Here is a 72,089-nt window from a genome sequence, read left to right on the forward strand (position 1 = left end):
CGAGGAACTTAAAACTCTCCACCCTCTCCACTACTGTCCTGTCAATGTAGATAGGTGGCTGCTCCCTCTGCTGTTTCCTGAAGTCCACGATCATCTCTTTTGTTTTGTTGACATTGAGTGCGAGGTTATTTTCCTGACACCACACTTCGAGGGCCCTCACCTCCTCCCTGTAGGCCGTCTCGTTGTTGTTGGTCATCAAGCCTACCACTGTAGTGTCATCTGCAAACTTGATGATTGAGTTGGATGCGTGCATGGCCGTCAGGAAGTCCAAGACCCAGTTGCAGAGGGCGGGGTCGAGACCCAGGGTCTCGAGCTTAATGACGAGTTTGGAGGGTACTATGGTGTTAAATGCTGAGCTGTAATCGATGAACAGCATTCTTACATAGGTATTCCTCTTGTCCAGATGGGTTAGGGCAGTGTGCAGTGTGATGGCGATTGCGTCGTCTGTGGACCTATTGGGTCGGTAAGCAAATTGGAGTGGGTCCAGGGTGTCAGGTAGGGTGGAGGTGATATGGTCCTTGACTAGTCTCTCAAAGCACTTCATGATGACGGAAGTGAGTGCTACAGGGCGGTAGTCATTTAGCACAGTTACCTTAGCTTTCTTGGGAACAGGAACAATGGTGGCCCTCTTGAAGCATGTGGGGACAGCAGACTGGGATAAGGATTGATTGAATATGTCTGTAAACACACCAGCCAGCTGGTCTGCGCATGCTCTGAGGACGCGGCCGGGGATGCCGTCTGGGCCTGCTGCCTTGCGAGGTTTAACACATTTAAATGTTTTGCTCACGTTGGCTGCAGTAAAGGAGAGCCCGCAGGTTTTGGTAGCGGGCCGTGGTAGTGGCACTGTATTGTCCTCAAAGCGAGCAAAAAACTTGTTTAGTCTGTCTGGGAGCAAGGCATCGTGATCCGCGACGGGGCTGGTTTTTCTTTTGTAGTCCGTGATTGACTGTAGACCCTGCCACATACCTCTCGTATCTGAGCCGTTGAATTGCGACTCCACTTTGTCTCTGTACTGACGCTTAGCTTGTTTGATTGCCTTGCGGAGGGAATAGCTACACTGTTTATATTCGGTCATGTTTCTGGTCACTTTGCCCTGATTAAAAGCAGTGGTTCGTGCGTTCAGTTTTGCGCGAGTGCTACCATCAATCCACGGTTTCTGGTTGGGGAATGTTTTAATAGACGCTGTTGGTACGACATCACCGATGCACATATCAATGAATTCGCACACCGAGTCAGCGTATTCGTCAATGTTGTTTTTCACAGCAATGCGGAACATATCCCAGTCCACTTGATCGAAGCAATCTTGAAGCGTGGAATCCAATTGGTCGGACCAGCGTTGAACAGACCTGAGGGTGGGAGCTTCCTGTTTTAGTTTCTGTCTATAGGCTGGGAGCAACAAAATGGAGTCGTGGTCAGCTTTTCCAAAGGGAGGGCGGGGGAGGGCCTTATATGCGTCGCGGAAGTTAGAATAACAGTGGTCTAGGGTTTTGCAACCGATATGCTGATAGAATTTGGGGAGCCTTGTTTTCAGATTAGCCTTGTTAAAATCTCCGGCTACAATAAATGCAGCCTCAGGATATGTGGTTTCCAGTTTACATAGAGTCCAATGAAGTTCTTTCAGGGCCGTCGATGTGTCTGTTTGGGGGGGGGGGGATATACACGGCTGTGATTATGATCGAAGAGAATTCTCTTGGTAGATAATGCGATCGGCATTTGATAGTGAGGAATTCTAAGTCAGGTGAACAAAAGGACTTGAGTTCCTGTATGTTGTTATGATCACACCACGTCTCGTTAATCATAAGGCATACACCCCCACCCTTCTTCTTACCAGAGAGATGCTTGTTTCTGTCGGCGCGATGCGTGAAGAAACCAGGTGGCTGTACCGACTCAGATAGCGTGTCTCGAGTGAGCCATGTTTCCGTGAAACAAAGAACGTTACAGTCTCGGATGTCTCTCTGGAATGCTACCCTTGCTCGGATTTCTTCTACCTTGTTGTCAAGAGACTGGACATTGGCGAGTAGTATGCTTGGGAGCGGTGCGTGATGTACCCGTCTACGGAGCCTGACCAGAAGACCGCTTCGTCTGCCCCTTCTTCTACGACGCCGTTGTTTTGGCTCACCGGCTGGGATCCGATCCATTGTCCTGGGTGGTGGGCCAAACAGAGGATCCGCTTCGGGAAAGTCGTATTTCTGGTCTTAATGTTGGTGAGTTGACGTTGCTCTTATATCTAATAGTTCCTCCCGACTGTATGTAGTAAAACCTAAGATTACCTGGGATAACAATGTTAGAAATAACACATAAAAAAGCAAAATACTGCATAGTTTCTTGAATACCATGAAGACTGTTAGATGATTTCTGGCAGCAGTGCTCCCGAATGTACTGTACTTCACAGATCCACATCAAAATGAAAAGCACAGGATCAGGAAGAGTCATGCATATTTACACAACTAGCCAATCAAAGTCCCAAGATAAGAAGAGAAAGAGAGCGAAGATAGTGAGGAAGGACATAGAAAAGGAAGCTCTGAAGTAATTTCTTCTGACAGAGCAGCAGACTGTGTTGCATGGTAACAGGGCTCTATTTCATGACCTAACCTGGGCCATCTTTTATCTTCCAACTTCATTCTTTTAGTTGTGTGGTGATGCACACACTCACAAACGAACATGCACGCACACACACACACACTGCACATCTCCACGAACTGCCATTTGATGCCTGAGAAGTCTTTAGGCTAATAAGCGAGGGAGGAGGAGGAGGAGGAAGAGAAGAGAGAGAGAATACCACACGACTGTGTGTGGAGAAACTGCTGAAGTATTACTTTCCTGCGAGATAGGAAAACAATATCAAACAGGATTACCAACGCATGTTGTCCTTGATCTTTGAAATGTTGCCGTCACACACCACGCTTTCTCTTCCATACCTACAACATCCTAAGCATTGATGATCTTAACACTGAACTGTGAATTGCACTGTAAGTCAAGAATTGGGCCCAACATGTTAAAGGCCCAATGCAGTCGTTTTTCTATTCAACTCCTGCCATGACCTATCGACTTCCTGTCATGACCTATTCAACTCCTGCCATGACCTATCGACTTCCTGTCATGACCTATTCAACTCCTGCCATGACCTATTCAACTCCTGCCACGACCTATTCACCTCCTGCCATGACCTATTCAACTCCTGCGATGACCTATTCAACTCCTGCCACGACCTATTCACCTCCTGCCATGACCTATTCAACTCCTGCCATTACCTATTCAACTCCTGCCATGACCTATTCACCTCCTGCCATGACCTATTCAACTCCTGCCATGACCTATTCAACTCCTGCCATTACCTATTCAACTCCTGCCATGACCTATTCACCTCCTGCCATGACCTATTCACCTCCTGCCATGACCTATTCAACTCCTGCCATGACCTATTCACCTCCTGCCATGACCTTTTAACTCCTGCCATGATCTATCGACCTCCTGCCATGACCTATTCACCTCCTGCTGACGAAGCCAGGGAGGAGCAAGTAAAAGTCACCGAGTGTGTCCCCAGTCGCTATACATGGAGGGTTTGGTGGTGGCATGTGTTGGTATGGTCTTTGTTGTCACTGCTCACAGGGCTACAAGACATTACCACCATGACTGGGCAACAAGACATTACCACCATGACTGGACTACAGGACATTACTACTATGACTGGGCTACAGAACACTACCACCATGACTGGGCTACAGGACATTACTACTATGACTGGGCTACAGAACACTACCACCATGACTGGGCTACAGGACATTACCACCATGACTGGGCTACAGGACATTACTACCATGACTGGGCTACAGGACATTACTACCATGACTGGGCTACAGGACATTACCACCATGACTGGTCTATAGGACATTACTACCATGACTGGGCTACAGGACATTACCACCATGACTGGGCTACAGGACATTACCACCATGACTGGGCTACAGAACACTACCACCATGACTGGGCTACAGGACATTACTACTATGACTGGGCTACAGAACACTACCACCATGACTGGGCTACAGGACATTACTACCATGACTGGGCTACAGGACATTACTACCATGACTGGGCTACAGGACATTACCACCATGACTGGGCTACAGGACATTACTACCATGACTGGGCTACAGGACATTACTACTGTTACGTTCCCCAGTTTCTGTTGTGGTTTGTGTATTATCATGTATGTATTTCAGGAGATGGATTCCTGAAGTTCTCAACGAGCAGCTGATTGGGCAATCAACATTGATTGTTTGGAGAGCTGACCCCGCCCCCTCATCAGGACGCAGCTGTCTCCAATTACTAACTTCTTCTGAAGCTATATAAGCCCCAGTTCTGTTGCTCAGAAGGGAGATGATTGCTGAGAGACAAGGCTAATGGCTGAGGGTTATAGCATGTTGGTTGTTTCCAAGAATTTTGGTATGTACTGTGTCCGTTGTTGCTGAGGGAGCTGATTGGTTGTGTGTGTCAATAGGATGCAGTGTTTTGATTATTGACTTACATTTGTGTAATTCTGTTTCATTTGTTCCCAGGGGGGAAGGGGAAGGCACCTAGGGAGTGTTTAGGCAAGAGGCCCGCGGGCATACATATACCCGTAGTAGTTTGCTGTCTATGCACACTAGGAAAGACCTGGGCGGACCATCCCCTGTATTTTGGTTAGTGCACCAGGTGGTGCTAGATAGGTAAGTAGTGGGTAGTCAGGTAAGGTAGGAGAGGGGGGCTTTGATATTTACTTTCTTTGCTTTGGTTCCGTCCAGCCCCTTTTTCCCAAACCTTACCACGTGAAGGAATAAATTCCCTGTTAACGGTATTCTCTGCCTATTCGTCATACTTTTTCACACCTACACTTCCCTACCTTATTCACAACAAGGAGAGTTGAGTTGTAGCAGGGTGTTGCGTTCCCTCTTTCTAGAGGCGTGCGTAACATAATGGGGGCTCATCCGGGATTCCATTAAACCCACTGAACCCTGCTGCACTGAGCTCTCTGTGATTTGTGATTGAGGTGTGATGGTGGGTTTGTGAGTAAAGGGTGACTAGTTTAGTTTGTGGTTAGTTCAGTGTTGAGCGTCATAGCATTAGCTATTTGTTGGCTCTTGTGTTTGGTGTAGTAGTTTACAATGGCTACTTTTGATGTACAATCCTTTTTGGATAACCCGTCGTGGGAGGTGTTTAATAAGTGTCGTAAAAGTGATTTAATGACCTTGGCTGACCATTATTCATTGTCTATTTCGCACAATTTAGTTAAGGCGGAGGTTAAGAAACTAGTGTTAAATGTATTGTTAGAAGAGGAGGTGCTTGTGTTACCGCTGCCTGAACCTACTACCCCTGTAGGGGATGTTGCTGCTCCTGTAAGCCCGTCGGTTTCTGAGACCGAAGGCGAGGCTAAAGCTCCAGCCACATTGCCCCGTTTTGATCCGCTCTCCCCACTGTCAACTGGTGATGCCAGAAGGGATGTCCGTTCTATACAGTTTCAACTGGAAGCGGAAGAGAGAGCCCAAATTAGGCGAGAAAATCTCCAGTTAGAAATCTGTAAAATAGAGGCTGAAAAAGAAAGAGAACAGCGGCAGTTGGAAATCTGTAAAATAGAGGCTGAAAAAGAAAGAGAACAGCGGCAGATGGATTTCAAAATGCGCCAAATGGAATTGGAGGCAGAGACAGCGAGGCTAGCCTTTGTTCCTACTGTGCCTGTTAGTGAGTCGTCCTCACCAGCTGGAGCTTCCAACACGTTTGACATTAGTAGGCAGATTGCCTTAGTACCTTTGTTTAGAGAATCAGAGGTTGACTCCTATTTTTGTGTGTTTGAACGTATAGCCGTAGCCTTGAAATGGCCTGAAGAAGTATGGTGCTTATTACTTCAGTGTAAATTAACTGGAAAAGACCAAGAGGTTTTATCAGCGCTACCTTTGGAAGATAGTTTGAACTATGAAGTGGTCAAAGCTACCGTTCTTCGTGCTTATGAGCTTGTGCCTGAGGCATACCGACAGAGATTTAGGTCTCATAGAAAGTCTCCTAGTAAGACTTATGTGGAATTTGCTAGAGACAAGGGAAATCTGTTTGATAAATGGCATGCTGCTAGTAAGGTAACTGATTTCAACTCTCTCCGGGAGTTAATTTTGTTGGAAGAGTTTAAAAATTGCTTACCCGAACGCATTGTAGTATACCTAAATGAACAGAAAGTATCCTCCCTGTCAGAAGCGTCTGTGTTGGCAGATGAGTTTGTGTTGACGCACAAGAGTGTGTTTTCGGCTCATACTGAGAGTAGAGCTACTGAGTTGCCTACTTTTAGTCCCAGTCGGCCCACAGTATATCAAGCACGCCAGAAAAATGAGCGTCCCTGTTTCTATTGTCATAAAGTGGGACATGTGATTAATGATTGCTTCCTACTAAAACGCAAACAAGGGATGCCTTTTCGTGCCAAGCCGCCAACAGGTGTTGGGCTAATTCGTACTGTTGTGAGGTCTGAAACAAAACAGGTGCCTCAGAGTAAATGTAGTTTGAAAGTCTCAGTACCCGACCGCAGTTACGAACCGTTCATTTTTGAGGGGTTTGTGTCCATAGCGAATGACGAAGCATCTCAGCGTCCTGTTAAAATCCTTAGAGATACAGGGGCGGCGCAGTCATTTATATTGGTTGATGTGTTGCCCTTATCCGACAATACATACTGTGGTTCCAGTGTGTTAGTTCAGGGTATTGAAATGGGTTTTGTCCCAGTGCCGTTGCACTTTGTGAATGTACACTCTGAGTTAATCAGTGGAATATTCAGAGTAGGGGTACGTCCTAAGTTGCCAGTAAAAGGTGTGACCTTTATAATGGGTAACGATATTGCTGGAGGAAAGGTAGTACCCGTATTGGAAGTGTTGGATAAAAGTGACCACTCTCTCTCCAATGAGTTGGCACAGAGTTATCCCCATGTGTTCCCCGCTTGTGCTGTCACTCGTGCTCAGGCAAGACAAATGGGTGACGTGATAGATTTGTCAAAAACTGTTTTGTTTAAAGAAGTTGATCAAGAGGATGGGTTGTGTACTACCTCTAAGAAGCTGATCACCTCTGACAAACAGCCCAGGGGAAGTGAAATCGCGCCCCAATTACATGACATTCTTTTGACTGTCACCCCCGAGAAGGTGATTGAATGTCAAAAGGGAGACATCAGTCTTCGCAAGTGTTTTGCTTCGGTAACTTCCATTGAGGAAGCTAAAACTAAAGAGACTGCCTACTTTATGGAAGCAGGAGTTTTGATGCGTAAATGGGCAGCTCATGACACCGTTAGTGACTGGAGTGAAGTGTGTCAAGTGGTTGTTCCTACACCATTCCGACAGCAGGTGCTGTCACTCGCCCATGACCAGGCGTGGTCCGGACACTTAGGGATCACGAAGACTTATAACCGAGTCCTTCGACATTTTTTTTGGCCAGGTTTGAAGTCTGACGTTGTCCAATTCTGTAAGACATGCCACGTATGTCAACTCACTGGGAAAGCGAATCAAACAGTTCCACGTGCGCCGCTCTGCCCGATTCCTGTGGTGGGGGAACCGTTTGAAAAAGTGATAATTGATTGTGTAGGTCCATTGCCGAAAACCAGGTCAGGTAACCAGTTCTTACTAACAATAATGTGCAGTGCTACTCGATACCCAGAGGCTATTCCTCTACGGACAATAACGGCTAAGACTGTGGTGAAGGCACTAGTGAAGTTCTTCTCTACGTTTGGACTCCCTAAAGTAATCCAAACTGACCAGGGATCCAACTTTATGTCAAAGCTGTTCTCTAGTGTGTTAAAGACGCTGTGTATTTCCCATCAGGTCTCCAGTCCGTATCATCCAGAGAGTCAAGGGGCTCTCGAACGCTGGCATCAGACGCTGAAGGCAATGCTACGCAAGTATTGCATGGATACCAGTACTGATTGGGATGAGGGGGTGCCCTTTGTCTTATTTGCTATTAGGGAAACAATACAAGAGTCCTTAGGGTTCAGCCCTGCTGACCTTGTGTTTGGACACACCCCACGGGGTCCGCTAAAGGTTTTGAAGGAGCATATCTTATCTCCTACACCCAGTAGCGCCCCTAAAAATGTGTTGGATTATGTCAGTAAGATGCGGGAGAGACTGCACGCTGCAGGTGCATTAGCCCAAAAGTCTCTCTCCTCTACTCAAAAACGCATGAAGTTGCATTATGACAAAAAGGCTGTTGGCCGTTCTTTTGCACCAGGTGATCAAGTTTTAGTTTTGTTGCCAATCCCTGGCTCATCTCTGTCAGCACGTTTTTCTGGACCATATCTTGTGGAAAAGAAACTCAGTGACACCAATTATGTGATAAAGACCCCAGATCGGAGGCGTTCTTCCCGAATGTGTCATGTTAACATGCTGAAAGCATATTATATGCGTGATTCTCCCAACAGCTCCTCAAGAAAGCCTGTCCAGCCCGCCGTTTCCAGTGTGGCTGCGGTGGTGCTGAAGCCTGGCTGGTATCTAGAGGAGGATAAGGAGGATGGGTTGGAGTTACGCCATACGTTACAGCAGTGTGAACGCTTATGTAATTCAGAGATGCTGAAAAAGTTACCATCTCAAATGGAACATTTGGATAAAGACCAAACTAAGGATCTTATCTTATTGATAAACAGTTTTCTCACTGTGTTTCAGGATGTTCCAAGTCGCACGTCCATCTTGGAACATGACGTGGATGTGGGGGACGCTGTTCCTATAAGTCAGCATCCGTACCGGGTTAATGCAAAGAAAAGGGAGGTAATGAAAAGTGAGGTAGCTTATTTATTACAGAATGACATGGCAAAACCCAGTAACAGCTCCTGGAGTTCCCCGTGTATTCTTGTTCCTAAGCCTGACGGTACGTCTCGCTTATGTACGGACTATCGTCGAGTAAATGCCGTTACAAAGTCTGATTCTTTTCCTCTACCTCGCTTAGATGACTGCATTGATAGAATTGGCTCTGCTGCTTACGTTAGTAAATTAGATTTGCTAAAAGGTTATTGGCAGGTGCCTTTGACCTCTCGAGCTTCTGACATCTCGGCTTTCGTTACGCCAGATAACTTCGTACAATATTCTGTGATGCCCTTTGGAATGTGTAATGCACCTGCTACTTTTCAGCGGTTAGTTAACATTGTTTTTGCCGATGTACCAAATTGTACTGCTTATCTTGACGATGTGGTAATACATTCGTCTACTTGGTCTGATCATTTCGCCACCTTGAAAAGTGTGTTTCAGCGGTTGGCGAATGCTTCTTTAACCCTCAATTTGGCCAAGTGTGAGTTTGGGAAGGCTACAGTGACTTACTTAGGGAAACAAGTGGGACGAGGTCAAGTGCGCCCAGTAACTGGCAAAGTGGAAGCAATTGTTGCTTTTCCTGCTCCCACGACTCGCCGCCAGTTGCGCAGATTCCTGGGGATGGTAGGTTACTATCGTACTTTCTGTAAGAATTTCTCGACGGTAGTAGCTCCCCTTTCATCTCTGCTTAGTCCGAAGGTACCATTTAAGTGGTCCCAGGACTGTAACTATGCTTTTGAGTCCGCTAAAGCGCTACTTTGTAGTGCCCCAGTGCTTGCCGCCCCCAACTTTGACAAACCTTTTAAGTTGGAGGTAGACGCTAGTATAGTGGGGGTGGGTGCGGTTCTCTTGCAGGAAGATGAAGATGGAGTGGATCGACCCGTCAGTTTCTTCTCCCGTAAGTTCAACTCGTGTCAGTCAAGGTACTCCACAATTGAACAGGAAACGCTGGCTTTATTGCTAGCATTACAGTTCTTTGAGGTATATGTGGGTTCCAGTGCCTTGCCTGTAATGGTCTTCACGGACCATAATCCTTTGGTGTTCTTAAAGCAAATGTACAATCAGAACCGCCGCCTTATGCGGTGGGCTCTGATTGTACAAAAATATAATGTACAGATAGCCTATGTGAAGGGCTCGGCAAATGTGGTTGCCGACGCTCTATCACGGGTTTAGTAACTGGGGAAGCGTTGATTTTTGTTATTGCAAACTGTATGTTTGCATTTTTTGTGGTGGGCGTGTTACGTTCCCCAGTTTCTGTGTTGTAGTTTGTATATTTGTTAGTGTGTTTCAGGTAATGGCTTCCTGAAGTTCTCCAAGCAGCTGATTGGTCGGCCCCATTGCTGATTGGAGAGCTGACCCCGCCCCCTCGTCAGGACGCAGCTGTCTCAATTAACAACCCCAATATAAGCCAGTGTGCTGTTGCTCAGGGAGAGGAGAGACAGAGATGATTGCTGAGAGACAAGGCTAATGGCTGAGGGTTATAGAATGTTGGTTGTTTCCAAGAATTTTGGTATGTACTGTGTCCGTTGTTGCTGAGGGAGCTGATTGGTTGTGTGTGTCAATAGGATGCAGTGTTTTGATTGACTTACATTTGTGTAATTCTGTTTCATTTGTTCCCAGGGGGGGAAGGGGAAGGCACCTAGGGAGTGTTTAGGCAAGAGGCCCGCGGGCATACATATACCCGTAGTAGTTTGCTGTCTATGCACACTAGGAAAGACCTGGGCGGACCATCCCCTGTATTTTGGTTAGTGCACCAGGTGGTGCTAGATAGGTAAATAGTGGGTAGTCCGGTAAGGTAGGAGAGGGGGCTTTGATATTTACTTTCTTTGCTTTGGTTCCGTCCAGCCCCTTTTTCCCAAACCTTACCACGTGAAGGAATAAATTCCCTGTTAACGGTATTCTCTGCCTATTTGTGTCATCCTTGCTCACGCCTACACTTCCATACCTCTTTCATAACACGGAGAGTTAAGTTGTAGCAGGGTGTTGCGTTCCCTCTTTCTAGAGGCGTGCGTAACAACTACCATGACTGGGCTACAGGACATTACCACCATGACTGGTCTATAGGACATTACCGCCATGACTGGGCTACAGGACATTACCACCATGACTGGGCTACAGGACATTACTACCATGACTGGGCTACAGGACATTACTACCATGACTGGTCTATAGGACATTACCACCATGGCTACAGGACATTACCACCATGGCTACAGGACATTACCACCATGGCTACAGGACATTACAACCATGACTGGGCTACAGGACATTACCACCGTGACTGGGCTACAGGACATTACCACCGTGACTGGGCTACAGGACATTACCACCGTGACTGGGCTACAGGACATTACCACCGTGACTGGGCTACAGGACATTACCACCATGACTGGGCTACAGGACATTACCACCATGACTGGGCTACAGGACATTACCACCATGACTGGGCTACAGGACATTACTACCATGACTGGGCTACAGGACATTACTACCATGACTGGGCTACAGAACATTACTACCATGACTGGGCTACAGGACATTACTACCATGACTGGGCTACAGGACATTACTACCATGACTGGGCTACAGGACACTACTACCATGACTGGGCTACAGGACACTACTACCATGACTGGGCTACAGGACATTACTACCATGACTGGGCTACAGGACATTACTACCATGACTGGGCTACAGGACATTACTACCATGACTGGTCTATAGGACATTACTACCATGACTGGGCTACAGGACATTACTACCATGACTGGGCTACAGGACATTACTACCATGACTGGGCTACAGGACATTACCACCATGACTGGGCTACAGGACATTAATGCCATGACTGGGCTACAGGACATTACTACCATGGCTACAGGACATAACCACCATGACTGGGCTACAGGACATTACCACCATGACTGGGCTACAGGACATTACCACCATGGCCACAGGACATTACTACCATGACTGGTCTATAGGACATTACTACCATGGCTACAGGACATTACCACCATGGCTACAGGACATTACTACCATGACTGGTCTATAGGACATTACTACCATGACTGGGCTACAGAACACTACCACCATGACTGGGCTACAGAACACTACCACCATGACTGGGCTACAGGACATTACTACCAGGACTGGGCTACAGGACATTACTACCATGGCTACAGGACATTACTACCATGACTGGGCTACAGGACATTACTACCATGACTGGGCTACAGGACATTACTACCATGACTGGGCTACAGAACACCACCACTATGACTGGGCTACAGAACACTACCACCATGTCTGGGCTACAGGACATTACTACCATGACTGGGCTACAGAACACTACCACCATGACTGGGCTACAGGACATTACTACCATGACTGGGCTACAGGACATTACTACCATGACTGGTCTATAGGACATTACCACCATGACTGGGCTACAGGACATTACTACCATGACTGGGCTACAGGACATTACTACCATGACTGGGCTACAGGACATTACCACCATGACTGGGCTCCAGGACATTACTACCATGACTGGGCTACAGGACATTACTACTATGGCTACAGGACATTACAACCATAACTGGGCAACAAGACATTACCACCATGACTGGGCTACAGAACACCACCACTATGACTGGGCTACAGAACACTACCACCATGACTGGTCTATAGGACATTAACAGCAATGTGAATGTCCTGTCTAGGCCTAGTCTTGTATCATCTTGGATATAGTAACTGGTAGAGCAGTTGAAGTCTCCCTATGATGTAAAAGACCGACTACATACCTGATGTTGTCATGACAATAAGCTCAACATTCACTGGCTGCTTGCTCATATTGCAGTGAGAGAGTCATGTTGTACTTAATTAATGTGACTACATTTCACAGAGAAGAAAGATCAAATGTTATTTAGAGTCAAATCCGATTTATCTTGCAGTCTGAACACACAGATTGTTGTTGTTTTTCCTCAGCATCTTCTCTTCCTTCCTGTGACATCTACATAGAACCAGGCTGTGGCCAGTGAGAGCTGAGCCCATAATGTTCCTCTGTTCTTGTTGTGTGATCTCACTGGTCTATACATTGTGGCAGACGGCAGGGAGTGGTGAGGGGAGTGGTTATTGAAGGGAGATATATTGCAGCCCGCCGGCTCCACCCCCGAGCATTATATGGACTTCTCGCCCCAACGAGGCGAGCATGTGGATTATTAAGCCAGGGAGCACTGGCGGAAAGAAGAGGAAGCGGCCTGTACAACAGGGCAGAGAATGGGAAGCGTGTGTTATGAAGAGTGTGCGAAGTAAGAGAAACAACTGTGTGGTTACCCGTTGTGACCTGGACTGTCTGACTACCCCCACTGTGTAACAAACCGGATTGGCTGAGGACCCGAGTTTTAGGATTACCCCTGGAAAACGGACCGGACAATGAGAATGGATTGTGGACTGTGAAATGATTGGTGAATTCCCCTCATTTCCCCAGTGTATAAAACTCCCTAATAAACTCCCCGTTTGCGTTCTAGTTGTGCTCCTTGTGCGTGTTTGGTTATTGAACTTGGTGACATGGAAACCCCACACCCTTCAACCTGCTACAACGTGAAAGCAATAAATACGAACAGAGTATCTTTATGAAGGCATATATATTGCTAGCTGGACGTGGCTTCACATTACAAGCAACATGCGAGAGAGAGATGCTTTCCTCGTGGACCCCCAAGTTCCCCTCAGGCCCTCATTAGCATATGGTCAATCAGGATACAATATGCAAATAGTACCACAATTCTTACATGGTCAAACAACATCCACATCACAGGAAGTTGGTGGCACCTTAATTGGGGAGGATGGGCTTGTGTTTGGGTTCCTTGTGCTTGATGTCATTCCATTCGCTCCTTTCCAGCCATTATTATGACCCATCCTCCCCTCAGCAGCCTCCACTGATCCACATCGCTGTATGCTTCATTTCTCCCGGAGTACATTCTAAAAACATCCATTCTTTCCAGAGCGCCCTTAAAGGGACATTTCTAAAAATGTCTACTTTATATTCATCATCTCAGCACCATCCCAACATCAACATACAGAACCAGTCAACAGTTTGGAAACACCGACTCATTCAAGGGTTTTTCTTAATTTGGACTATTTTCTACAGTACACTGTAGAATAATAGTGAAGACATCAACTATGAAATAACACATATGGAATCATGTTGTAACCAAGCAAGTGTTAAACAAATCAGAATGTATTTATATTTGAGAAGGAAAGTGATGGAGTACTACATCTGATAACCTGGCTTCCACAATCACACGACCTCAACCCAATTGAGATGGTTTGGAATGAGTTGGACTGCAGAGTGACGGAAAAGCAACCACCAAGTGCTCAGCATATATGGGAACTCCTTCAAGACTGTTGGAAAAGCCTTCCAGGTGAAGCTGGTTGAGAGAATGCCAAGAGTGTGCAAAGCTGTCATCAAGGCATGGGGTGGCTACTTTGAAGAATTTCTTTAACACTTTTGGTTACTACATGATTCCATATGTGTTATTTCATAGTTTTGATGTCTTCACTATTATTCTACAATGTTGAAAATAAAAAATTAAGAAAAACCCTTGAATGAGCAGGTGTGTCCAAACTTTTGACTGGTATTGAAAATCTCACATTTTTACGTTTTGTAGTAAAAAAAGATTGAGGAAGATAAGGTTCCAATTACATCATCAACCAATTAGTCGGCAATTAGTAGGCAATGCCCACTCATAATAGGTTAAAATCACATGATGCACACGTTGTCATTGGATATAAATTTTTTTTACTACAAAACATAGAAACGTGCCATTTTCACATGCTGATATTGACTTTGGTATTGTGTGTAGCTATGTTTGCCAGCTAGCTAGCCAGCCAGCCCATAGATATAGCATTGCATTGTGGGTTTTGTAGTCGACTTGAGCTGCAACAGATTTCCACAATGATTTTCACATGTTGCCAACAACCTTATTATAACGAGAAAATGAAAAATGTGTTCACTAAACATAACATCCCGAGTCCACTCCTCAATAGCTGGACTACCATGATCCCCTACTCAATAGCAGGACTACCATGATCCCCTCCTCAATAGCAGGACAACTGTGTTCCCCTCCTCAATAGCAGGACTACCCTGATCCCCTCCTCAATAGCAGGACTACCATGATACCCTCCTCAATAGCAAGACTACCATGATCCTCTCTTCAATAGCAGGACTATTGTGATCCACTCTATTTCGGGCCTACACAGTGTTTCTCGTTCTATTGAAACCCACCACCAGTGTAATGGATGCATGCTGGTGGCAGGAGAGTGAACTTGGTATAAACGGAGCAGTTTAATGAATAAACAAAAACTCCGAAAACCAAAATATACAAAATAAAATACAGTGGGGAAAAAAAGTATTTAGTCAGCCACCAATTGTGCAAGTTCTCCCACTTAAAAAGATGAGAGAGGCCTGTAATTTTCATCATAGGTACACGTCAACAATGACAGACAAAATGAGAAAAAGAAATCCAGAAAATCACATTGTAGGATTTTTAATGAATTTATTTGCAAATTATGGTGGAAAATAAGTATTTGGTGAATAACAAAAGTTTATCTCAATACTTTGTTATATACCCTTTGTTGGCAATGACACAGGTCAAATGTTTTCTGTAAGTCTTCACAAGGTTTTCACACACTGTTGCTGGTATTTTGGCCCATTCCTCAATGCAGATCTCCTCTAGAGCAGTGATGTTTTGGGGCTGTCGCTGGGCAACACGGACTTTCAACTCCCTCCAAAGATTTTCTGTGGGGTTGAGATCTGGAGACTGGCTAGGCCACTCCAGGACCTTGAAATGCTTCTTACGAAGCCACTCCTTCGTTGCCCGGGCGGTGTGTTTGGGATCATTGTCATGCTGAAAGACCCAGCCACGTTTCATCTTCAATGCCCTTGCTGATGGAAGGAGGTTTTCACTCAAAATCTCACGATACATGGCCCCATTCATTCTTTCCTTTACACGGATCAGTCGTCCTGGTCCCTTTGCAGAAAAACAGCCCCAAAGCATGATGTTTCCACCCCCATGCTTCACAGTAGGTATGGTGTTCTTTGGATGAAACTCAGCATTCTTTGTCCTCCAAACACGACGAGTTGAGTTTTTACCAAAAGGTTCTATTTTGGTTTCATCTGACCATATGACATTCTCCCAATCCTCTTCTGGATCATCCAAATGCTCTCTAGCAAACTTCAGACGGGCCTGGACATGTACTGGCTTAAGCAGGGGGACACGTCTGGCACTGCAGGATTTGAGTCCCTGGCGGCGTAGTGTGTTACTGATGGTAGGCTTTGTTACTTTGGTCCCAGCTTTCTGCAGGTCATTCACTAGGTCCCCCCGTGTGGTTCTGGGATTTTTGCTCACCGTTCTTGTGATCATTTTGACCCCACGGGGTGAGATCTTGCGTGGAGCCCCAGATCGAGGGAGATTACCAGTGGTCTTGTATGTCTTCCATTTCCTAATAATTGCTCCCACAGTTGATTTCTTCAAACCAAGCTGCTTACCTATTGCAGATTCAGTCTTCCCAGCCTGGTGCAGGTCTACAATTTTGTTTCTGGTGTCCTTTGACAGCTCTTTGGTCTTGGCCATAGTGGAGTTTGGAGTGTGACTGTTTGAGGTTGTGGACAGGTGTCTTTTATACTGATAACAAGTTCAAACAGGTGCCATTAATACAGGTAACAAGTGGAGGACAGAGGAGCCTCTTAAAGAAGAAGTTACAGGTCTGTGAGAGCCAGAAATATTGCTTGTTTGTAGGTGACCAAATACTTATTTTCCACCATATTTTGCAAATAAATTCATAAAAAATCCTACAATGTGATTTTCTGGATTTTTTTCCGTCATTTTGTCTGTCATTGTTGACGTGTACATATGATGAAAATTACAGGCCTCTCTCATCTTTTTAAGTGGGAGAACTTGCACAATTGGTGGCTGACTAAATACTTTTTTTCCCCACTGTAAGAGGTTGCAAAACCCGTCGCACACCAGAACATAACTAGCACCAATACATACAACAAACAATCACCGACAAGGACATGAGGGGAAACAGAGGGTTAAATACACAACATGTAATTGATGAGATTGGAACCAGGTGTGATGGAAGACAAGACAAAACAAATGGAAAATGAAAAATGGATCAGCGATGGCTAGAAGGTCGGTGACGTCGAGCACCGAACACCGCCCGAACAAGGAGAGGGACCCACTTTGGCGGAAGTTGTGACAGTCCCCGCTGTAGGTGGACATGGGCAGCGTCCCATGTTTCCTCCGCGCGCCGGAACCAGTCATCCACCGCAGGAGCCTCGGTCTGACTCTGATGCCAAGGGGCCAGAACCGGCTGATACCCCAATACACACTGGAAGGGAGAGAGGTTAGTGGAGGAGTGGCGGAGCGAGTTCTGGGCCATACCTGTCCAGGGCACGAACGCTGCCCACTCCCCCGGCCGGTCCTGGCAATAAGACCTCCGAAACCTACCCACATCCTGGTTAACTCTCTCCACCTGCCCATTACTCTCGGGGTGAAAACCTGAGGTAAGGCTGACCGAGACCCCCAGACGTTCCATGAATGCCCTCCAGACCCTCGACCTGAACTGGGAACCCCGATCAGACACTATATCCTCAGGCACCCCATAGTGCCGGAAGACGTGTGTAAACAGGGCCTCCGCAGTCTGTAAGGCCGTAGGGAGACCGGCAAAGGGAGGAGAGGACAGGACTTAGAAAAACAATCCACAACAACCAGGATCGTGGTGTTACCCTGTGAAGGAGGAAGATCGGTCAGGAAATCTACCGACAGGTGCGACCAAGGCCGTTGTGGAACGGGTAAGGGTTGTAACTTACCTCTGGGCAGGTGCCTAGGAGTCTTACACTGGGCGCACACTGAGCAGGAGGAAACATAAACCCTCACATCCTTGGCCAAAGTGGGCCACCAGTACTTCCCAGTCAGACAGCGCACCGTCCGACCAATCCCAGGATTACCAGAGGAGAGTGACGTGTGGGCCCAATAGATAAGCCGGTCGCGGACAGCAGACGGAACATACAGACACCCAGCTGGACACTGGAGGGGAACGGGCTCTGCACGTAACGCCTGCTCAATGTCCGCGTCCAGCTCCCACACTACCGGCGCCACCAGGCAAGAGGCGGGGAGTATGGGAGTGGGATCCATGGGCCGCTCCTCTGTGTCATACAGCCGGGACAATGCGTCTGCCTTAACGTTCTGGGAGCCTGGTCTGTAGGAAAGGCTAAACACAAAATGGGTGAAAAACATGGCCCACCTTGCCTGGCGAGGGTTCAGTCTCCTCGCTGCCCAGATGTACTCCAGATTGCAGTGGTCAGTCCAGATGAGAAAAGGGTGTTTAGCCCCCTCAAGCCAATGTCTCCATGCCTCGGACGCGTCCACCTCCACTATGAATGCCAAAGAGGGATCCGGATGGGCCAACACGGGAGCCGAGGTAAACAGAGCCCTCAGGTGACTAAAAGCCCTGTCCGCCTCAGCTGACCACTGCAAGCGCACCGGGCCCCCTTCAGCAGTGAGATAATGGGAGCCGCTACCTGACCAAAACCCTGGATAAACCTCCGGTAGTAAGAGGTTTATCCTAAGAACCGCTGCACCTCCTTTAACATGGTGGGAGTCGGCCAATTACGCACGGCTGCAATGCGGTCACTCGCCATCTCCACCCCTGAAATGGAAATGCGATACCCTAGGAAGGAGACGGACTGTTGGAAGAACAGGCATTTCTCAGCCTTGATGTACAGGTCATGCTCCAACAGGCGACCAAGCACTCTGCGCACCAGGGACACATGCTCAGCGCGTGTAGCGGAGTATATCAAAATGTCATCAATATACACCACTACACCCTGCCCGTGCAGGTCCCTGAAAATCTCATCTACAAAGGCTTGGAAGACTGATGGCGCATTCATCAGCCAGTTCGGCATGACGAGGTACTCATAGTGTCCAGAGGTGGTACTGAAAGCCGTCTTCCACTCGTCTCCCTCTCGGATACGCACCAGGTTGTAAGCGCTCCTGACATCTAGTTTGGTGAATAAGCTCGCCCCGTGCATTGACTCTATCACTGTGGCTATGAGCGGTAGTGGGTAACTATACCTCACAGTGATCTGATTCAGACCCCGATAGTCAATACACGGGCGCAGACCTCCCTCCTTCTTCTTCACAAAAAAGAAACTCGAGGAGGCGGGTGAAGTGGAGGACCGAATGTACCCCTGATGCAGGGTTTCGGAAACATATGTTTCCATAGCCTCCATCTTCGCCTGTGAGAGGGGATACACGTGACTCCTGGGAAGTGCAGCTTCTACTAGGAGATCTATCGCACAATCACCCCTTCGATGAGGTGGTAATTGAGTCACCTTCTTTTTGGAGAAGGCGAGAGCCAAATCGGCATATTCAGGGGGAATGCGCACAGTGCAGACCTGGTCTGGACTCTTCACCGTATTAGCACCAACAGAAACCCCTAAACACCTACCTGAGCACTCTCGAGAGCCCTCTGTAGCCAAGAAACAGTGGGGTTATGATAAGCTAACCAGGGTAGGCCCAGCACCACGGGAAACGCAGGAGAGTCAATAAGGAAGAGACTAATTCTCTCCGTATGACCCCCCTGCGTGACCATGCCCAAAGGCGCAGTGACCTCCCTAATCAACCCTGAACCTAATGGTCGACTATCTAAGGCATGAACGGGGAAGGGCACATCCACGGGAATGATGGGGATCCCTAAACTATGGGCTAAAGCACTATCAATAAAATTCCCAGCTGCACCTGAATCGACGAGCGCCTTATGCTGGGAATGCGAGGAAAACTCAGGGAATGTGACAAACACAAACATCTGTGCAACAGAGGGCTCTGGGTGAGAATGGTGCCGGCTCACCTGGGGTGACGCCAGAGCGCCCTGCCTGCTGCCTCGGTTCCCAGAGGAACCAACCCGGCACTGACTGGCAGTGTGACCTCTGCGGCCACAGATGGTGCACAAGCGGGAACCCCCTCCGGTCTCTCTGCGCACTGCCCCTCCCAGCTCCATGAGTATCGGAGAGGGGGTGTGGGAGGATGGAACCACCAGACCCCGATCTGAACGTCCGTGAGTAGCCAGCAGGTTGTCCAGCCGGATGGACAGGTCCACCAGCTGGTCAAACGTGAGGGTGGTGTCTCTGCAGGCCAGCTGCTGACGGACATCCTCGCGCAGACTGCAGCGGTAATGGTCGATCAGGGCCCTGTTGTTCCATCCCGCACCAATACATACAACAAACAATCACCGACAAGGACATGAGGGGAAACAGAGGGTTAAATACACAACATGTAATTGATGAGATTGGAACCAGGTGTGATGGAAGACATGACAAAACCAATGGAAAATGAAAAATGGATCAACGATGGCTAGAAGGTCGGTGACGTCGAGCGCCGAACACCGCCCGAACAAGGAGAGGGACCGACTTCGGTGGAAGTCGTGACGTCCAGTCTCCAGCCGATAGTCTATAACCTGTCCAGTCAGAGATGGGAATGAGGGAAGAGGGTTGATGTTGGATTAGTAAAGAGGCAGTAACCTAGAAGAGCTGACCCATCTTTGCCATCCCCAGCTGGTCCCCCCCACCCCATCCCAGGTCAGAGAACAGTGGTCAACACGATGTGCCTCCTCCTCCTCACTGCTCACTTTGCGGTCAGTGTATAAATGCATACATTCCACTTCAGGAAGCTAAACACCGATCTCACACTCTTCCACCCCACTAAGGCACATGCTCCGGCCTGTAGCCATGGTTTCCTATAGGGGAGTCACCTGAGTGACGGGAACAAAGACAAGCAGTGTCCTGCTTCCCCCTTTGTCTCCCTCCCTCTCTTGCTGTTTTTAGTCCATCCTCTCCCCTTTCTACTCTCCTCTCCCCATTCTACTCTCCTCTCCCCTTTCTACTCTCCTCTCCCCATTCTACTCTCCTCTCCCCTTTCTACTCTCCTCTCCCCCTTCTACTCTCCTCTCCCCTTTCTACTCTCCTCTCCCCCTTCTACTCTCCTCTCCCCTTTCTTCTCTCCTCTCCCCTTTCTACTCTCCTCTCCCCTTTCTTCTCTCCTCTCCCCTTTCTACTCTCCTCTCCCCTTTCTACTCACCTCTCCCCATTCTACTTTCCTCTCCCCCTTCTACTCTCCTCTCCCCTTTCTACTCTCCTCTCCGCATTCTACTCTCCTCTCCCCTTTCTACTCTCCTCTCCCCTTTCTACTCTCCTCTCCCCTTTCTACTCTCCTCTCCGCATTCTACTCTCCTCTCCCCTTTCTACTCTCCTCTCCCCATTCTACTCTCCTCTCCCCTTTCTACTCTCCTCTCCCCCTTCTACTCTCCTCTCCCCTTTCTTCTCTCCTCTCCCCCTTCTACTCTCCTCTCCCCTTTCTACTCTCCTCTCCCCTTTCTACTCACCTCTCCCCATTCTACTTTCCTCTCCCCCTTCTACTCTCCTCTCCCCTTTCTACTCTCCTCTCCGCATTCTACTCTCCTCTCCCCTTTCTACTCTCCTCTCCCCTTTCTACTCTCCTCTCCCCTTTCTACTCTCCTCTCCGCATTCTACTCTCCTCTCCCCTTTCTACTCTCCTCTCCCCTTTCTACTCTCCTCTCCCCATTCTACTCTCCTCTCCCCTTTCTACTCTCAACTCCCCTCTCTGCAATGGACAGAGGACCTTATACACACACACACACACACACACACACACACACACACACACACACACACACACACACCACACACACACACACACACACACACACACACACACACACACACACACACTAGGTTGATTACTATTGGTGACGTGTGATCTTTCCAGATCTTTCTTTCCTGTCTGTGTTTATTGTGCCTCGATGAGAGGCTTTTATTAAAATAATAAAGCTAAATGTGTGTTGAATCATTGCTGATAGATACAAATGGTGGAAATATGTTCATCATCTAGGCCTTTTTAAGTGGCGACAGTAGATTTGTATAATGCTTTAGCGGAGTAGCAATCATCACAGTCTGTATGGATCAACTAACAGAATGGGGGGTGACGAGACACAGACAGGAGAGACACAGCACACACAATACAATGTAATCATCAACGCTACAATATGTGTTGAGACGACCTAATCCAGCAGAATAATCAGCACGGCAGCACCCAGGAGCAGGAAGGACAGACAGAGCAGTGGCTCGGATAGTTGCTAGTTTCTCCATCAGTGCAGTTCAGATGAGGCTTGGCAAGAGTGTTACACACACTCATGCTCACACACACACACATGTGCATAAACACACACACACACACACACACACACACACACACACACACACACACACACACACACACACACACACACACACACACTGAGGCTTCCTTGTTGTTCAGCTTGTGCAGACACAGGACATGGATGGCAGCCAAATCCACAGGGGTGAGTGTGTGTGTGTGTGTGTGTGTGTGTGTGTGTGTGTGTGTGTGTGTGTGTGTGTGTGTGTGTGTGTGTGTGTGTGTGTGTGTGTGTGTGTGTGTGTGTGTGTGTGTGTGTGTGTGTGTGTGTTCAGAGCACAGCCCAGCTCTCTCAGACTCTGTCACATTATGCACATCAGAGCATGCCTTGGCCTTTGTGTGCTGTTGCCTGGTCACAGAGAGAGGCTGGGAGTGTGTGTGTATACTCTGTGTGTGCTTCTGTATGTGTGTTTATACTCTTTGTGTGTGTTTATACTCTGTGTGTGTTTCTGTGTTTGTGTGTGTGTGTGTAGAAAGTTAGAAAGTTGGCTGTAACAAGTATTACAATGTACATCTTCTGTTAATCCATCTGTCTGCTTATTTCAAGACAGTTCATATGAGGGTGCAGTGAAATACTGATGGGTTGGAACAAACTCTTCTCGTCAATTATCTTGGGAAAAAAAGTAGACTTTAAAAGTTGAAATCAACCAATCCTCCATCATTAAAACAATGGGGAAAAAATCTGATGCTTCATTATCTAAGTGCTGAAAGAGCGTGGGCGACAGAAAGGAACAAAATGGGGCAATTTAAGGACATGTGGCAAAGAGTAGCGCAGGCACTGTAGATAGTGTGAGAACAGGTGGGTCTGGGCAGGTGTGAGAACAGGTGGGTCTGGGCAGGTGTGAGAACAGGTGGGTCTGGGCAGGTGTGAGAACAGGTGGGTCTGGGCAGGTGTGAGAACAGGTGGGTCTGGACAGGTGTGAGAACAGGTGGGTCTGGGCAGGTGTGAGAACAGGTGGGTCTGGGCAGGTGTGAGAACAGGTGGGTCTGGGCAGGTGTGAGAACAGGTGGGTCTGGGCAGGTGTGAGAACAGGTGGGTCTGGACAGGTGTGAGAACAGGTGGGTCTGGGCAGGTGTGAGAACAGGTGGGTCTGGGCAGGTGTGAGAACAGGTGGGTCTGGGCAGGTGTGAGAACAGGTGGGTCTGGACAGGTGTGAGAACAGGTGGGTCTGGGCAGGTGCGAGAACAGGTGGGTCTGGGCAGGTGCGAGAACAGGTGGGTCTGGGCAGGTGGGACATCGTTGATGTTTTTGAGCGTCTGTGTGTTGTCTTTTGTATGTGAATGTTTTGTATTGTTTTAAAACCAGGGCAACAGGGAACCAGGGCTACAGGGAACCAGGGCTACAGGGAACCAGGGCTACAGGGAACCAGGGCTACAGGGAACCAGGGCTACAGGGAACCAGGGCCACAAGGAACCAGGGCTACAGAGAACCAGGGCTACAGGGAACCAGGCCTACAGGGAACCAGGGCTACAGGGAACCAGGCCTACAGGGAACCAGGGCTACAGGGAACCAGGGCTACAGGGAACCAGTGCAACAGGGAACCAAGGCAACAGGGAACCAGGCCTACAGGGAACCAGGGCTACAGGGAACCAGGCCTACAGGGAACCAGGGCTACAAGGAACCAGTGCAACAGGGAACCAGGCCTACAAAAGATATGTATGGGTATATTTAGCAAAAAGATTGCAGTGGTTTATGTATCTGCATTGTCATTTACCAAAGACGACTTTTGTGAAATTGAAAATGGGACCATGCAGGTAAATATACATCCTCATGTGCACAAATAAACAGATTAGACTACACCAATGATTACTCATCCAGGTGAACATTGTGTGTGTGTGTGTGTGTGTGTGTGTGTGTGTGTGTGTGTGTGTGTGTGTGTGTGTGTGTGTGTGTGTGTGTGTGTGTGTGTGTGTGTGTGTGTGTGTGTGTGTGTGTGTGTTGCTTGACTGCGTCCCAGACACATCCCAGACATGTCGTTGGCCTTGTCCTCTTTAATACAGCAGGATGTGTCCTAGAAACAAAGCGGAGATGTTCTGTCTGCCCTCTTTAACACGGCAGGTTGTATCCTAGAAACAAGGAGAGTCTGTAAAAAGGAGAAATGACTTGATGCTCTCACAGGGAACCAGGGCCGAGTTTGGGTGTACGGAGGGTTGAGGAAGGGAGACAACAGTAGGCTAGTCATCATCATCATCAATTACAGTATATCATCACATTCATTATGCAGATAAAGAGATGGCCAAGGATATCCGGGTGTCGTCCATCAGGTGGCTAAGACATACAGTATCACCGACACAGGACACTGTAGGAAACATCACGTCAACATGCACACAGGACACTGCAGGAAACATCACATCAATATGCACACAGGACACTGTAGGAAACATCACATCAGTATGCACACAGGACAATGTAGGAAACATCACATCAATATGCACACAGGACACTGTAGGAAACATCACATCAGTATGCACACAGGACACTGTAGGAAACATCACATCAGTATGCACACAGGACACTGTAGGAAACATCACATCAGTATGCACACAGCCAATTGTTTGTGTGGTAATGAAGCTCTCCACTATCCCTGAAAACGTGTGGGAGAATAAAGGAGCCTACAAAGGAGAGGGTAGCGAGACGGTGAGGATATGTAGTGACATGTAGTGTGGCGTCTCAAATGGAACCCTATTTCTTATACTGAACAAAAATATAAATGCCACATGTAAAGTGTTGGTCCCATGTTTCATGAGCTGAAATAAAAGATCCCAGAAATGTCCCATATGCATAAAAAGCTTGTTTCTCTCAAATTTTGTGCACAAATTTGTTTACATCCCTGTTAGTGAGCATTTCTCCTTTGCCAACATAATCCATCCACCTGACAGGTGTGGCATATCAAGAAGCTGATTAAACAGCATGATCATTACACAGGTGCACCTTGTGCCGGGGACAATAAAAGGCCACTCTAAAATATGCAGTTTTGTCACATAACACATTGCCACCGATATCTCAAGTTTTGAGGGAGCGTGTAATTGGCATGCTGACAGCAGGAATGTCCTCCAGAGCTGTTGCAAGAGAATGTAATGTTAATTTCTCTACCATAAGCCATTTTAGAGAATTTGGCAGTACATCCAACCAGCCTCACAACCGCAGACCAATTTGTAACCACGCCAGCCCAGGACCTCCATATCCAGCGTCTTCACCTGCGGAATCTTCTGAGACCAGCCACCCGGACAGCTGATGAAACTGTGGGTTTGCACAGCCGAAGAATTTCTGCACAAACTGTCAGAAACAGTCTCAGGAAGCTCATCTGCGTGATCGTCATCCTCACCAGGATCTTGATCTGACTGCAGTTCAGCATCGTAACCGACTTCAGTGGGCAAATGCTCATCTTCAATGGCCACTGGCACGCTGGAGAAGGGTGCTCTTCATGGATGAATCCCGGTTTCAACTGTACCGATGCGTGTATGTATTGCGTCATGTTGGCGATCGGTTTTCTGATGTCAACATTGTGAACAGAGTGCCCCATGGTGGTGGTGGAGTTATGGTATGGGCAGGTATAAGCTACGGACAATGAACACAATTGCATTTTATCGATGGCAATTTGAAGAAACCGTGACGAGATCCTGAGGCCCATTGTCGTCCTATTCATTCGCCGCCATCACCTCATGTTTCAGCATGATAATGCACAGCCCCATGTCGCCAGAATCTGTACACAATTTCTTGAAGCTGAAAATGTCCCAGTTCATCCATGGTCTGTATACTCACCAGACATGTCACCCATTGAGCATGTTTGGTATGCTTTGGGATCGACGTGTGCGACAGCGTGTTCCAGTTCCCGCCAATATCCAGAAACTTCGCACAGCCATTGAAGAGGAGTCGGACAACATTCCACAGGCCACAATCACCAGCCTGATCCCGAAGGAGATGTGTCGCGCTGGTGGTCCTACCAGACACTGGTTTTCTGATCCACACCCCTACCTTTTTTTAAAAAAGGTATCTGTCATGAACAGATGCATATCTGTATTCCCAGTCATGTGAAATCCATAGATTAGGGCCTAATGAATTTCTGTCAGTTGACTGATTTCCTCATATGAACTGTAACACAGTAAAATCTTAGAAATTGTTGCATGCTGTATTTATATATTAGTTCAGTGTACATAGTGCACTACTTTTGACCAGAGCCCTATAGGTCCTACTCAAAAGTAGTGCACTATACACTGAGTATATCAAACATTAGGAACACCTTCCTAACATTAGCTTCTCAAGTGGCGCAGCGGTCTAAGGCCACTTGCTAGAGGCGTCACTACAGACCCGGGTTTGATAACAGGCTGTATCACAACCGGACGTGATCAGGAATTCCATAGGGCGGCGCACAATTGGCCCAGTGTCGTCCGGGTTAGGGGAGGGTTAGGCCAAGGGGGGGGTCTTTACAAGTAGGCCATCATTGTAAAATAAAAAGGTGTCCTTAACTGACTTGCCTAGTTAAATAAAGGTTAAATAAAATAAAAAGAACAGAACAGCCTCAATTTGTCGGCGCATGGACTCTACAAGGTGTGGAAAGTGTTCCATGTTGACTCCAATGCTTCCCACAGTTGTGTCAAGTTGGCTGAATGTCCTTTGGGTGGTGGACCATTCTTGATACACACGGGAAACTGTTGAGCGTTAAAAACCTAGCAGCATTGCAATTCTTGACACAAACAGGTACACTTGGCACCTACTACCATAAACCATCTCAATGGCACACATACACAATCCATGTGTCAATTGTCTCAATGCTTTAAAATCCTTCTTTTACCTGTCTCCTCCCCTTCATCTACACTGATTGAAGTGCATTTAACAAGTGACATCAATAAGGGATCATTGCTTTCACCTGGATTCACCTGGTCAGTCTGTCATAGAAAGAGCAGGTGTTCTTAATGTTTTGTACACTCAGTGTATAGGGAATAGGGTGCTATTAGGGACTTATCCGTAGTGTGGCTGTGCCATCATGCTCTGCTGAGCCCTGCCATAGTTTCCCTTTATGAGACAAACTGGCTGAATGGGAAATGGATGGCTTCGGGTGTGCTGGCCTGACTCTGCACTGCAACAGAGACAAAGACAGAGGAAGAGACAGTGTGTAGTATGTTTGTGTGTGTATGTTTGTGTGTGTATGAGTGTGTGTATGTTTGTGTGTGTATGAGTGTGTGTGTATGTTTGTGTGTGTATGAGTGTGTGTGTATGTTTGTGTGTGTATGAGTGTGTAGTATGTTTGTGTGTGTATGTTTGTGTGTGTATGTTTGTGTGTGTATGAGTGTGTGTGTATGAGTGTGTATGTGTGTGTATGAGTGTGTATGTGTGTGTATGTTTGTGTGTGTATGAGTGTGTATGAGTGTGTATGTGTGTGTATGTGTGTGTATGAGTGTACAGAAGCAGAGCTCATCAGTGAGTGGTGTTCCCGTTTTCTCTGTTAGAGATTAGGGTCATTTTATTTATTTATTTAACTGTTATTTAACTAGGCAAGTCAGTTAAGAACAAATTCTTATTTACAATGACAGCCTGGTTAACTGCCTTGTTCAGGGGCAGAACAACAGATTTTTACCTTGTCAGCTCAAAGATTTGATCTTGCAACCTTTCGGTTACTAGTCCAATGCTCTAAACACTAGGCTAACTGTCGCCCCAATGTGGAAATGTTCTGAAATTGGGAGGGACTACCTGAATTTGTTCAATAAGAACAGAGATGTTAGTTTTCCATTGCAAAATGCTTTGCTACGCTGTGCCCTACTGAACACAACCTAGGTAAGGCTCCACGGTCTCACATCTGTCAGAGGTGTCATAGAAAAACCTGTTCCATTCACTCACTAGAACTCGTTCATTCTTTGCTTGAGGTACCCTTGAGGACATGTTTAGTGTTGGAACCAACCATACTGTTGTGTTGTAAAAGCAACATGGGGATTTGGAAACCCGTCAGCCTGTTTGGGAAGTTAATCCACTGTGGAACTGTGTTCCTCTCTCATGCATAGAGAGGGATTTAAACAGCAGCAGTCACTAGGTGGAAAAACACAATTTCACAGATGGCAGAGAGAAAGAGAGAGAGAGAGAGAGAGAGAGAGAGAGAGAGAGAGAGAGAGAGAGAGAGAGAGCAACTCTTTGATAGACAACAAAGAAACAAATATTCTCTGATTCAGCCAATACACAAGTAAGAACAGATGAAACGACACAAACTAGGACACGCCTTTGCTTTAACGTCATGGAGATGGATTTGACTTGCAGGTGTGACCTGATGGCACAGATTCCTCTGAGTAATTAGAGCTAGGTATCTGGGGACCAAGATAAGATGGTGAGACAGACTGTTAGGTCACATTGGCCAGTTCACCCCTGTTCACCCCGCTATCATCCAGAAGGGAGGTCAGTACAGGTGCATCAAAGCTGGGACAGAGAGACTGAAAAACAGCTTCTATCTCAAGGCCATCAGACTTTTAAATAGCCATCACTAGCTGGCTACTACCCGGTTACTCAACCCTGCACCAAAGAGGCTGCTGCCCAATAGACATAGACATGGAATCACTGGCCACTTTAACAGTGGAACACTAGTCACTTTAATAATGTTTACATACTGCTTTACTCATCTCATATGTACAGTTGAAGTCGGAAGTTTACATACACTTAGGTTGGAGTCATTAAAACTCGTTTTTCAACCACTCCACAAATTTCTTGTCAACACACTATAGTTTTGGCAAGTCGGTTAGGACATCTACTTTGTGCATGACACAAGTCATTTTTCTAACAATTATTTACAGAAAGATTATTTCACTTATAATTCACTGTATCACAATTCCAGTGGGTCAGAAGTTTAAATATACTAAGTTGACTGTGCCTTTAAACAACTTGGAAAATTCCATAAAATGATGTCATGGCTTTAGAAGTTTCTGATAGGCTAAGTGACATCATTTGAGTCAATTGGAGGTGTACCTGTGGATGTATTTCAAGGCCTACCTTCAAACTCAGTGCCTCTTTCTTGACATCATGGGAAAATCAAAAGAAATCAGCCAAGACCTCCCATCTTTGGGAGCAATTTACAAACACCTGAAGGTACCACGTTTATCTGTACAAACAATAGTACGCAAGTATAAACACCATGGGACCACGCAGCCGTCATACCGCTCAGGAAGGAGACGCATTCTGTCCCCTAGAGATGAACGTACTTTGGTGCAAAAAGTGCAAATCCATCCCAGAACAACAGCAAAGGACCTTTTGAAGATGCTGGAGGAAACAGGTACAAAAGTATCTATATCCACAGTAAAACAAGTTCTATATCGACATAACCTGAAAGGCCACTCAGCAAGGAAGAAGCCACTGCTCCAAAACCACCGTAAAAAAACCCTGACTATTTGTTTGCAAATGCACATGGGGACAAAGATCATACTTTTTGGAGAAATGTCCTCTGGTCTGATGAAACAAAAACAGAACTGTTCGACCATAATGTTTGGAGGAAAAAAGGGGAGGCTTGCAAGCCGAAGAACACCATCCCAACCGTGAAGCACGGGGGTGGCAGCATCATGTTGTGGGGGTGCTTTGCTGCAAGAGGGACTGGTGCACTTCACAAAATAGATGGCATCATGAGGTAGGGAAATTATGTGGATATATTGAAGCAACATCTCAAGACATCAGTCAGGAAGTTAAAGCTTGGTCGCAAATGGGTCTTTCAAATGGACAATGACCCCAAGCATACTTCCAAAGTTGTGGAAAAATGGCTTAAGGACAACAAAGTCAAGGTATTGGAGTGGCCATCACAAAGCCCTGACCTCAATCCTATAGAAAATGTGTGGGCAGAACTGAAAAAGCATGTGCAAGCAAGGAGGCCTACAAACCTGACTCAGTTACACTAGCTCTGTCAGGAGGAATGGGCCAAAATTCACCCAACTTATTGTGGGAAGCTTGTGGAAGGCTACCTGAAACATTTGACCCAAGTTAAACAATTTAAAGGCAATGCTACCAAATACTATTTGAGTGTATGTAAACTTCTGACCCACTGGGAATGTGATGAAAGAAATAAAAGCTGAAATAAATAAGTCATAAATTCTCTCTGTTATTCTGACATTTCACATTCTTAAAATAAAGTAGTGATCCTAACTGACCTAAGACAGGTAATTTATACTAGGATTAAATGTCAGGAATTGTGAAAAACTGAGTTTAATTGTATTTGGCTAAGGTGTGTGTAAACTTCCGACTTCAACTGTATATATTGTATTCTATTCTACTGTTTTTAGTCAATGCCACTCCGACATTGCTCATCCTAATATTTGTATTTAATCTATTCTGATCCACTCTCTCTTCCCTCTCCAACCTAAATGGAGAAGGAAATGTTCAGCACTGATTCTCATTGAGTTGTCTGTCTGACAATGATGACCTCACTGCATGTTTAAACTGATGCGATAAGATGGTGATTGGCCAGTCTACCAGAGTTAATGTGCCAGATCATCAATGAACTACTTTATATGGTGTGGCCTTTCTTTAACCTCTTGTTTATGAATAACTTTTCATGTTCAAAACTGTGCACTCTCCTCAAACAATAGCATGGTATTCTTTCACTGTAATAGCTACTGTAAATTGGACAGTGTAGTTAGATTAACAATAATTTAAGCTTTCTGCCCATAAAAGATATGTCTATGTCCTGGGAAATGTTGTTGTTACTTACAACCTCATGCTAATCACATTAGCGCATGTTAGCTCAACCGTCCCTCAGGGGACCCACCAATCCTGAAGAAGTGTTAAGGAAGTCAATGAGACGCACACACAGACATCAAAAACACACACAGACTAAGAGGACTGATAGGGTCTGGCTGTCAAGTGGCTGACATTGTCATGGTCAATGATGTGTGATTGAGCATTGGGTGCAATCATTGTCCTTTGTGATGGTGTCAATAGCCTCTCAGACAGAAAACAATCACCCTGGGGCTCCCATCAGGCATATACACACACACACAGTCACACACACACACACAGTCACACACACAGTGGTTCAGATAAGAGCCTGAGGTCTATAGCAAACATGACGCAATCAACTGACAATGTCAGTCGTTCACTTGAATCCTAACTGTCACTCTGTAAATACTGTAAATCTATCTTAATTGTCACTTAGTAATTACAGTAATTATATCCTAACTGTCACTCTATAAATACTGTATTTCTGCATGAAATACCTGTATACAATGTGGCATTACAGTTTAGGCTCCCGAGTGGCGCAGCGGTCTAAGGCACTGCATCTCAGTGCAAGAGACATCACTACAGTCCCTGGTTTGAATCCAGGCTGTATCACAACCGGCCGTGATTGGGAGTCCCATAAGGCGGCGCACAATTGGCCCAGCATCTTCCGGGTTTGGCAGGCGTAGTCCGTCATTGTAAATAAGAATTTGTTCTTAACTGACTTGCCTAGTTAAATAAAGGTGAAATAAATAAACAGCTGAAGATATGTGTTGTCAGTTCAATCATAAAAGCAACTGAAATGTATAACTCTGTAGTTAGGAAATAAGTACTGCAGCAGCGCCTGGTGCCAGTCACAAGCTTTATTAACAGAGCAAAAGAAAAGGAGAGAAAGTCCAATGTCCAAAATAGATTTCTAACAAATACACGTCAACCAAAAAAGCTACAAAAATAAATAAATAAATATCTATAATAGCTATCAAAAAAATATTCACATCAACAACATATTCGTCTTTCATCGTTTGAATCAAGCATTTTCCTGCAACATTCTTTAATGTCTTTACACATATTATAAAATAAGATTTGCACAATCAAACTGTTACAGCACATGCTAGGAGTTAGACTGCACCAATGTACCACACACTCACTGTACTACACAATGACTGACTGCATGTTAACTGATATGATCCATGAAATGTTTCTATATCCAGGACCTGAGCCCCCTGTATGAGTTTGGAACTTGGAATTATAAGGAAACTCAAGAAAAAAATATTCTGAATCCAAATTCCGATCAACCCTTGAGGTAGAAGCAGAATCTGCACTTCCATTGACTGTGGAAATGTCTCCTTGTACGTTACGCCCTCCTTTACTTCCTATCTGTGCTACCAACCAACCAATGAGCCATTCTGAGTCTGGATTGGTTTCCTGTGTTGAACTGTTGCTAGGCAATGCTGAGGAATTCCCGTGTGTGACCAAGGAACTAGAGCCTTTGTGCAAATCAAATCACCGACTGACTGATTACCATGGGGGTCGTCCACAGCTCACCACATAGGTTAACAAACACTGTCACAATCACACACACACATACACAAAAAAGGATTCAATTCAAGCTTTAATACCAAAATAAAAACACAACAAACCCCAAAATGAATAATGTAAAAAACATCTTCTTTCTTTGGCCAGCCTGCATGTTTTTATTTTATTTTTTATTACTTGTTCCTCTAACTCCCTAAATATTTCCATATACCCTAGCCCCTTTTCACATATTAATTGTTAAAAGTTAGGAGGCTTCCACATAATGTACCCCAATGGAAAAAGCTTCAATAGTGCCAACAGTGACTAGAGCCGAATGTTTAAAACCAGATTCTCTCAGTGTCATTTCTTTAACTCACTCGTCTCCCAACGATACTGCATAAACTCACTGACATCTTCAAATAGCATTATTCCCCTTCGGACTCAAATTCCAAACTCTTTAGTGGCACAGCAAGAGATGTCATTGGTTACCTTACATACCAGTGGCTACTGACGTGACAGAAGAAGGGAAAGAGGAACCAGATTGGACGCCATCTTGATTCTACAGCAGAAAGGATGGTTCAGTTTGTTTTGCTATACTGTATGTATGTCCATGGAGTAGCAGCAGGATATATTGGCCTCTCGATCAGCTGACTTTGCATCACAATCACTTAAATCATTATTGCTTGATAGTTAAAGCCGAGCACATACACAATTATAACCAAGAAGCAAAAGATTAAAGCTAAAAAAGGGTCCTAGTTTAGTGTCACATTGGACTGGACTCCAATCCATGATGCTGGGACTTGAGGTGTAACAGAACAACGAGAGAAAGAGAGAAAAGGAACGAAGAGTAGAAACATTTATGAAGAGAGGAGACTAAATGAAGTGGAGTGCTACATTACATTGTTGAAAATTAAATAAATCAACAGCCATATTTCCAAAATTCAGGATGAAACTTCGGGGATATTATATGAATGGTGTAATGGAAACTGTATACTGTTTGATCATTGTTGATTATTAAAATACTGTGATGCTACAACACGTTCTTCTGTAGTAGGATTTTGTGAACTGGACATCACATTTCCCCAGTGGATTCAGCCAAGTTTTTAAGCAGCATCTTCTAGTTTCAAACAGACAGTCCTTTAAATAATCACCTCAAGGAATTGCAACACTGACTTGGCAGCCATTATCGGATGTAACTTCACAGATCTCTTGACAGAGGTACATTAAACTGTGTTGTGCCTGTGGCCCCGGTTAAAACAATACCCCACTCCCTGGAAGTGGTTTCTTCTTCATCAAAGCACTCCTCATCAGACAATTCTCAGCTACATTCACATTGTTTTCTATCTCTGGAAGCTCCGGTACATTCAAATTGTTTTCTATCTCTGGGAGCTCCAGTACATTGGCATTGTTTTCTATCTCTGGAAGCTCCGGTACATTCAAATTGTTTTCTATCTCTGGAAGCTCCGGTACATTGGCATTGTTTTCTATCTCTGGAAGCTCCAGTACATTGGCATTGTTTTCTATCTCTGGAAGCTCCAGTACATTGGCATTGTTTTCTATCTCTGGAAGCTCCAGTACATTGGCATTGTTTTCTATCTCTGGAAGCTCCAGTACATTGGCATTGTTTTCTATCTCTGGAAGCTCCAGTACATTGGCATTGTTTTCTATCTCTGGAAGCTCCAGTACATTGGCATTGTTTTCTATCTCTGGAAGCTCCAGTACATTGGCATTGTTTTCTATCTCTGGAAGCTCCAGTACATTGGCATTGTTTTCTATCTCTGGAAGCTCCAGTACATTGGCATTGTTTTCTATCTCTGGAAGCTCCAGTACATTCACATTGTTTTGTGACTTCCCTCTTTTCTTCTCCCAAAGCTCCAAAATCCATCTGTTATGTGCTTTTCCTCTGTAACCTGGTACTCCACTGACTGAGAGCAGATGGCTCACACTGGTGTCTGTCTGTCTGTGTGTATATCTGTCTGTCTGTCTGTCTGTCTGTCTGCCTGCATGTTGGTCTGTCTGCTTGCCTGCCTGTCTGCTTGTCCGTTCGTCCGCCTGCCTGCTTGTCTGTTTGCCTGACACCTTCCTGTTCACGCAATCAGCCCTTATCCGTCAAGACCTCCTATCCTCACGGCCGAGACAATGAGAAGTGTAATGGCCCTCTGTTCATGCTACGATCCCATCAAACACTCCTCTCTCCACATCTCTCTCAATCAGTCAGCCCCCGTTGGTCCTTAATCAAGAAGAGCACAAACACCGTTTGACCACTGATTTGCTCATGTTGCTTCACCTTATAGTTGACACTCTGTAGTGCAGAAGGGATACAATTTTCAGTAATGTCTGATATATTTTCATGCAATTTTTTTTTGAAAAATAGGTATTTAATTGTCTTGAGAGGCATTTTTACATCACAATGTTAAAGCTTTGTCACACGTTGCACATTTCTCCAATTTGGACAAATCAACATGTGCCTAAATAGTAGTGATGTCACACCATCATGGTTGCATACCGTTACTGTAACAGGTGAGAAGAGTGGTTTGCTGATGATCAAAAAGCTAAGATACAGTACTGAAAAAGATGAGATATGCACTGAAGTGTAGTTCAGGACAAGGTGTCCACCTATTCTGAATTTATTTCACTTTGGGGGCGGGGGGGTGAGGAAGGATTCAACATGGAAGAAGAGCCTTCTCATGATAAAGCTATCGTGATGAAACCAACCCCACCTTCCCCGAACCAAACAGTCAAGGGGTTCTGGGGAATCGGAGCAGCGTGTTGGAAGGGAGCGAAAGCCCCTCCGCCCCGGGTCTCCACTCACATGACGGAGCAGCTCTTGGTCTTCTCCTTCTTGAAGGTGGAGGAGAGCAGCTCGGAGCGGCTGGGCAGATGGAGGAGCCTCTTGGATAAGCGTCGGGTGGGGTTGGGCTTGGGGAGGGGCTGCAGCTTGTTGATGCAAGCCAGAGAGGCCGTACGGAACACACTGTGGATACTCTTCTCTGAGGTGAACGCTGAACACTCCAGGTAGGCCTCAGTTCCAAGCTGCTTGGCCATGGAGGAACCCTGGGGAGGAGGAGGCAGAGGAGAGCGGCTGAGAGCTTATTCTGTTCCACACAATAGATTTCACCATACATCTCTATCTGAACAGGCCCTAGTGTGTGTGTGTGTGTGTCTGTGTGTCTGTGTGTCTGTGTGTCTGTGTGTCTGTGTGTCTGTCTGTGTCTGTCTGTCTGTCTGTCTGTCTGTCTGTCTGTCTGTCTGTCTGTCTGTCTGTCTGTCTGTCTGTCTGTCTGTCTGTCTGTCTGTCTGTCTGTCTGTCTGTCTGTCTGTCTGTCTGTCTGTCTGTCTGTCTGTCTGTCTGTCTGTGTGTGTCAAGGTTTCCGTTAGGAAAACATGGCACCGGACATTTGACTGGCAACATTTTAATTTAACAGACATTTGAGAAATTGACCGGACCCATATGCATTGGGTGTGTAACCTGATTAGGGCGTCCACCCACGGTGCTCAGAATGTCAGAAATCACATTTAGAATACGGTAATTCATTCTTACAAATTCTGATGTGCGCTTTGAAGATGTTAGAATACCTGTCCACATTTAGTTTTCCTCAGACAAGACAAGTAAAAAACAGCTAAATCACTAGCCTATGTCAATCTACTATTGGTCAGCTTGTGGAGATAGAAACAGCCTATTCCAAACAGACTCTGGGATAGTTGTGGGACGAAAGATCCCAAATTAATACAACCAGGCTACATACAACAAAAAATTGTCTGATGCAACAGATTAGAAGTTTTAGCTTAAAATGTTGGTAAACTATTATTTCTTCACATTATAAAGCAGTAGGCTACGCTCAAATGTGCATTCCATAATACACTTGGTAGGAAAACACCGTTGTCAAAAGGGCACTGCTCATGAGAGCGGTTTCATGTGACAGAGATGAAATCATCCGTTACAGATGTAGAAAAAGAGGAGATCTAACAGGCTACTTTGAACCAATGTAAGACATGCCTCATAATATCTATTAAAACATTCAGTATATGTTTTAAAAATGCATACTGCCTCAAGCAATATTGCAAAGTGGTGTGTGATGTGCTAATGAAGCCTGCCTTCTGTTGCTGTTTGATGCTGCATTCAAAACAACTGGGAACTCAGAAATCTAAGATTTCTTTCTTCAGTGCGTTCAAGACAACTGGGAACTCAGAAATCTAAGATTTCTTTCTTCAGTGCGTTCAAGACAACTGGGAAAATAACTAGGTCTGACTGGGAGAAATCCAACTCGGAATTAAAACTCGGGACTTTCCGACCTGAAGATCACTGACGCCATGACTTGACCTTGTATTTTTCAGAGTTTCCAGTTGTCTTGAAAGCACCACAAGATTCAGCAGCAGCAGCTCTTGCGCTGTCTGACAGATTTTCCACTCCAAGGCTCTGTATCTGCATGCTGTACATGTGTGATAAATAAAACAGCCTACATAAGGAATATAGGCTACTGTACACACATGGCAATTTAATTCCACAAAATTATGCAAATCAACTTATAGGACGATAAGCATGACCAGTCAAATGTATTTCCATCAATGAGGCTAAAAAGCATTATTTCGCAATGTTTTTTTCTTCTTCTTCTCCCGGACAATTTGCCGGCAGCAATTTTTTTTATCTGCTTTAAAAAAAAAAAATGCGGACAAAAGCCGGCTATTATTGGCTAATGAAAACCCTGGCCTATGTGTGTCATCTCAGTCTCACCTGCTCATGGGTGATGGGGACCTGTTTCTGATTGGACAGCTCCATCAGGGTGCAGACGTCTGTGCGCAGGTCGGTCTTACAGCCAATGAGAAGGATGCGTGTGCTGGGGCAGAAATCTAAGATCTCTGTCTTCCACTGGAGAGAAAACAGAGCAGATATTTACCCACATGATAATGAACAAGTCATGATTTGGGGTAGTTAACCAAATTACAAATGTAATTCCCCATGATTACCTAGATAAATAGCCTACGGACCTGGTGAATCACATAGCTATAAACTAGGAAGCAACAATGCGTTGCCTAGTCTCTATATTGAATAGCAAGTTTTGAAAAGCCCAATAAAAGCCAGATAATTTGAGCCTGGTGGCTGGATTGATAGAATCTCTGAGGACTTGCAGACAGTTAGGAATACTGTTTAGAAAGAGAAAAGAGAGAGACAGAAAGATAAAGTGAGAGATGGGAGCCATTACCTTCTTGAGCCCACAGTCGAAGGTGTCTGGGCGGCTGATGTCAAAACAGAGGAGCACCGCATCAGAGTCACTGTAACAGAGAGGCCTCACATTGTCATAGTAGGGAGAACCTAGAGGAGAGGACAGAGACTTATTAACAGACGTCCAGAACAACATTCAGATGCAGTAAAGGGAAGAACATATAGTAAAACAAAAATAGTTTGGTCTAACACCCTCACCAAATACTGTCCAGGGAAAATGATAGTAGACTGTTTTCTTTTAACAATATAATGCAGAAAGGAGACATCATATCCAAGAAGAAACAACATTTAGTTGAGCGCAGTAGAGACAGAGGATGGAACATAAAATTCGACAGACCAATTAGGATCTGGCAAAAAACACTTGAATCAGTTATAGTACCCATTGCCCTTTATGGTTGTGAGGTCTGGGGTCCGCTAACCAACCAATAATTCACAAAATGGGACAAACACCAAATTGAGACTCTGCATGCAGAATTCTGCAAAAAATATCCTCAGTGTACAACGTAAAACACCAAATAATGGATGCAGAGCAGAATTAGGCCGATACCCGCTAATTATCAAAATCCAGAAAAGAGCCGTTAAATTCTACAACCACCTAAAAGGAAGCGATTCCCAAACCTTCCATAACAAAGCCATCACCTACAGAGAGATGAACCTGGAGAAGAGTCCCCTAAGCAAGCTGGTCCTGGGGCTCTGTTCACAAACACACCCCACAGAGCCCCAGAACAGCAACACAATTAGACCCAACCAAATCATGAGAAAACCAAAAGAGAATTACTTGACACATTTGAAAGAATTAACAAAAAAACTGATGAAACTATAATTCTATTTGGCCCTAAACAGAGAGTACACAGTGGCAGAATACCTGACCACTGTGACTGACCCAAACTTAAGGAAAGCTTTGACTATGTACAGACTCAGTGAGCATAGCCTTGCTATTGAGAGAGGCCACCGTAGGCAGACCTGGCTCTCAAGAGAAGACAGGCTATGTGCACACTGCCCACAAAATGAAATGGAAACTGAGCTGCACTTCCTAACCTCCTGCCCAATGTATGACCATATTAGAGACACATATTCCCACAGATTACACAGATCCACAAAGAATTTGAAAACAAACCAGATTTTGATTAACTCCCATATCTATTGGGTGAAATACCAGTGTGCCATCACAGCAGCAAGATTCGTGACCTGCTGCCACAAGAAAAGGTCAGCCAGTGAAGAAAAAACACCATTGTAAATACAACCCATATTTATGTTTATTTAATTTCCCTTTTGTACTTTAACCATTTGCACATTGTTACAACACTGTATATATACATAATATGACATTTGTAATGTCTTTATTCTTTTGGAACTTCTGTGACTGTAATGTTTACTGTTCATTTTTATTGTTTATTTCACTTTTGTATATTATCTACTTCACTTGCTTTGGCAATGTTAACATATCTTTCCCATGCCAATAAAGCCCCATGAATTGAATTGAATTGAGTGAGATAGAGAGAGACAGAGACAAAGAGACATATAGGGAGAGACAGAAAGAGAGGACAGAGACCAGGGGTAATCTCTGAGGGGTATCACTTCTCATGCTGAGCTTTACTTTGCTGTCCCTTTCCCCTCTCTCTTTTCTCTCCTCTCCTCCCTATCCTCCTCATCTCCTCCCTATCCTCCTCATCTCCTCCCTATCCTCCTAATGTCTCCTCCCTTCCTTCTCTTCTCTTCTCCATTATCATCTCCTCTCCTCTCCTCCCTATCCTCCTCATCTCCTCCCTATCCTCCTCATCTCCTCCCTATCCTCCTCATCTCCTCCCTATCCTCCTCATCTCCTCCCTATCCTCCTAATGTCTGCTCCCTTCCTTCTCTTCTCTTCTCCATTATCATCTCCTCTCCTCTCCTCCCTATCCTCCTCATCTCCTCCCTATCCTCCTAATGTCTCCTCCCTTCCTTCTCTTCTCTTCTCCATTATCATCTCCTCTCCTCTCCTCTCCTCCCTATCCTCCTCATCTCCTCCCTATCCTCCTAATGTCTGCTCCCTTCCTTCTCTTCTCTTCTCCATTATCATCTCCTCTCCTCTCCTCCCATCTCCTCTCCTATCCACCTCGCCTCTCCATCCTCCTCTCCTCCCATCTCCTCTCATCTTCTCTCCTCCCTTATCCTCCTCTCCTCTCCCCTATTGGTGTTTCAGAGTGGGAGAAGATGACAATCAAGACACTAAATCCACATTGATATTTTTATCACTGGATTAAACAAGTGGAACAGAACAGTGAGGCTGGCTGGGAGCAGCAGAGCAGGCAGACGCTCCCACTCATGTACTCGGAATCCTTAAGCAACTCCCCCTCTCTCTCTCCCCCTCCCCCCTCTCGCCCCCTCTACACACCCCCTAGTCTTCCCTCCACTCAGCGCAGCGTAATACCTCCAGTCCCTCTGCCGTTACCACAGCAACAGCCTTGGAATCCTCCATCTGCATCAGGCGTTCCTCCCACCCCTCCTTAAAGGCTGGCCACAACTGCCAATCATCTTATACACTGCTGTCCTACTGCCCACCCACCTACCCAGCTACCGCTCTACACAATTCTCTGTTAAAACAATGTTGGGGCACACACACATGCATGAAAACGCATGCTATCACGTATGCAGGCACACACAGTCACACATGCACTCACACAGCGGCACACACACAGTCACACAGCCACACACACAAACAAACACGCCTTGGTTACTTGAGTCTCTCGCTCTTGTTTATTGATTATATTTGGCATCAGCGGAAGGTGATTCTTATCTCTTCATCCAATTATAAATGAGAGGCTTAGATGGATAATCATGTTAACTCTGATTAAAAAGGTCTTCCAATGGGTATCTAATGGATATAATATATCTATCTTTCCCCTTACGGTTATGTATACCATATACACTGGAACACATTCCTAATATTGAGTTGCACCCCCTTTTGCCCTCAGAACAGCCTCAATTCATCAGGGCATGGACTCTACAAGGTGTTGAAAGTGTTCCACAGGGATGCTGGCCCATGTTGGCTCCAATGCTTTCCACAGTTGTATCAAGTTGGCTGGATGTCCTTTGGGTGATGGACCATTATTGATACACATGGAAAACGGTTCAGTGTGAAAAACCCAACAGCATTGCAGATCTTGACACAAACTGGTGCTCCTGGCACCTACTACCATACCCCATCAAAGGCACATAAATATTTTGTCTTGTGAATTTACCCTCTGAATGACACACATACACAATCCATGTCTCAATTGTCTCAAGGCTTAAAAATCCTTCCTCAACCTGTCTCCCCCCTTCATCTACAGCAGGTATTCCTAAACTGGTGTGCGCCATGCCGTCGGGGGTACGCCAAATATTTTTTTCTTCTTCACATTTTCAAACAGTCCATTTATATTTTCCACCGGGGCTATATAAATAAACTCAGCAAAAAAAGAAACGTCCTCTCACTGTCAACTGCGTTTATTTTCAGCAAACTTAACATGTGTAAATATTTGTATAAACATAACAAGATTCAACAACAGACATAAACTGAACAAGTTCCACATACATGTGACTAACAGAAATTGAATAATGTATTCCTGAACAAAGGGGGGGTCAAAATCAAAAGCTGCATTAAGTACTGCAGTGCATCTCCTCCTCATGGACTGCACCAGATGTGCCAGTTCTTGCTGTGAGATGTTACCCCACTCTTCCACCAAGGCACCTGCAAGTTCCCAGACATTTCTAGCCCTTACCCTCCGATCCAACAGGTCACAGACATGCTCAATAGGATTGAGATCCGGGCTCTTCGCTGGCCATGGCAGAACACTGACATTCCTGTCTTGCAGGAAATCACGCACAGAACGACCATTACGGCTGGTGGCATTGTCATGTTGGAGGGTCATGTCAGGATGAGCCTGCAGAAAGGGTACCACATGAGGGAGGAGGATTTCTTCCCTGTAACGCACAGCGCTGAGATTGCCTGCAATGACAACAAGCTCAGTCCGATGATGCTGTGACACACCACCGCAGACCATGACGGACCCTCCACCTCCAAATCGATCCCGCTCCAGAGTACAGGCCTCGGTGTAACGCTCATTCCTTTGACGATAAACGCGAATCCGACCATCACCCCTGGTGAGACAAAACAGCGACTCGTCAGTGAAGAGCACTTTTTGCCAGTCCTGTCTGGTCTAGCGACGGTGGGTTTGTGCCCATAGGCGATGTTGTTGCCAGTGATGTCTGGTGAGGACCTGCCTTACAACAGGCCTACAAGCCCTCAGTCCAGCCTCTCTCAGCCTATTGCGGACAGTCTGAGCACTGATGGAGGGATTGTGTGTTCCTGGTGTAACTCGAGCAGTTATTGTTGCCATCCTGTACCTGTCCCGCAGGTGTGATGTTCAGATGTACCAATTCTGTGCAGGTGTTGCTACACGTGGTCTGCCACTGCAAGGATGATCAGCTGTCTGTCCTGTCTCCCTGTAGCGCTGTCTTAGGCATCTCACAGTATGGACATCACAATTTATTGCCCTGGACACATCTGCAGTCCTCATGCCAGTGATGTCTGGTGAGGACCTGCCTTACAACAGGCCTACAAGCCCTCAGTCCAGCCTCTCTCAGCCTATTGCGGACAGTCTGAGCACTGATGGAGGGATTGGAGGGATTGTGCAGCATGCCTAAGGTACATTCACGCAGATGAGCAGGGACCCTGGGCATCTTTCTTTTGATGTTTTTCAGAGTCAGTAGAAAGGCCTCTTTAGTGTCCTAAGTTTTCATAACTGTGACCTTAATTGTCTACCGTCTGTAAGCTGTTAGTGTCTTAACGACCGTTCCACAGGTGCATGTTCATTAATTGTTTATGGTTTGTTGAACAAGCATGGAAAACAGTTTTTAAACCCTTTACATTGAAGATCTTTGAAGTTATTTGGATTTTTACGAATTATCTTTGAAAGACAGGGTACTGAAAAAGTGATGTTTATTTTTTTGCTGAGTTTATTTGGGTGAGTTTTTTTTCTCACCTGAGTATCCTCGTTTCACTGCCAAAAATACAATTAAACCATCTAGTATTCAGCGAAATAACAACACAATGTCAAATACAGGTTGCCTAGGCAAAAAAGTAACATCCAATCACATTAACAGTTACTCTCTCGCAGGAATTCCACTAACGGTCCGTATGTAGCCAAACGTAGCTGCTGCTCATTCCGTTTGCTCGAAAATTGATAAATGGTTAAAAAAAAGTAAGGCCCGCATCCATAGAGACACATACAAGCTCTACTGGTAGTACTACTACTAGCCGCAGTACTACACCTGCACCTGTCGACGACACAAGTTGGTCTGCTTCCACGAGCACATCCAGTGCTAGCATCAGTAATTCTATACTTGTTGTTAGCCCAGCTAGCATGGACACTGCCAGTTGTGAATCTGATGCAGCCGAAGAGCTACTGACCCCTTACCCGGGAAAGCACCGAACATCAGACAGGGACGTTGGACCATCGAAGAGGTGGAAATATGATGAGAAGTACATTGATTTGGGGTTCACTTATATTGGGAGTAGTGCCTTTCCTCAGCCACAGTGTGTTATATGTGCAAAAGTACTATCTCACAACTCAATGAAACCTTCACTTGCGCAGACATTTAGAGACAAAACATTCCAATTTCAAAAATAAGCCACAGGAGTTTTTTAAGCGAGAATTAAGACGACTTTTGAGTAGTAAGACATGTATAAAAGCAACAGATACCATTAATAAGAAGGGGCTAGAAGCATCTATTTGGTGAGCTACCAAGTGGCTAGGATAGGCAAACCCCATACTATTGTGGAAGACTTAATTCTTCCTGCTGCCGCGGATATGGCTGGGACAATGCTGGGGGAAAAGGCCCAAAAAAGTATACAGACAATGACTTCATCCAACACTGTTTCACCACGCATCAGTGACATGGCCGGATATGTTTTGAAACAATGACTGTTAAGCATACAAGCCAGTGAATTATATGCATTACAGCTAGATGAGTCAACAGACGTGGCGGGCCTGGCACAGCTCCTGGTATATGACCGTTACGTTTACGGAGGGTCAGTTAAGGAAGACAACCTCTTCTGCAAACCACTGGAAACCATGACAACATGAGAGGATATTTTTAAAGTACTGGACAGCTCTGTGATAAATGGACTTTGGTGGTCAAGATGTGTATCTGTACTGATGGCGCAAAAGCCATGACAGGGAGACATAGTGGAGTGGTAACGCGCGTGCAAGCAGTTGCTCCCGACACCACTTGGGTACACTGCAGCATCCACCAAGAGGCTCTTGCTGCCAAGGGAATGCCTGACAGCTTGAAAGACGTTTTGGACACTATACTGAAAATGGTTAACTTTGTTAAAGCAAGGCCCCTGAACTCTCGTATATTTTCTGCACCATGCAATGATATGGGCAGCGACCATGTAACGCTTTTACAACATTTAGAAGTGCGCTGGTTATCAAGGGGCAAAGTATTGACATGTTTTTTTTATTGAGAGACGAGCTTAAAGTTTTCTTTACTGACCATAATTTTGACTTGTCTGACCGCTTGCATGATGACGAGTTTCTCACATGACTGACCTATATGGGTGATGTTTTTTCTCACCTGATTGATCTGAATTTAGGATTACAGGGACTCTCCGCAACTATGTTCAATGTGCGGGACAAAATTGAGGCTATGATTAAGAAGTTGGAGCTCTACTCTGTCTGCATTAACAAGGACAACACACAGGTCTTTCCATCATTGTATGAGTTTCTGTGTGCAAATGAACTCAAGCTTACGGACAATGTCAAATGTGATATAGCGAAGTACCTGAGTGAGTTTGGTGCGCAATTACACTGGTACTTTCCCGAAACGGATGACACAAACAACTGGATTCTTTCATGCCCTGCCTCCAGTTCACTTACCAATATCTGAACAAGAGAGCCTCATCAAAATTGCAACAAGCGGTTCTGTAAAAATTGAATTTAATCAGAAGCCACCGCCAGATTTCTGGATTGGGCTGCGCTCAGAGTATCCTGCCTTGGCAAATCGCACTGATGCCCTTTACAACCACATACCTATGTGAGAGGGAATTCTCAGCACTCTCTAGCATGAAAACTAAATACAGGCACAGACTGTGTGTGAATATAATTTAAGACTGAGACTCTCTCCAATACAACCCAACATTGCAGAGTTACAGTATGTACATCCTTTCAAGCACACCCTTCTCATTAACCTGTGGTGAGTTATTCACAATTTTAGATGAACAAATAAGGTTTTATATGTAAGATGGTTAAAAAAAGAGCAAAATTATTGATTATTATTATATTATTATTTGTGCCCTGGTCCTATAAGAGCTCTTTATCACTTCCCACGAGCCGGGTTGTGACAAAAACTCACACTCATTCTTATGTTTAATAAATGCATCATATAGTGTGTGTATGGCAGGCTTACAATGATGGCAAAAAACAATACTTGAGAGTGCGCTGACCCTGGTGCTAGAGGGGGTACACAGCTGGAGGTTGAATGTTTGAAGGAGTACGGGACTATAAAAGGTTTGGGAACCACTGGTTTACACTGACTGAAGTGGATTTAACAAGTGGCATCAATAAGGGATCAAAGCTTTCACCTGGTCAGTCTATGTCATGGAAAGAGTAGGTGTTCTTAATGTTTTGTACACTCAGTGTACACCACTCTAGCCGACAATGTCACCATTCATTAAATATGACATAACCAAGCTAATTTATTTACAATGTAATGTACAGAACAACACAGGAAAACGGTACTGCACCACCACCTACAAAAAGAAAACAAAGAACATGGGTGTGTGTGCATATAGATCTGTCCATAAATAGCTAATGATTCTCCTCATTATCAAAGGGTCAAATTGAATTAACCAGCTGCCGTGAAACGTGTGTGGAATAATGAGAAGCTGTGGAAAAAAATATCAGAGTAGTTTGATGTTCTGAATGTCAACAGAGAAATGACTGTACAGGAACAATAGGACTAGCTTGTTGCATCAGGACACTGTGGAAGAAATATCAGAGTAGTTTGATGTTCTGAACGTCAACAGAGAAATGACTGTACAGGAACAATAGGACTAGCTTGTTGCATCAGGACACTGTGGAAGAAATATCAGAGTAGTTTGATGTTCTGAACGTCAACAGAGAAATGACTGTACAGGAACAATAGGACTAGCTTGTTGCATCAGGACACTGTGGAAGAAATATCAGAGTAGTTTGATGTTCTGAACGTCAACAGAGAAATGACTGTACAGGAACAATAGGACTAGCTTGTTGGGTCAGGATGCACGTCTGTCTGGATCTATGCCTTAAGAAAAGACAGCTTTCATCCTAAAGGTGTATTGTTAGTTCACTCCTGGACAATGATGGAGAGAGCATGTAGTCTGAGCTACCTGTTCTGAACAATATCAAACAGTTTCAATAATTATCTAGTGGACCTGGATCATCTACAGAGGTGGTTCCCAAACTTTTTATAGTCCCGTACCCCTTCAAACATTCGACCTCCAGCGCACTCTCAAATTGTGTTTTTTGCCATCATTGTACGCCTGCCACACACACACACTATACAAAAAATATATTAAACATAAGAATGTGTCACGCCCTGATCTGTTTCACCTGTCCTTGTGCTTGTCTCCACCCCTCCAGGTGTCGCCCATCTTCCCCACTTATCCCCTGGGTATTTATACCTGTGTTTTCTGTCTGTCCGTGCCAGTTCGTCTTGTTTGTTCAAGTCAACCAGCATTTTTCTCAGCTCCTACTTTTCCCCAGTCTCTCTTTTTCTCGTCCTCCTGGTTTTGACCCTTGTCTGTCCTGACTCTGAGCCTGCCTGCCGTCCTGTGCCTTTGCCCCTACTCTGGTTTAACGACCTCTGCCTGACCTGACCCTGGGCCTGCCTGCCGTCCTGTACCTTTGCCCCTACTCTGGTTTAACAACCTCTGCCTGACCTGACCCTGGGCCTGCCTGCCGTCCTGTACCTTTGCCCCTACTCTGGTTTAACGACCTCTGCCTGACCTGACCCTGGGCCTGCCTGCCGTCCTGTACCTTTGCCCCTACTCTGGTTTAACGACCTCTGCCTGACCTGACCCTGGGCCTGCCTGCCGTCCTGTACCTTTGCCCCTACTCTGGTTTAACGACCTCTGCCTGACCTGACCCTGGGCCTGCCTGCCGTCCTGTACCTTTGCCCCACTACTCTGGATTATCGACCCGTCTGCCTTGACCTGTCGTTTGCCTGCCCCTGTTGTTGCAATTAACATTGTTACTTCAACACAATCTGCACTTACCTGAAACCTGAAACCTGAAACCTGATACCTGAAACCTGATATAATGAGTGTGAGTTTGTCACAACCCGGCTCGTGGGAAGTGACAAAGAGCTCTTATAGGACGAGGGCACAAATAACAATAATCAATATTTTTGCTCTTTATTTAGCCATCTTACATATAAAACCTTATTTGTTCATAAAAAATTGTGAATAACTCACCGCAGGTTAATGAGAAGGCTGTGCTTGAAAGTATGCACATAACTCTGAAATGTTGGGTTGTATTGGGGAGAGTCTGTCTTAAATATTTTTCCACACACAGTCTGTTCCTGTACTTAGTTTTCATGCTAGTGAGGGCCGAGAATACACTCTCACATAGGTACACTACCGGTCAAAAGTTTTAGAACACCTACTCATTCAAGGGTTTCTCTTTATTTTTTAATATTTTCTACATTGTAGAATAATAGTGAAGACATCAAAACTATGAAATAACACATATGGAATCATGTAGTAATCAAAAAAAGTGTTAAAAAAATATATTTTATATTTGAGATCCTTCAAATAGCCACCATTTGCCTTGATGACAGCTTTGCACACTCTTGGCATTCTCTCAACCAGCTTCATGAGGTAGTCACCTGGAACGCATTTCAATTAACAGGTGTGCCTTCTTAAAAGTTAATTTGTGTAAATTCTTTCCTTAATGCGTTTGAGCCATTCAGTTGTGTTGTGACAAGGTGGGGTTGGTATACAGAAGATAGCCCTATTTCGTAAAAGACCAAGTCCAAATTATGGCAAGAACAGCTCAAATAAGCAAAGAGAAACGACAGTTCATCATTACTTTAACCTGTTGGGGCTAGGGGGCAGTATTTTCACGGCCGGATAAAAAACGTACCCGATTTAAACTGGTTACTACTCTTACCCAGAAACGAGAATATGCACATAATTACTAGATTTGGATAGAAAACACTCTAACGTTTCTAAAACTGTTTGAATGGTGTCTGTGAGTATAACAGAACTCATATGGCAGGCCAAAACCTGAGAAGATTCCATGCAGGAAGTGCCCTGTCTGACAATTTGTTGTCCTTCTAGGGCATCTCTATCAAAAATACAGCATCTCTGCTGTAACGTGACATTTTCTAAGGCTTCCATTGGCTCTAAGAAGGCGCCAGAAAGTGGAATGAGAGCTCTGCAGTCTCTGGGCGAAAAAAAGCAGGAGTGTTTGTGAGTGGTCAGGCAGGGAACACTGACACTGGAGCGCGTGTGCATGAGAGGACTCCATTTTTTTCTTTCTCTCTTTGAACGAATACAACGTCGCCCGGTTGGAATATTATCGCTATTTTACGAGAAAAATTGCATACAAATGTATTTTAAACAGCGTTTGACATGCTTCGAAGTACGGTAATGGAATATTTTGAAATTGTTTGTCACGAAATGCGCCCGCGCATCACCCTTCGGATACTGACCTCAACGCACGAACAAAACGGAGCTATTTCAATATAACTATGGATTATTTCGAACCAAAACAACATTTGTTGTTAAAGTAGAAGTCCTGGGAGTGCATTCTGATGAAGAACAGCAAAGATAATCCAATTTTTCTAATAGTAAATCTGAGTTTGATGAGGGCCAAACTTTGTGGGTGTCAAATTAGCTAGCCGTGATGGTCGGGCTATCTACTCAGAATATTGCAAAATGTGCTTTTGCCGAAAAGCTATTTTAAAATCTGACACCGCGATTCCATAAAGGAGTTCTGTATCTATAATTCTTAAAATAATTGTTATGTATTTTGTGAACGTTAATCATGAGTAATTTAGTAAATTCACCGGAAGTTTGCGGTGGGTATGCTAGTTCTGAACATCACATGCTAATGTAAAAAGCTGGTTTTTGATATAAATATGAACTTGATTGAACAAAACATGCATGTATTGTATAACATAATGTCCTAGGAGTGTCATCTGATGAAGATCATCAAAGGTTAGTGCTGCATTTAGCTGTTGTTTTGGTTTTTGTGACATATATGCATGCTTTGAAAATGGCTGTGTGATTATTTTTGGCAGGGTACTCTCTTGACATAATCTAATGTTTTGCTTTCGCTGTAAAGCCTTTTTGAAATCAGACAGTGTGGTTAGATTAATGAGAGTCTTGTCTTTAAAATGGTGTAAAATAGTCATATGTTTGAGAAATTGAAGTTATTGCATTTATGAGGTATTTGTATTTCGCGCCACACGATTCCACTGGCTGTTGACTAGGTGGGACGCAAACGTCCCACCTTAACCTCTATGGGCTAGCGTCCCACCTACTCAACAGCCAGTGGAATCCCGTGGCGCGATATTCAAATATCTTAGAAATGCTATTACTTCAATTTTTCAAACATATGACTATTTTACACCATTTTAAAGACAAGATTCTCGTTAATCTAACCACACTGTCCGATTTCAAAAAGGCTTTACAACGAAAGCAAAACATTAGATTATGTCAGCAGAGTACCCAGCCAGAAATAATCAGACACCCATTTTTCAAGCTAGCATATAATGTCACAAAAACCAAAACCACAGCTAAATGCAGCACTAACCTTTGATGATCTACATCAGATGACACTCCTAGGACATTATGTTATACAATACATGCATGTTTTGTTCAATCAAGTTCATATTTATATCAAAAACCAGCTTTTTACATTAGCATGTGACTAGCATGTGACTAGCATTCCCACCGAACACTTCCGGTGAATTTACTAAATTACTCACGATATACGTTCACAAAAAACATAACAATTATTTTAAGAATTATAGATACAGAACTCCTTTATGCAATCGCTATGTCCGATTTTAAAATAACTTTTCGGTGAAAGCACATTTTGCAATATTCTGAGTAGATAGCCCGGCCATCACAGGCTAGCTATTTTGACACCCACCAAGTGTGGTACTCACCAAACTCAGATTTACTATAAGAAAAATTGGATTACCTTTGCTGTTCTTCGTCAGAATGCACTCCCAGGACTTCTACTTCAATAACAAATGTTGGTTTGGTTCCAAATAATCCATAGTTATATCCAAATAGCGGCGTTTTGTTCGTGCATTCAAGACACTATCCGAAGGGTAAAGAAGGGTGACGCGCCCGGCGCGTTTCGTGACAAAAGAATTCAAAATATTCCATTACCGTACTTCGAAGCATGTCAAACGCTGTTTAAAATCAATTTTTATGCGATTTTTCTCGTAAAAAAGCGATAATATTCCGACCGGGAAACCCTGTTTTCGTTCAAAGACTGAAAATGTAAACATGTTGGAGTCTCGTGCACGCGCGCCCCAGTCTCATTGTTCTCAGATCGACCACTATCCAAATGCGCTACTGTTTTTCAGCCATGGCCTGCAAAGTCATCATTCAACGTTCTGGCGCCTTCTGAGAGCCTATGGGAGCGTTAGAAAATGTCACGTTATGCCAGAGCCCCCCTGTTTTGGATAGAGATGATCAAGAAGGCCAAGAAATAGTCAGAGAGACCGCTTCCTGTTTGGAATCTTCTCAGGTTTTGGCCTGCCATATGAGTTCTGTTATACTCACAGACACCATTCAAACAGTTTTAGAAACTTTAGGGTGTTTTCTATCCAAATCAAACAATTATATGCATATTCTAGTTACTGGGCAGGAGTAGTAACCAGATTAAATCGGGTATGCTTTTTATCCGGCCGTGCAAATACTGCCCCCTATCCCCAACAGGTTAACCAGGGAGGTTAAGACATGAAGGTCAGTCAATCTGGAAAATTCAAGAACTTTTAAAGTTTCTTGAAGTGCAGTCGCAAATGATGAAACTGGCTCTCATGAGGACCGCCACAGGAATGGAAGACTCAGAGTTACCTCTGCTGCAGAGGATAAGTTCATTAGAGTTACCTACCTCAGAAATTGCACACTGAGTTCAAGTAACAGACGCATCTCAACATCAGCTGTTCAGAGGAGACTGTGTGAATCAAGCCTTCATGGTCGAATTGCTGCAAAGAAACCACTACTAAAGGACACCAATAATAAGAAGAGACTTGCTTGGGCCAAGAAACACGAGCAATGGACATTAGATCTGTGGAAATGTGTTCTTTGGTCTGGAGTCCAAATTGAAGCTTTTTGGTTCCAACCACTGTGTCTTAGTGAGACGCGGTGTGGGTGAAACGGATGATCTCTGCATGTGTATTTCCCACCGTAAAGCACGGAGTAGGAGGTGTTATGGTGTGGGTGTGCTTTGCTTTGCTGGTGACAATGTCTGTGATTTATTTAGTTTTCAAGGCACACTTAACCAGCATGGCTACCACAGCATTCTGCAGCAATACGCCATCCCATCTGGTTTGGGCTTAGTGGGACTATCATTTGTTTTTCAACAGGACAATGACCCAACACACCTCCAGGCTGTGTAAGGGCTATTTGACCAAGAAGGAGAATGATGGAGTGCTGCATCAGATGACCTGGCCTCCACAATCACCCGACCTCAACCCAATTGAGATGGTTTGGGATGAGTCGGACCACAGAGTGAAGGAAAAGCAGCCAACAAGTGCTCAGCATATGTGGGAACTCCTTCAAGACTGTTGGAAAAGCATTCCAGGTGAAGCTGGTTGAGGGAATGCCAAGAATGTGCAAACCTGCCACCAAGGCAAACGGTGGCTGTTTGAAGAATCTCAAATATAAAATATATTTTGATTTGTTTAACACTTTTCTGGTTACTACATAATTCCATATGTGTTCTTTCATAGTTTTGATGTCTTCACTATTATTCTACAATGTAGAAAATATTAAAAAATAAAGAAAAACCCTTGAATGAGTAGGTGTTCTAAAACTTTTGAACGGTACTGTATATTCTGTTCTCAAAAGTGAAGCTAGAAGGAGGGCCCCTCAACAAGGTCTTACTTAGGGCTCTAAAAGGCTTGGTATAATGTAGGCCACTGTGGCCAGTTCATATAGATCAGTGATTCTCAAAATGTTTAATGTACCACCAAGTTCGTTTTGCTCTGCCCAGAGTACCCCTGAACTAGTGATAGAGGATATAGGTTGATGATATAGGATGAGAGGATGTAGTTACCTGACGTGTCCCACAGACTGAGCTCCACGCGCTGCTCCTCTAGTTGCAGACACGCTGTGTAGTTCTCAAACACTGTGGGCACATAAGTCTGTGGAGAGGAATGACATAGCAGTCTGTTAATATCCTCCCTGCTACAAGTGATGGACTTTATTTTCAGAATTCAGATCTACATTTAAATGAAATACAGTCTTCTAAAATAGTAAACATTTGAGTGTAAACGAATTAGTAGGCTAGCCCAATAAAAATGAATGGAAAAAATGCTGCATGATCATATCTGCCTTTTTCAATGTGGTGATGAAACCCATTTCAAAGTGATGATCAGAAGTCTACAGCAGAACATATGATATAATCCAATGTGAAAACTGTGAATTATTGGACATCCGCATCATATAGTAGATACAGGCATCCTGGCCCGAAGCGGATGATGCTCTTATCTGAAATGAATCTATCGTCAGTTTATTCTCAACTTTTAAAAGAGCCGCTTATGAGGCTGATCAAATCCTCAGAAACATCTGCTCAATCAATATGGAAGCTTTGCAGAACATATATAATGTGTATCTTAAAATGATAGTATTGCAACAGGAAACAAATATTCGCATACCTCTGGATAACAATCCTTCGCGAGGACTTGCAACATCGCAGTTTTTCCGCATTGAACATCCCCAACAAGAACCAGTTTACATCTCACCACCAACGGCTGTGGATTTCTCCTTTCCTTCATATTTGTAACAGTCAAGAACGCAAGTCTTTATTAAAGAAAACGGGTAAAAACGCGAAATCCAAAAGAAAAACGTCCTTGGTAGCGGTAGAGCACCGTAGCCTATTCTGAAGTGTGGTCTAGTCCTAGAAGGATGCTTGCATTTGATGGAATGAGAGTCAACACTGCGGCTCTTTATAGTGCGCTCCAACAGCCAATGGGCACGCGGTTTCCCTGACTTTCTTGTAATCCTTCCACAGTCCCAGAGTTCTATTGTCCCTGACCGCTGAAATTAAACGGGTTATTTTGCCTCATGCCAGGTAGTTATAGAACTACAATTTAAAACCTAAATAATACACATAAAATTATTATTACTTGGTTTATGTACAAGACAGTTTTTCTCTAGGGCTTAAAGTCAAGATGGTAATACATGTGCTGGAGAGATCCAAGTCCAACACAAATCTGAAAGAATAAACAAACTTTGTAACCATAAACCTCACTATTTCCAATGGCAGTTATTATAGCCTACTTGTTCATTTGCATTTCATTACACTCAAATAATATATGCAGGCTACAGTTTTAGTATGTTGGTCACTCATTAAATCAAGTTGGCATATTATTCCTCAGGACATTCAGTATGGTCTGGTCTGTTGCTCTAGATCTAGGCTTTAAGGTCACCAATTAAATCATTAGATTGACTTAACTCTGCAAGATCCATAGATCAAAGAACTCTTAGGAAAAAAGGTGCGCAGAGGGTTCTAGTTGGAACCCAGAAGGGTTCTACCTGAAACCAAAAATGGTTCTCCTATGGGGACAGCCAAAGAACCCATTTGGAACCCTTTTTTCTAGGCATCAGGGCTGAGGACAATAGTCAACAGCCGATTTCCACTGTTAGATAATTAGTCTGCTTTCATCAGAACCACAGGCTCAAATCACTGGGCAGAGTTGTGGGATGGACTAAATCTAATTTGTCTGCAGAAATAATGACAATGATTAAGTTTTCAAAGTAATCTAAACCATCACTTCCCAACCCTCTTCTCGGGGACCACCAGACATTTCACACAATTTTGTTGTAGCCCGGAACTGGCACAACTGATTCCATTAGTCAAGGGCTTGGTGAGAGTTGCCTAATGGAATCAGGTATGCCAGTTTAGGGCTGGTGGTCCCAGAGGAGACGGTTGGGAATTAATGAACCATCATCATATTTTTATAGATATTTTTTCAACGAGTAGTTTGAGCTCCAATCCTTGATTTGTCATCCATCTATTTAACTTTAATTGTCAACTTCACAAAATAAATAGCTGATAAGAGAAAGCAATGTTAGGTTAGTCATGAGGATCTGTTGACTTTTCCCAATAGAGTCCATTTGCATTCACTCTTTGTGATTTGCATCGAAGCCCTGTGATCCAGGAGTTTGTGTATCATGGGGTTGTGATCTTAGTATTGTTTGTCTATCTGACTGCAAATTAAGTGGAATTTCACAAGTCGGATCTAATTGAGCTCAACACCTAAAAACCTCCTGGCTTTATCTCAATAACCCATACCCATGGGGAACTGGCCCTTAGTTTGTCACAGTTGAATCTTTCAAATCCATTGATGAAAAAAATAGTTATTTCGTTTTTTTGCACCTAGCAATTGACTATAATTGCTAACAAATTACATGTTGACCCATGTCTGTATTCAGGATTCTGGTTAATTGGTACACAAAGGTGTGTCCTGTGCTGTTTGACTAGCTAGATAGTTGAGATAGTGAGCTGGTGAGAGAGGCTATAGGAGCAATGACCCATGTCTGAATCCAGGATCCTGGTATTGTATTCCATGCTGTTTGAGCCAATCAGCAGATGTTCATTCTTTGAGGTTGTAGTCCATGCTGTTTGAGCCAATCAGCAGATGTTAATTCTTTGAGGTTGTAGTCCATGCTGTTTGAGCCAATCAGCAGATGTTCATTCTTTGAGGTTGTAGTCCATGCTGTTTCAGCCAATCAGCAGATGTTAATTCTTTGAGATTGTATTCCATGCTGTTTGAGTGGATGAGCAAATAAAATACAACTCTAGAGATAGTGAGATAATGAATGGCTATAGGAGGGGCCAAGACAGGTGTATTTCATGCTATTTGTTTGGTTGAGCAGAGACAGCTCGGGGGAGCCAAGACCCCTTGTAAGGGACCAGATGCTGCTAGGGGTCGAGTCAGAACTCAGAAGTATCACATAATCATTCCTGAGACAGATGTTACATTTCACACCTTAAGGTTATCCACTTAAGACAACTTGCTGTAAATCAAAATACAAAAGTCAATTAATATTAATATAATAACCCTCCTCCCTAGTGACTAGGAAACTGGGTTCAAATCCGTCTCCAGCCTGTCTCTGCTACAAGATTGTATTGTGTTAGCCCGTGGAGCTAAAACCTAGGTATTACATTACCTTGGGGAGTTATCACAAGCCATTAATCACAAGCCATTAGCCAGGTCTCAGGCAATGTTACTCATCGTATGAGTGTGGTTCACCGAACCCCCTCCGTCACAGCTAGCCAATTTACTTATCTGTCAACAATTCATTCCCCTCCTGGTTTTATGGCTCTGTTGGGCCAAGCCAATCTGCCTTTGTTCGTATGAGTCACACAGTATTCATCCTCCTATTGACATCAGTCAGACTTTTACAGCCCAATACATCTTGTTTCCATCACACTGCTCTGATTGTAGATTTACAGTTGGCATGTCTGTCTCGGGTGCTGCGACACAGTGACATCTGTCTGGGGTGCTGCGACGCAGTGATATCTGTCTGGGGTGCTGCGACGCAGTGATATCTGTCTGGGGTGCTGCGACACAGTGATATCTGTCTGGGGTGCTGCGACACAGTGATATCTGTCTGGGGTGCTGCGACACAGTGATATCTGTCTGGGGTGCTGCGACACAGTGATATCTGTCTGAGGTGCTGCGACACAGTGATATCTGTCTGGGGTGCTGCGACACAGTGACATCTGTCTGTGGTGCTGCTACACAGTGATATCTGTCTGGGTGCTGCGACACAGTGATATCTGTCTGGGGTGCTGCGACACAGTGATATCTGTCTCGGGTGCTGCGACGCAGTGATATCTGTCTGGGGTGCTGCTACACAGTGATATCTCTCTGGGGTGCTGCTACACAGTGATATCTGTCTGGGGTGCTGCGACACAGTGATATCTGTCTGGGGTGCTGCGACACAGTGATATCTGTCTGAGGTGCTGCGACACAGTGATATCTGTCTGGGGTGCTGCGACACAGTGATATCTGTCTGGGGTGCTGCGACACAGTGATATCTGTCTGGGGTGCTGCGACACAGTGATATCTGTCTGAGGTGCTGCGACACAGTGATATCTGTCTGAGGTGCTGCTACACAGTGATATCTGTCTGAGGTGCTGCTACACAGTGATATCTGTCTGAGGTGCTGCAGCAGCTCTGAGGATGAGGAGGAGACAAAGCAGATAGAGGCAGGGAGGGAGGGGGAGAGAGAGAGAGGGAAGGAGGGGGAGATTCAGGGAGGGAGGGAGGGAGTGAGAAAACTATCAGGCAGGCTTGCAGACAGTGTGCCAGGGCTCTCCTCTCCCCACAGCCTGGCCTAGTCTAATTAAAGAGCTCAGTGGTGAGAGCTGGAGAGAACCCTATTGTAACACATATACACCCTTCTGCGCTGTTCCCCTCCCGGCATCAAACCTACCAGCTGGGCTGGGTGGTACAGACGCAGCAACAGGCTCTGAACTGTCACACTGACTCCAGTCATCTCCCACCTGTCTGGTGACTGTGTGAATAGCTCAGACAGATTATAATGATACCTTGGTAACACATTTTCACTGAGACTGTCGTGGGGCCGATGTTTAGAGGTGTTGCTAAATGACTCCAATCACTTCTATTACAACAACACTTTCTCCCTGGTCTGAAATGAATTATTCCTCACACAGCCTCACTAGTCTAATCAGTCTGCCTGTCAACAAACTGCTTGTCTGCTCATTGGAAGCTTGTTCACTGCATGGCACAATCTTTCACAAGGATCAGTCCATTGAGTTCACAGTAGCCTACTGTAGCCTACTCTATTCTGGACATTGCATTCATAACACACCAACGATATTACTCTACTCTGCATATACTGTATACATATGTATCTTTCTGGCTTCATTTCAATTATTCTGTCCTCAGAAAGCACAGATGGATGACAACAGGGGATGAAAGTGCCTGGGGTTGTGCAGGAGATAAAGATGGGAGAGAACAGAGGAGAAGGGAGAGGACAGAGGAGAGGGGAGAGGGGAGAGAACAGAGGAAAGGGGAGAGGACAGGGGAGAGGACGGGGGAGAGAACAGAGGACAGAGGAGATGACAGAGGAGAGGACAGGGGAGAGAACAGAGGAGAGGACAGGGGAGAGAACAGAGGAAAGGGGAGAGGACAGAGGAGAGGGGAGAGGACAGAGGAAAGGACAGAGGAGAGTGGAGAGGACAGAGGAGAGGGGAGAGGACGAGAGGAGAGGAGACAGAGGAGAGGGAAGAGGACAGGGGATAGGACAGAGGAGAGGGGAGACGACAGAGGGGAGAGGACAGAGGAGAGGGGAAAGTACAGAGGAGAAGGGAGAGGGAGAGGGGAGAGGGGAGGACAGACCGAGGACCGAGGACAGAGGAGAGGGGAAAGGGGAGAGGAGAGGGGAGAGAACAGAGGAGAGAGGACAGAGGAGAGGAGAGACGACAGAGGACAGAGGAGAAGAGGAGAGGAGAGGAAAGGACAGAGGAGAAGGGAGAGGGAGAGGGGAGGACAGACCGAGGACCGAGGAGAGGGGAAAGAACAGAGGAGAAGGGACAGGACAGAGGAGAGGGGAGAGGATAGAGGAGAGGGGAGAGGGGAGAAGAGAGGACAGAGGAGAGGGGAGAGGACAGAGGAAAGGGGAGAGGACAGAGGAGAGGGGAGAGGACAGAGGAGAGGGGAGAAAACAGAGGAGAGGGGAGAAGAGAGGACAGAGGAGAGGGGAGAGGACAGAGGAGAGGAGAGAGAACAGAGGAGAGGGGAGAGGGGAGAGGGAAGAAGACAGAGGAGAGTACAGAGGGGAGAGGACAGAGGAGAGGGGAAAGGACAGAGGAGAGTGGAGACCGAGGACCGAGGACAGAGGAGGGGGGAAAGGGGAGAGGAGAGGGGAGAGAACAGAGGAGAGGGGAGAGAACAGAGGAGAGGGGAGAGAACAGAGGAGAGGGGAGAGGACAGAGGAGAGGGGAGAGAACAGAGGAGAGGGGAGAGAACAGAGGAGAGGGGAGAGGACAGAGGAGAGGAGACTGAAGACAGAGCAACACAAATCAAATCCCCACATATGTGTGACAGGTCATATGGACTCCGTAATGAAATGTGTGCAAGCGCACAACCAATTACATTATCGTCACACATTTTGTCTATACTTGAGCCAATTTATAGATGACACCAGTTTATAGATATTGGTGAGAAAGGTCGGGGGAATTTGGAGATGGGGGAGAGAGAGGAAGGGAGAGAAAGGGAAGGAGAGATGCTATGAGGGAGGGAGAGAGGAAGGGAGAGAGAGAGATGAAATGAGGGAGGGAGAGAGATGAAATGAGGGAAGGCAGAGAAGGATGGAGGAGATGAATGAAGAGAGGGGATAAGCGAATGATTGATGGATGAATAGATAAATCGAGGAGAAAGGAATGGGTTGAACAGAAGAGATGGGCATGGCCCAGTTCTGAGAGAACAGCAGATGCCACAGAAATGCCCCCAGCACCTCAGTGCCAGCCAGGCCACAGGCTCTACATCGCCCCTACTCTACCCCCCCACACACAGGTCAGCAAGCCTTTGTGGTTGGGTTATATAGTGGATACACGGTCAATGAGCTCAGTGACCAATCACATTTCAGCATATTGCAGCAGGCATGCCAGTTCCCCTGAGTGTCTTTTTCTGAGGCTATAGACTGCTATACGGCATGCCAGGTCACATGGGAAGGGGTCTGAGTGGATGGACACAGGTGGTGATGTCACTGTTCATAATTTTTCTGGCAAATCTACACTGCTCAAAAAAATAAAGGGAACACTTAAACAACACATCCTAGATCTGAATGAAAGAAATAATCTTATTAAATACTTTTTTTCTTTACATAGTTGAATGTGCTGACAACAAAATCACACAAAAATAATCAATGGAAATCCAATTTATCAACCCATGGAGGTCTGGATTTGGAGTCACACTCAAAATTAAAGTGGAAAACCACACTACAGGCTGATCCAACTTTGATGTAATGTCATTGAAACAAGTCAAAATGAGGCTCAGTAGTGTGTGTGGCCTCCACGTGCCTGTATGACCTCCCTACAACGCCTGGGCATGCTCCTGATGAGGTAGCGGATGGTCTCCTGAGGGATCTCCTCCCAGACCTGGACTAAAGCATCCGCCAACTCCTGGACAGTCTGTGGTGCAACGTGGCGTTGGTGGATGGAGCGAGACATGATGTCCCAGATGTGCTCAATTGGATTCAGGTCTGGGGAACGGGCGGGCCAGTCCATAGCATCAATGCCTTCCTCTTGCAGGAACTGCTGACACACTCCAGCCACATGAGGTCTAGCATTGTCTTGCATTAGGAGGAACCCAGGGCCAACCGCACCAGCATATGGTCTCACAAGGGGTCTGAGGATCTCATCTCGGTACCTAATGGCAGTCAGGCTACCTCTGGCGAGCACATGGAGGGCTGTGCGGCCCCCCAAAGAAATGCTACCCGACACCATGACTGACCCACCGCCAAACCGGTCATGCTGGAGGATGTTGCAGGCAGCAGAACGTTCTCCACGGCGTCTCCAGACACTGTCACGTCTGTCACGTGCTCAGTGTGAACCTGCTTTCATCTGTGAAGAGCACAGGGCGCCAGTGGCGAATTTGCCAATCTTGGTGTTCTCTGGCAAATGCCAAACGTCCTGCACGGTGTTGGGCTGTAAGCACAACCCCCACCTGTGGACGTCGGGCCCTCATACCACCCTTATGGAGTCTGTTTCTGACCGTTTGAGCAGACACATGCACATTTGTGGTCTGCTAGAGGTCATTTTGCAGGGCTCTGGCAGTGCTCCTCCTTGCACAAAGGCGGAGGTAGCGGTCCTGCTGCTGGGTTGTTGCCCTCCTACGGCCTCCTCCACGTCTCCTGATGTACTGGCCTGTCTCGTGGTAGCGCCTCCATGCTTTGGACACTACGCTGACAAACACAGCAAACCTTCTTGCAACAGCTCGCACTGATGTGCCATCCTGGATGAGCTGCACTACCTGAGCCACTTGTGTGGGTTGTAGACTCCGTCTCATGCTACCACTAGAGTGAAAGCACCGCCAGCATTCAAAATTGACCAAAACATCAGCCAGGAAGCATAGGAACTGAGAAGTGGTCTGTGGTCTCCACCTGCAGAACCACTCCTTTATTGGAGGTGTCTTGCTTATTGCCTATAATTTCCACCTGTTGTCTATTCCATTTGCACAACAGCATGTGAAATGTATTGTCAATCAGTGTTGCTTCCTAAGTGGACAGTTTGATTTCACAGAAGTGTGATTGACTTGGAGTTACATTGTGTTGTTTAAGTGTTCCCTTTATTTTTTTGAGCAGTATATTTAGTCACTCAATGGATATGCTAGTGATCTGCTGTGTTTCAATTGGTTTTGGTTGGACATTTTCATATTTGTTAGATTTCCACTATTTGCCAGAATATCTCGTTAACTAATATTAGCAGTCATTACCGAGACTTTAAGTCACATTAACCTTACAGGCATAGACATCCTGTATAAATATTATATTTTAAAATCAAGAAATTGTATCAACTACACAATATTATGACATTAGAAGGTGGTGTCCGTAGTGATACATAATATTATGACATTAGAAGGGGGTGTCCAGTGATACACAATATTATGACATTAGAAGGGGGTGTCCGTAGCGATACATAATATTATGACATTAGAAGGGGGTGTCCATAGCGATACATAATACTATGACATTAGAAGGGGGTGTCCAGTGATACACAATATTACGACATTAGAAGGGGGTGTCCTGGGAGATTCTGTCACGTCTGTCTGAAGAATGGGACCAAAGCGCAGCGTGTGTATCGTTCACATTTTATTATAACTGTGAAACTATGCAAGACATACAAATAAACTCATAAACAAAACAACAAACCGTGACGAAGAGGTGCAACATACACTTACTCAAAATGATCTCCCACAAAACCTAGTGGGAAAAACAACAACTTAAATATGATCCCAAATTAGAGACAGCGATGACCAGCTGCCTCTAATTGGAGATCGTCCCAAAAAACAACATAGAAATACAGAAACTAGAACCCCACATAGAAATACATAAACTAGACAAAACCCCCAACATAGAAAAAATAAACTAGAACCAACATAGATGGTCAGGATGTGACAGTACCCCCCCGCCCCCATCACAAAGGTGCGGACTCCGAACGCACAACCTTAAACAGCAAAAAAAAAAAACAGGGAGGGTTAGGGTGGGTGTCTAATGTCGGTGGCGGCTCTGGTGCAGGACGAAGAACCTTCACATCCCGCGGATCCTCCTGCATCGGAGGCGGTTCTGGTGCGGGACGAAGAACCCTAACATCCTGCTTATCCGCCAGCATAGGAGGCGGTTCCGGTTCGGGGCGTAGCCCCCGCTCCGCCAGCTGATCCCTCCACTTTCGTGTCACCGGACCGTGAATCCTCCCCGGAGGCTCCGGACTGCGGACTGCCGCTGGAGGCTCCGGACTGCGGGCCGTCTCTGGAGGCTCCGGACTGCGGGCCGTCTCTGGAGGCTCCGGACTGCGGGCCGTCTCAGGAGGCTCCGGACTGCGAGCCATCTCAGGAGGCTCCGGACTGGGAACTGTCGCCGGGAGCTCTGGACTGGGAACTGTCGCCGGAAACCTCTGGACTGGGAATGCGCACTGGAGGCCTGATGCGTGGGGCTGGCACAGGTGGCGCCAGACTGGTAACACGCACTTCAGGGCGAGTGCGAGGAGCAGGAACAGGACACACCAGACTGGGCAGGCGCACTGGAGGCCTGATGCGTGGGGCTGGCACAGGTGGCACCAGACTGGTAACACGTACCTCAGGGCGAGTGCGGGGAGCAGGAACAGGGCGTACTGGGCTGTGGAGGCGCACTGGAGGTCTGGAGCATAGGGCTGGCACAATCCGTCCTAGCTAGATGCTCACTTTAGCCCGGTAAGTGCGGGGTGCGGGCACAGGACGCACTGGGCTGTGAATGCGCACTGGATACACCGTGCGTATCACTGCAAAACATGGTGCCTGACCGGTCACACACTCCCCACGGTGAGTACGGAGAGTTGGCACAGGACGTACTGGGCTGTGAAGGCACACTGGAGACCTGGTGCGTATAACCGGCCTCATTTGTACCGGAACTTTAACACACTTCTTGGGATGAGTACGGGGAGCTGACTCAGGTGGCATCTGACGGCTAACATGCTCCTCAGGGAAAATGCTGTACATACTACGCCAACCCAACAGCTCTCTCTCATCAACCCCCTCAACTATCTCACAGTACTCCTCGCTCAGTCTCTCCCAATATTCCTCTTCGCTCTCAGACTCACCCCTCGGCTTCGCCGACCAACCCGTGTGCCCCCCCCCCAAAATGTTTTATTGGGGCTGCCTCTCGTGCTTCCGTTGTTGCCGTGCTAGTTCCTCGTATCGTCACCGCTCTGCTCTCACTACTTTAATCTCCTCCTTCGAACGGCGATACTCCCCGGCCTGCCTCCAGGGTCCTTTCATGTCCAGGATTTCTTCCCATGTCCATTTGTCCTGACCACGCTGCTTGGTCCTTTGGTGGTGGGAGATTCTGTCACGGCTGTCTGAAGAATAGGACCAAAGCGCAGCATGTGTATCGTTCCACATTTTATTATAACTGTGAAACTACGCAAGACATACAAATAAACTCATAAACAAAACAACAAACTGTGACGAAGAGGTGCAACATACACTAGAAGAGGGTGTCCGTAGTGATACATAATATTATGACATTAGAAGGGGGTGTCAGTAGTGATACATAATATTATGACATTAGAAGGGGGTGTCCATAGTGATACATAATATTATGACATTAGAAGGGGGTGTCCGTAGTGATACATAATATTATGACATTAAAAGGGGGTGTCCATAGTGATACATAATATTATGATATTAGAAGGGGGTGTCCATAGTGATACATAATATTATGACATTAATAATGTTCTATTAGTAATGTTCTATTTAATTACAGTCAGGTCCATAAATATTTGGACATTTACCAAGGTATTATTATTTTAGCTGTGTCACGTCTACTCCCGTTCCTTCTCTCTGGTGCTCGTTGTCGCCAGTTTACTCATCATTACGCACACCTGCCACCATCATTACGCGCACCTGCACTTCATGAGACTCACCTGGACTCCACCTTCCTGATTACCTCCCCTATATCTGTCCCGCTCCTTGGTTCTTTCCTCAGGCGTTATTATTTATGTGTTTATATCTGTATGCTACTCGTGTTTCTTGTTTTGTTCCATTTATTATTAAATTCACTCCCTGTACTTGCTTCCCGACTCCCAGCGTACACGTTACAAGCTGTCTACCACAGCATATGCATTTCACTTGCTGAAGGCAAAACCGAAGGCAAAACGCCCCAAGAACAAGCAGGAACTGAAGACAGCTGCAGTAAAGGCCTGGCAGAGCATCACCAGGGAAGAACCCCAGCATCTGGTGATGTCTATGGGTTCCAGACTTCAGGCAGTTGTTGACTGCAAAGGATTTGCAACCAAGTATTAAAACTCAGACTTTAATTTATGATTGTTAGTTTGTCCAATTACTTTTGAGCCCCTACAATTGGGGGGCTATGTATAAAAATGGTTGTAATTCCTACACGGTTCATACAATAATGTTGACACAACCCTTATATTAAAGATGAAAGTCTACACTTAAAGCACATCTTGATTTTATCCTTTCAAATCCATTGTGGCGTACAGAGCCAAAATGATACAAATTGTGTCACTGTCCAAATACTTATGGACCTGACTGTATATGGGGCAAAGGTTGCAAAATTACAGTAACTTTTCCAAAATCCCCAGGTATTCCAGAAATCCTGGTTGAAGGACTCCCGGTTTTCCTGCTTATTCATTCCTGTTCCTGGGAACCTTCCAACCGGGATTTCTGGAAAACCAGGGAATTCTGGGAAAGTTATTGGAATTTTGTAACCCTGAAGGGGGGGGGGGGGGGGGTGTCTGTGTCAGTCTCATAATACAGATGCTAATGCTAACGCTGCCCTGAGCCCCATAGAAAAACGTTACTCATACAATACTCTCCATGGCAGATGCTGTGCTCTTCTCTGTCACTTTGGGCTATGGAGACTTGGATGTAGGGAGGCAATGTTGTATGGTGTTGTAGGGAGAGGGTTTGGTGCTGCTGAAGTTGCTTACCAAGCAAGCTCGTTATTTTGTAGAGTATCGCCCTCTGGTGGGGAGTAGGAGAATGGCATGGAGGTGTGGATTCTGTCATACGCAACAAGGACATTCTGTACATTTTATTTGTCACATACACGTGTTCAGCCAATGTTATTGCGGGTGTAGCGAAATGCTTGTGAAATAATTAACCATTTTATTGACTGCTCAATAAACAGTCATATAACTGAGATGAATTAGTATATCCAGTGCCTTCAGAAAGTATTCAGACCCCTTGACTTTTTCCACATTTTGTTACGTTACAGCCGTATTCTAAAATGGATTAAAAACAAATAAATCCTCAGCAATCTACCCGAAAACAGGTTTATATACATTTTTGCAAATGTATTAAAAATACAAAACAGAAATACCTTATTTTCATAAGTATTCAGACCCTTTGCTATCGTATTCAGACTCAAAATTGAGTCCATCCTGTTTACATTGTCATCCTTGAGATGTTTCTACAACTTGGAGTCCACCTGTGGTAAATTCAATCGATTGGACATGATTTGGAAAGGCACACACCTGTCTATATAAGGTCCCACAGTTGACAGTGCATGTCAGAGCAACAACCAAGCCATGAGGTCAAAGGAATTCAAATCAATAAAATGTATTTATGAAGCCCTTCTTACATCAGCTGATGTCACAAAGTGCTGTACAGAAACCCAGCCTAAAACCCTAAACAGCAAGCAATGCAGGTGTAGAAGCACGGTGGCTACGAAAAACACCCTTTGAAAGGCAGGACCCTAGGAGGAAACCTAGAGAGGAACCAGGCTATGAGGGGTGGCCAGTCCTCTTCTGGCTGTGCCGGGTGGAGATTATAACAGAACATGGCCAAGATGTTCAAATGTTCATAGATGACCAGCAGGGTCAGATAATAATAATCAGCACCTCAGAAGTAAATGTCAGTTAGCTTTTCATAGCTGATCATTCAGAGTATCTCTACCGCACCTGCTGTCTCTAGTGTTGAAAACAGCAGGTCTGGGACAGGTAGCACGTCCAGTGAACAGGTCAGGGTTCTATAGCCGCAGGCAGAATAGTTGAAACTGGAACAGCAGCATGACCAGGTAGACTGGGGACAGCAAGGAGTCATCAGGCCAGGTAGTCCTGAGGCATGGTCCTAGGGATCAGGTCCTCTGAGAGAACGAGAGTGAGAGAGAGAAATCACACTTAAATTCACACCGGACACCTAGCCCGACAATACCCTCGGACAGGACCAAACAGGCAGGATATAACCTCACCCACTTGGCCAAAAGCACAGCCCTCACACCACTAGAGGGAAATCTTCAACCACCTACTTACTATCCTGAGACAAGGCCGAGTATAGCCCACGAAGATCTCCCCCACGGCACGAATTGTCCGTAGAGCTCCGGGTTGTGCCGAGGCACAGATCTGGGGAAGGGTACCTAAAAATGTCTACAGAATTAAAAGGTCCCCAAGAATACAGTGGCCTCCATCATTCCTAAATGGAAGAAGTTTGGAACAACCAAGACTCTTCCTAGAGCTGGCCGCCCGTTCAAACTGAGCAAATGGGGGAGAAGGGCCTTGGTCAGGGAGGTGAACAAGAACCCGATGGTCATTCTGAAAGAGCTCCAGACTTCCTCTGTGGAGAAGGGAGAACCTTCCAGAAAGACAACCATCTCTGCAGCACTCCACAAATCAGGCCTTTACGGTAGAGTGGCCAGATGGAAGCCACTCCTCAGTAAAAGGCACACAACAGCCCGCTTGGAGTTTGCCAAAAGGCACCTAAAGACTTTCAGACGATGAGAAACAAGATTCTCTGGTCTGATGAAACCAAGATTGAACTCTTTGGACTGAATGCCTAGTGTCACGTCTGGAGGAAACCTGGCTCCATAGCTATGGTGAAGCATGGTGCTAGCAGCATCATGCTGTCGGGATGTTTTTCAGCGGCAGGGACTGGGAGACTACTCAGGATCAGGGGAAAGATGAACAGAGAAAAGTACAGAGAGATCCTTGATGAAAACCTGCTCTAGAGCGCGTCGGACCTCAAACTGGGGTGAAGGTTCACCTTCCAACAGGACAACGACCCTAAGCACATAGCCAAGACAATGCAGGAGTGGATGTCTCTGAATGTCATTGAGTGTCCCAGCCAAAGCCCGGACTTTAATCCAATGGAACATCTCTGGAAAGACCTGAAAATAGATGTGCAGCGACGCTCCCCAGCCAACCTGACAGAGCTTGAGAGAACCTGCAGAAAAGAATAGGAGAAACTCCCCAAATACAGGTGCGCCAAGCTTGTAACATCATATCCAAGACTCAAGGCTGTAATCGCTGCCAAAGGTGCCTCAACAAAGTACTGAGCAAAGGGTCTTGCAAAAATTTCAAAAAACCTGTTTTTGCTTTGTCATTATGGGGTATTGGGTGTAGATTAATGAGGGGAAAAAACTATTTCATCAACTTTAGAATAAGGCTGTAACGTAACAAAATGTAGAAAAAGTGAAGGGGTCTGAATACTTTCCGAATGCACTGTACGTCACCAGTTGCGCCTAGGCCTACTGTAGAAGCATGCTACAATGAAACATAATAGTCTTGCTATAACTTTAGCTGTATAACAGGGTGAAAAACATGTTCAGAAATGTAGTATATTTACTATTTACATAGTAATAAATAATGCACAATGAATACCACCAAACAGAACAAAACCTTTTTTTATTCAAGTATTAAAATGTAAACCACATTATTTTTGAATATCAACAGACTCATAAAAAACAAATCAACACAATTAGAAAAGCAAAACTTGAACTTTCGTTTTAACAATCAATTTGCAATGTGCAACTCTTTTCAGTATTTATTAATTCCCCTTTACCCCACCCCCCCAGTTCACTGCATAGAAATATTTGCACGGTAGCTTGATTTAAACTACTATTCATGTCTCCCAAAGATATTTCAGTTGGTCCCTAAACAAAAAACGGTATACGTCCCAAATTGAACACCATTTCCTACGTAGTGCACTTTTGAGCACCCTATTCTCTATATAGTCCACTATATTTGACCACCCCATCTAGTTGACCAGAGCCCTGTAGTGCAATCTATAAGAAATAGGGTGCCATTTGATACAGTTGAAGTCAGAAGTTTACATACACCTTAGCCAAATACATTAACTCAGTTTTTCACAATTCCTGACATTTAATCCAAGTAAAAATTCCCTGTCTTAGGTCAGTTAGGATCACTACTTTATTATAAGAATGTTAAATGTCAGAATAATAGAGAGAATGATTTATTTCAGCTTTTATTTCTTTCATCACATTCCCAGTGGGTAAGAAGTTTACACACACAACTAGTAATTGGTAGCATTGCCTTTAAATTGTTTAACTAGGGTCAAACATTTTGGGTAGCCTTCCACAAGCTTCCCACAATAAGTTGGGTGAATTTTGGCCCATTCCTCCTGACAGAGCTGGTGTAACCGAGTCAGGATTGTAGGCCTCCATGCTCGCACCCGCTTTTTCAGTTCTACCCACAAATTTTCTGTAGGATTGAGGTCAGGGCTTTGTGATGGCCACTCCAATACCTTGACTTTGTTGTCCTTAAGCCATTTTTCCACAACTTTGGAAGTATGCTTGGGGTCACTGTGCATTTGGAAGCCCATTTGCGACCAAGCTTTAACTTCCTGACTGATGTCTTGAGATGTTGCTTCAATATATCCACATAATTTCCCTCCCTCATGATGCCATCTATTGTGTGAAGTGCACCAGTCCCTCCTGCAGCAAAGCACCCCCACAACATGATGCTGCCACCCCTGTGCTTCACGGTTGGGATTGTGTTCTTTGCCTTGCAAGCCTCCCCCTTTTCCTCCAAACATAATGATGGTCATTATGGCCAAACAGTTCTATTTCTGTTTCATCAGACCAGAAGACATTTATCCAAAAAGTAGGATCATTGTCCCTATGTGTAGTTGCAAACCGTAGTCTAGCTTTTTAATGGCGGTTTTGGAGCAGTGGTTTCTTTCTTGCTGAGCGGCCTTTCAGGTTGTATCGTTATAGGACTCGTTTTACTGTGGATATAGATATTTTTGTACCCGTTTCCTCCAGCATCTTTACAAGGTCCTTTTGCTGTTGTTCTGGGATTGATTTGCACTTTTCGTACCAAAGTACGTTCATCTCTAGGAGACAGAACGCGTCTACTTCCTGAGCGGTATGACGGCTGCGTGGTCCCATGGTGTTTATACTTGTGTACTATTGTTTGTACATATGAACGTGGTACCTTCAGGCGTTTGTAAATTGCTCCCAAGGATGAACCAGACTTGTGGAGGTCAACAAAAAAATTTGAGGTCTTGGCTGATTTCTTTTGATTGATGTCAAGCAAAGAGGCACTGAGTTCGAAGGTAGGCCTTGAAATACATCCACAGGTACACCGCCAATTGACTCAAATTATGTCAATTAGCTTATCAGAAGCTTCTAAAGCCATGACATAATTTTATAGAATTTTACAAGCTGATTAAAGGCACAGTTAACTAAGTGTATGTTAACTTCTGACCCACTGGAATTGTGAAATAATCTGTCTGTAAAAATGTTTTGAAAAATGACTTGTGTCATGCACAAAGTAGATGTCCTAACTGACTTGCCAAAACTATATAGTTTGTTAACAACAAATTTGTGGAGTGGTTGAAAAACAAGTTTTAATGACTCCAACCTAAGTGTATGTAAACTTCCGACTTCAACTGTATATAGCAAAGGAAAGGGATATTTAATGAACGTATGGGCCAGGTAAACTCAGCAAAAAAGAAATGTCCCCTTTTCAGGACCCCTTCTTTCAACGATAATTTGTAAAAATCCAAATAATGTCACAGATCTTAATTGTAAAGGGTTTAAACACTGTTTTCCATGCTTGTTCAATGAACCATAAACAATTAATGAACATGCACCTGTGGAACGGTAGTTAAGACACTAACAGCTTACAGACGGTAGGCAATTAAGGTCACAGTTATGAAAACTTAGGACACTAAAAAGATCTTTCTACTGACTCTGAAAAACACCAAAAGAAAGATGCCCAGGGTCCCTGCTCATCTGCGTGAACGTGCCTTAGGCATGCTGCAAGGAGGCATGAAGACTGCAGATGTGGCCAGGGAAATAAACTGCAATGTCCGCACTGTGAGATGCCTAAGAAATTGCTACAGGGAGACAGGACGGAGAGCTGATCATCCTCACAGTGGCAGAGCACGTGTAACAACACCTGTACAGGATCGGTAGATCCGAACATCACACCTGCGGGACAGGTACAGGATGGCAGCAACAACTGCCCGAGTTACACCAGGAACGCACAATCCCTCCATCAGTGCTCAGACTGTCCGCAACAGGCTGAGAGAGGCTGGACTGAGGGCTTGTAGGCCTGGTGAACAACATCGCCTATGGGCACAAACCCACCGTCGCTGGACCAGACAGAACCGGCAAAAAGTGCTCTTCACTGACGAGTCGCGGTTTTGTCTCACCAGGGGTGATGGTCGGATTCGCGTTTATCGTCGAAGGAATGAGCGTTGCACCGAGGCCTGTACTCTGGAGTGGGATCGATTTGGAGGTGGAGGGTCAATCATGGTCTGTGGCGGTGTGTCACAGCATCATCAGACTGAGCTTGTTGTCATTGCAGGAAATCTCAACGCTGTATGTTACAGGGAAGACATCCTCCTCCCTCATGTGGTACCCTTCCTGCAGGCTCATCCTGACATGACCCTCCAGCATGACAATGCCACCAGCCATAGTGCTCATTTTGTGCGTGATTTCCTGCAAGACAGGAATGTCATTGATCTGCCATGGCCAGCGAAGAGCCCGGATCTCAATCCCATTGAGCACGTCTGGGACCTGTTGGATTGGAGGGTGAGGGCTAGGGCCATTCCCCCAAGAAATGTCCAGGAACTTGCAGGTGCCTTGGTGGAAAAATGGGGTAACATCTCACAGCAAGAACTGGCAAATTTGGTGCAGGTCATGAGGAGGAGATGTACTGCAGTACTTAATGCAGCTGGTGGTCACACCAGATAGTGACTGTTGATGTTGACCCCTCCCCCCTCCCCTCCTTTGTTCAGGGACACATTATTCAATTTATGTTCGTCACATGTCTGTGGAACTTGTTCAGTTTATGTCTCAGTGGTTGAATCTTATGTTCAAACAAATATTTACAAATGTTAAGTTTGCTGAAAATAAACGCAGTTGACAGTGAGAGGACGTTTCTTTTTTTGCTGAGTTTATATTCTTTTACATCATCTGACTGTAGACAAATGAATAGGAGAAGGTAACAGACTAGAGTCACTAGACCAGGGCTCTCAAACCCTGTTTCTGGAGAGCTATCGTTCTTTAGGTTCACTCCAACCCTAATCTAGCTACCGTTCTGTACATTCACTCCAACCCTAATCTAGCTAGCGTTCTTTAGGTTCACTCCAACCCTAATCTAGCTACCGTTCTGTACGTTCACTCCAACCCTAATCTAGCTACCGTTCTGTATGTTCACTCCAACCCCAATCTAGCACACCGGATTCAAAAAAGATTGCTAGTTGATGAGCTGAATCAGTTTAGTTACAACTGGGGTTGGAGTGAAAACCTACAGAGGGTAGCTCTCAGGAACATGGTTGGAGTGAAAACCTACAGGAGGGTAGCTCTCAGGAACATGGTTGAGTGAAAACCTACAGGAGGGTAGCTCTCAGGAACATGGTTGGAGTGAAAACCTACAGGAGGGTAGCTCTCAGGAACATGGTTGGAGTGAAAACCTACAGGAGGGTAGCTCTCAGGAACATGGTTGGAGTGAAAACCTACAGGAGGGTAGCTCTCCAGGAACAGGGTTGGAGTGAAAACCTACAGGAGGGTAGCTCTCAGGAACATGGTTGGAGTGAAAACCTACAGGAGGGTAGCTCTCAGGAACATGGTTGGAGTGAAAACCTACAGGAGGGTAGCTCTCAGGAACATGGTTGGAGTGAAAACCTACAGGAGGGTAGCTCTCAGGAACATGGTTGGAGTGAAAACCTACAGGAGGGTAGCTCTCAGGAACATGGTTGGAGTGAAAACCTACAGGAGGGTAGCTCTCAGGAACATGGTTGGAGTGAAAACCTACAGGAGGGTAGCTCTCCGGGGAACAGGGTTGGAGAGCACTGCATTATCTATATGCATAATTTTCTCATGCAAAATGACTTTCACACAGAGCTTGATAATTTGTGAGTGAGGCTACGTCGTTGGACTGCTTTCATCTGACATATCACAGAAAAACTCATGCAGATACACATCAGTATATATATTCTCAAAAACGGTAGAAAGCCAGATAACACAACGCTGCTGAGTCTCACCCTCCAAATAACAATTAAGACAGTCTACTAAAAATACATGCTTGTCATGAATTAATATCAACATGATCCACTGTCTTCAAACTTGACTAGAATATAGGCACGCTAACAGTTTGATAAATGTATCAAAACAAGGGAACTAAATACATCACTGACAATACCGCTGTAAGGGACTGCAGGATTTTCCTCAACATGTTCATATTACAGGTACCTATTTTGTTAATCCTAGATTATTCCTGTAGAAGACAAATGTGAATTACAGCAGATAGATACCTCATTATTTATGAGACAATCATCAAACAAACATCTCCTGGTCAGATAGGGCTTGCATCCAAAATGGCACACTATTCCTTACACTACTTTGGACCAGAGTCCTATGTAGTTCCCTACATTTGACCAGAAGCCTATGGGCACTTTTACTCTATATAGGGAATAGGGTGCCATTTCAGCCAGGGTCAGAGGTAATAAATATACAGCCCTATTGTGCATTTGATTTGGTTTAAGTGGTTCGACATCACGCCCTTCTCATTTGACATCATCAAGTAAATCTGGTTATTAGAACATGAGGAGTGCTGACTGACTGGCTGGCTGACTGGAAATCAAACTGAACTCCGTTCAAAACCTGGTCTCCTATTCATTAAGCTTGTCAGAGTATGAGTGTTGATCTAGGATCAGGGTCCCTACTCATTCATTATGATTGAAAAGGCCACACTGATCCTACATCAGCCCTACTACTCTGAGACACTTTGTGAATACAGGGCCTGGTCCTGGGAGGGATAACATCTTAGAGTAGAGAAATAACCGAGAGGAGAGAGAGAGCAAGGGACGGTGAGGAATGACAATGAATCTCA

The 72,089-nt window shown here is 45.3% G+C and overlaps 2 protein-coding genes across 4 annotated transcripts in view; both read right to left on the bottom strand.

Moving 5' to 3' along the window:
- Nucleotides 1-31,615: 31,615 nt before the first annotated feature.
- On the bottom strand, nucleotides 31,616-52,662 carry LOC106572699 (rho-related GTP-binding protein Rho6). The gene is made up of 5 exons (XM_014147091.3): nucleotides 52,414-52,662; nucleotides 51,813-51,900; nucleotides 37,484-37,593; nucleotides 37,015-37,149; nucleotides 31,616-35,336 (listed from the first exon to the last, which is right to left on the bottom strand). Exons 1-5 carry the CDS (start codon nucleotides 52,531-52,533, stop codon nucleotides 35,091-35,093), a joined length of 699 nt encoding a protein of 232 aa, XP_014002566.1. The 5' UTR covers nucleotides 52,534-52,662; the 3' UTR covers nucleotides 31,616-35,090.
- Nucleotides 52,663-66,610: 13,948 nt separating this feature from the next.
- The window catches only part of LOC106572698 (E3 ubiquitin-protein ligase DTX3), a 20,098-nt gene continuing 14,619 nt past the window's right edge, over nucleotides 66,611-72,089 (bottom strand). For all 3 annotated transcript variants that reach the window (XM_014147088.3, XM_014147090.3, XM_014147089.3), the window contains one exon: nucleotides 66,611-72,089. This exon is cut by the window's right edge and continues 1,294 nt beyond it. The gene's annotated coding sequence lies outside the window, so the exon portion shown is untranslated.

The sequence above is a fragment of the Salmo salar genome, chromosome 15, assembly GCF_965601325.2.
Source record: "Salmo salar chromosome 15, fSalSal1, whole genome shotgun sequence".
Lineage (NCBI taxonomy): Eukaryota > Metazoa > Chordata > Actinopteri > Salmoniformes > Salmonidae > Salmo > Salmo salar.

Bases quoted from the DNA above. Each gene is read 5' to 3' on its own strand.
- LOC106572699 (XM_014147091.3), bottom strand. From the start codon at position 52,533: ATGAAGGAAAGGAGAAATCCACAGCCGTTGGTGGTGAGATGTAAACTG. The intron at 51,901-52,413 runs GTATGCGAATAT...TCCTCTCCACAG, and splicing joins CGAAGGATTGTTATCCAGAG to ACTTATGTGCCCACAGTGTT. The intron at 37,594-51,812 runs GTAACTACATCC...CCTCTCCTCTAG, and splicing joins CAGTCTGTGGGACACGTCAG to GTTCTCCCTACTATGACAAT.